The 71444-nt window shown below is 35.7% G+C and overlaps 6 protein-coding genes and 1 pseudogene across 6 annotated transcripts; 4 read left to right on the forward strand and 3 right to left on the reverse strand.

The window, feature by feature from the left end:
- The first annotated feature begins 3715 nt into the window (after positions 1-3715).
- On the forward strand, positions 3716-12328 carry LOC130997822 (uncharacterized). The gene is made up of 9 exons (XM_057923262.1): positions 3716-4195; positions 5166-5319; positions 5903-6225; positions 7191-7272; positions 7362-7665; positions 8269-8327; positions 9421-9510; positions 10368-10459; positions 10607-12328. Exons 1-9 carry the CDS (start codon positions 3792-3794, stop codon positions 11862-11864), a joined length of 2766 nt encoding a protein of 921 aa, XP_057779245.1. The 5' UTR covers positions 3716-3791; the 3' UTR covers positions 11865-12328.
- Positions 12329-13697: 1369 nt separating this feature from the next.
- LOC130997835 (aspartic proteinase 36-like) lies at positions 13698-20340 on the forward strand. Its single transcript, XM_057923269.1, has 10 exons — positions 13698-14063; positions 15127-15256; positions 15379-15623; positions 16040-16264; positions 17035-17194; positions 17286-17359; positions 18376-18463; positions 19141-19216; positions 19751-19822; positions 19932-20340. Exons 1-10 carry the CDS (start codon positions 13822-13824, stop codon positions 20075-20077), a joined length of 1458 nt encoding a protein of 485 aa, XP_057779252.1. The 5' UTR covers positions 13698-13821; the 3' UTR covers positions 20078-20340.
- A 13707-nt stretch (positions 20341-34047) lies between these two features.
- LOC130997845 (uncharacterized WD repeat-containing protein C2A9.03-like) lies at positions 34048-38627 on the forward strand (annotated as a pseudogene).
- A 9474-nt stretch (positions 38628-48101) lies between these two features.
- LOC130997854 (probably inactive leucine-rich repeat receptor-like protein kinase At3g28040) lies at positions 48102-51477 on the forward strand. The gene is made up of 2 exons (XM_057923285.1): positions 48102-49841; positions 49916-51477. The coding sequence occupies exons 1-2, from the start codon at positions 48322-48324 to the stop codon at positions 51387-51389; spliced, it is 2994 nt and encodes a 997-aa protein (XP_057779268.1). The 5' UTR covers positions 48102-48321; the 3' UTR covers positions 51390-51477.
- A 1385-nt stretch (positions 51478-52862) lies between these two features.
- LOC130997864 (eukaryotic translation initiation factor 3 subunit H-like) lies at positions 52863-56614 on the reverse strand. The gene is made up of 12 exons (XM_057923297.1): positions 56429-56614; positions 56258-56337; positions 55776-55892; positions 55568-55671; positions 54911-54977; positions 54595-54728; positions 54442-54490; positions 54113-54184; positions 53932-54033; positions 53790-53857; positions 53507-53659; positions 52863-53226 (listed from the first exon to the last, which is right to left on the reverse strand). Exons 1-12 carry the CDS (start codon positions 56436-56438, stop codon positions 53169-53171), a joined length of 1014 nt encoding a protein of 337 aa, XP_057779280.1. The 5' UTR covers positions 56439-56614; the 3' UTR covers positions 52863-53168.
- A 574-nt stretch (positions 56615-57188) lies between these two features.
- LOC130997873 (histone-lysine N-methyltransferase ATX2-like) lies at positions 57189-69284 on the reverse strand. Its single transcript, XM_057923305.1, has 22 exons — positions 69143-69284; positions 68152-68275; positions 67905-68010; positions 66616-66821; positions 66258-66350; positions 66051-66148; positions 64886-65041; positions 62636-62770; positions 62367-62414; positions 61346-61460; positions 61164-61229; positions 61012-61073; positions 60746-60802; positions 59989-60057; positions 59693-59894; positions 59117-59392; positions 58910-58971; positions 58756-58833; positions 58349-58444; positions 58168-58271; positions 57945-58091; positions 57189-57448 (listed from the first exon to the last, which is right to left on the reverse strand). Exons 2-21 carry the CDS (start codon positions 68162-68164, stop codon positions 57950-57952), a joined length of 2184 nt encoding a protein of 727 aa, XP_057779288.1. The 5' UTR covers positions 68165-68275; positions 69143-69284; the 3' UTR covers positions 57189-57448; positions 57945-57949.
- Positions 69285-69926: 642 nt separating this feature from the next.
- LOC131010542 (uncharacterized) lies at positions 69927-70961 on the reverse strand. Its single transcript, XM_057938102.1, has one exon. It carries the CDS (start codon positions 70437-70439, stop codon positions 69927-69929), a length of 513 nt encoding a protein of 170 aa, XP_057794085.1. The 5' UTR covers positions 70440-70961.
- Between the last annotated feature and the right edge of the window lie 483 nt (positions 70962-71444).

Genomic DNA, 71444 nt, shown 5'->3' on the forward strand with positions numbered 1-71444 from the left:
GCGAGCCCCTAAACGAGCGTTTAAGGGCTCGTTAGCAGCTAAGTAGCAGCTTTAGCTCCTAGCTACAAGCATCTAGCTACAAGATCGATAGTCCCTTATTCCATTCCTTCGATGACTCAGGAATGGTAGGGACGTTAGAAGAAGTCTATCTAGCGTTCGTGATACACTTTGGTGCATCACTCACTCGCTAAGAGCTAGTTATAGATGAGTTACATTCTCCTTGTTAGGAATGAAATAAGGGACTATCGATCTTGTAGCTAGATGCTTGTAGCTAGGAGCTAAAGCTGCTACTTAGCTGCTAACGAGCCCTTAAACGCTCGTTTAGGGGCTCGCTTGATAGAAGCCCTTATAGGGCTTCTTTTCTCTTGTTTAAGCTCTTGAAAAGAGCTCAATCCGGACTACTTCATGTAGCCCGGACCAGGAACTCAATCTAGCTTTCGAACTCGTAACAACGAGGGCTTCCGCTTCCCTCTGTTTTTCCTCCTGGGTAGCTTGACTAGTTAAGCAAAGCAACTAGTCAAGGTACTTCCCAGTATGGAGCCAACGTTGGTCGCTTTCAGCTTGGGCAAAAAACCTATAAATTTATGATACCCGCTATTATCTGAGGCCTCAATGGGTTTTTAGAGCAAGCCACCTCATCTATAATATTGAACATCATATTTTTTTTCATTTTGTTTTCGTTTATTGATAGAAAAATAAGTAGATGCCATTTTGTTCAAAAAAAAATTTACATGATTGTTTAATTATAATTATTTTTAAAATATAATATTTTTTAATGCAATTAAAAATAAAAAATCTTGTATTAATTTTAATATGAATTTAAAAATAAAAATTTAGCAATATATCTTAAAATTAGAATTTAAAATATTATATATATTTATTTAATTATGCGTGCGATTTATTTATATAACCATATTTTATTGTTATATTTCCCTTTTCATATATTCGTATTTTCATGATTTTTTTTAATTAGTTTCATGCTATTTAAATATGAAAATTTTATTAATTATACAATTTGAAATTTTAAGAGCCCAAAATTGTTATATTAAATGACGACTATTAATTTTGTTATATTGATAGTTTAATGTTTACTTGTATTTGCACTCAGTGCAATGCAAGATAAACATTTTTATATTTAAATAAAATTGATATAAATTCAATATTCATATTTATAAATATAATAAAAATTTTAATTTTAGTTGAATATTGAAAAATATAAAAAGATCACAATAAGGAAAATTGATATTATGAAAAGGTAAAAAAAACTTAAAAATAATAAAAATTAGATTTATTCAAAAAAAGAGGTGATGAGAGAACTTTTTTAAAGTTTTAATATTTAAATAAATAAGACAAATATTACCTAAAATATATCAAATTAACGTTCTTACCATGGGCGGAGCCAGAGGGGGGGGGGTCACTGACCCCCTGAAATTTTCAAAAAATGTATGGATATTTTTAATAATTTTATAAATATATTACAAAAATAAAAAAATATTAATTTTGCCTAATTTCTAACGGGAATACCAATTGAATTCCTAACTTCTACAATTTTTTTCTCTACTTCTCTATTGTTTCGCTTATGGCAATTCTTAACTATCGAAGCATTTACAATTTATAAATTGTAGGTATACATGGGGTTTTGGGGAAGTTCATGTAAATGTTCATATGAATTTGTGACTTTTTCTAAACTTCTACAAACTACAGTCGAAGTTTATGCTAAATGGCAAAGTGCATATTTTAAAGTGGTAATATACAATACTACACAACTCTCTCAACCTATATTCATACTATACCCACTTTTTTCAAATAATTCACCCCATATCCATTTCAATATTTAACTATTTCTTTTGGTACTTGCATATTCCTTCACCATTTCTTATATCTGACTTCGGAACATGTGCCTGACAAAGTGAAGTTACTTTTGTGCATATTAATTTATTTCAGCACTATGCGCATAATTGATTTTATTTGCATTGTAGAACTATGCACACTTTATTAATTTAAATTGCGCATATTAATTTGATTTAAACATACATTATTAATATACGCATCGTAGAACTATGCGCCAATAATATGCGCATAGTTCTACTACTATGCGCATATTAATTGATTTCAGCATACATTATTAATTTGATTTGTATTGTAGAACTATGCGCACTTTATTAATTTAAATTGCGCATATTAATTTGATTTCAGCATACATTATTAATATGCGGATAGTTCTACTATGCGCATATAATATGCGCATAGTTCTACTACCATGCGCATATTAATTGATTTCAGCATACATTATTAATTTGATTTCAGTATATATTATATTTTCTTTATTTGCATTGGCTTTATTTTGATTTAATTTTATTTATTGCGCATATATTAACTATGCGCACAAATATTAACTCTGCGCATATTAATTGCGCAGAGTTTTGACTATGCGCAAACAATAACGGATCCACTCATTACACGGAAATCCACACTGCAAATCACACGCCCAATCATTATGCACATATTTATTTAGCATAAGAAATATTAAAATAATACAATGGGTACGAGGTAAATCATTTTGAAAAAGTGGGTATATGAGAAATGTAGTTTGCAAAAGGTGGGTATTTTAGATTTCCTCCTTATTTTAAATTCATTTTATGCTTGCAAATTTTTGTGCTAATTGTTCTTCTGCTTGTGCTATTCGTTGTCTAAATCTCTACAGACTCTAATTATTCTTGTGCTTAGTTTTTTTTAAGGAAATATTATCGTGCTTAGTTATTAATATGTTTGCTAATTGTTATATTGGATTTTTTTATTAGTATTGTATTCTAAATTAAAAATATATATTTGCTATTCAAGAGTGTTCTTCGCAGTCGTATGTAGACAATCTTTTCAACGATTGCCTACTATCTTACGTCAAAAATGACGTGTGTTGTAAATGTTGATAATGAAACTATTATGCAGATGTTTCGAAACATGAACAATATGAGAGAAAAGTTGTGATTTCTAAAACAATCATATTTATTTTATTTTTTAACTTGTTATGAAATTAAAATGACATTATAATTGTGTTAATGATTATGATTTATTTTAATTTAATTTTTATTTAATTATTCATTTTATTGGAAAAAAATTGGACCCCCTGAGTTGAAAATTTGGCTTCGTCACTGGTTCTTACTGTGATCTTGAATATAATATGCATATTAAATATTTTATAATTAATCGAATTTCATAATTTGAAATAAATAAAATAAAAAAATAAAAAGAAACATTATAAGTTGCAAATAAACCTTTGGTTTTATTATAACTTCAAAAAGACAATTCAATTTTGAAATTAATGTCAAATTGAAATATTGACTTTTTAATATAGTTTTCTTAAAATGAGATTGACTTAAATTATTTGTTTTACTATCTATAAATTTAATTATTATTATTAATTATATTATATGTATTTAATTGTATAATACTCATTAAATTTAATATCATACTTATTAAGTTGGTAATATTGTTATTATGATATTGATACATTGTTTTAAATTAAATTATTAATTTTTAAATTAGCATATTTTTTATTGTCAATTAATTTAATTCATAAATAATAATATTTTAATATTTTTACATAATTTAATATTTTTAAAATAAATAATTATACCGCGATTTGTGTATTGCATTTGGAAGCGTAAGAGAATAATAAAATAAAATTGAGATAATAAATTTTAAATCAAAATTGAGGTAATGTGGTGTTACGCAGTCAGCCTCCATTTGCCGCCAGCGAAACCCTCACCCTTTCCCTCTCCGTCTGTTCGAACATGGCAGCAAACGATGCCGTTCTCCTCCGCTCTTTGGAGCTCCGCCTCCTCCGCTGCTCCATACCATCCAACACTCCCGCACCGCCGCCTTCGCGCACCCAATCCTCGCCCCAGTTCCCTCACCTCCACTCCCTCCTAAACGACGTCGTGATTCTAATAGAATCAGGCGAGTATCTTCAGGCTGTTGCATCCTCCTCCGCTTCTCAAGCCCTATTTTCCAGTCTCCAACTCGACTCGCTGGATTCAGCTCAACGCTTCTACTCCGAGCTGCTGCCCGAGTGCGTCAGCTCGTTTTTTAATGTCAGCGGCAGTGAGGACTCAGTGGAAAAGGGTTATAAAGCACTGCTTGTGATGGCTATCGCGGTTGCTTCTTTGCTTGCCTTCACTCAGTGTAACTTTACTGGGTCAGTCACTTGTGATTTCTCGCGCAGTCGCAGCTTTGTTCGTTTAATTTGATTTTGTGGTCTTAATTATGATGTTTAGCTGTTTTAGTTTTGAGTTTTCGTTGATATGCATGCTTATAGAGAAAGATTGAGACTTTTGAAGCTTAAAGTAGTAGATGATGACGCGACTCTTACTCGTAAGAGAATAAATCGCATTGAACTATTTGATATTGTTAATTTATACTAAATCATACTGAATAAATCATATCTTTAAGTTCTTGATTGTAAAGGGTAAATGGCCATTGAAACAAATGAAAAATGTTTCTAGGTGTAATATTTTTGGAATCTGTGATTGATATCAAATGAGGACCATGAGGTTAATTGATCCTGCAGATAAGTACATGTGATCCTGTTTACTTATTTGATACATGTAATACTTTTCGTACTGAAGTATGCTCAGCTTAAAATAACATTATTGATATGGACATTTTTTAAATATCGAAACATAACAGGTGACAGGCTTCACAAGTCTCAAATCCACGACACTGAAAATAGAGGTATTAGGAAGATTGAGACCAGTCAGTAAATTTAGGTTCTAAACAATTTATTGAATTTTGTTTAGTAGGCACCCTGATGCATAAAAAGAAATCTTGTAAGTCACACTTCTGTAATTTAGCTGGTGAATATTCTAAACTTCGATTGTGTGTCTTTTAGGCCAAAACCCACCTTCGGTTTTGTACTGAAGCATTTATGCAACACTTGGAATCTGCTGCAGCCGAATAACCATAGGGTGTGACAAATAATGCTTTATGGTGATTGTGTATGGATTCATTTTCTGTTCTTTTAACAAGAAAAAACCATATACGACTATATATTTGCTATTTAAAACAGGAAAAAAAAATCTTAGTTACTATTTTTCAATTTTAAGTCACAAGTTTTCAAATGATGACCAGAGTGAGTTTCATTTTCTATTTCTGTGATCTTGTAACAGGCCATCAGTTAATGTTCCTTTGATGCCGCTTGCAAAATTGTCGATCCTTGAGTACCAAAAAGTTGGTGAGGAATGGATGGAGTGGGAAGCATGGGCACACAAGGAACTCATGTCTATTGGCTCTGATCTTTGTGCCAAATTCTCTAACTTGCAGGTATATGTAGCTTCTATTCTTCAAATTGTTTTACTCCTTCGAATTATTTAATGACATCTACATTGTTCAGTGATTCTAAATAATTCTCTTCAATGTCGTGATGCAATGTGTTTCTTTTCGAGTCTTGAGTAAATGTCATTTGTGGTTGGGTAAATAGCTCCATTGGACCATGTGATGATGATCATGCTCATTTAATGAAAGAATAAGTCAATTTGTTGCTATCAGAATTTTTTCCCTGTACCATGTATTCTATTCATTTTATTCCATACATAGAATCAATATTTTATTACAAAAATGTAGGCTTTTAAAAACTTTGAATTTGACTTAAGGTTCAAACAAATATGAAATAAGACAGCGAAAAAGTTGAACATAGTATAACAAGCTTATTACATACTTGCACTCTATATTCTCTGGTGTTTTATTTATTCACAATTATGAGCATAATATATGCCTAGAACTGAATATTATCTGTTGTGTAAAAGTTCTATCTCTTTCTTGTTTGTCTCAATTATTTGTTGTCTTAGTTAAATCCCTTTGTGTTTTTGCCCTACTAAATTTTTGGCTTTATATATTTTACTTGCAGTACTTAATTTTCGGAAAGACTCTTCTGCTAAAGATGAAAGATGCCCTATTTGAAGAAAGTCTTTCTTCCATAGATGGAATAAGAAGCACATCCTGGTGGTTGGCCAGAGCTTTGTTCTTGCATCAGAAATTGTTGGATGAGCGCTCATCTTCTCTTTTTGACCTGTTACAAGTCTGTACCAATGAAAGTTTTTCTTATTTGGGCACCTTGGAGAAGATAGAAGAGTATTGGTCGCCGAATGAAGACTGTTCTACTATACTGTCTACGCTTTGGCTAGAAACAGGGATGCTGGAGCTTTATTATGGACGTGTAGATACTTCCAAGTGAGTCGGCATATTTGTTTTATGTATTTGAATCAACACTTATTCATCCTTGATTGGTAGTTGTTATTATTGTTGATAACGATATGTACAGATGCTATTGACCAGGATGCTATAAGTGAAGGATGTAGCTGTTCAAGTCCCATACATAATAAGCCAAAGACACGCAACCTATATACTAGGAATGAAAACAACCAAAAGATGGAAAAATTAGTAACACTGAATGGTGACATGTCTCGCATAGGGTGGGTGGGTTAGTTGCTGTCAAATACATCAAAACATAGATATACAAGGAAAACAATGTCTTGAATAGTGAATTAGAGATCGTGGTTGGTTCATGTGATGCTATAAATATAACCAAATGCATGTATGATAGTGTTGTCTATTGAGAAAATTTGGTGTTATTAGATGATCGTAGAAAGCTAATAAGAAGTATTCTTGTATGTAGATCATAAAAGACAAAAACTTGTTTGCTTATCTGAAATCCTCTTCTTCTATTTAATGGTATTAGTCTTTTTCACAAACCACGTAAAGAGTGGAGCATGCCTATAGTTTTTCTGTAAATGCTGGCAGATTTTCGATGCATGTTATCTAGTTCCAAAGTATAGTTATATGTTCCAACATATATAAGCTGCTTAATGGATTAGTATATTGGTGATTTGCTATTTGATACTCACAAGCACGAGCTTGTTGATGGCATCAACATCATATATCTGTGCCCCTTTCTTCTCTAGCTGACAGCCTTTCCTTACTTGCCCATCACAATTTCTCTTGAGTCTTGAGCAATAAGAAGTTTACAATCTTTGTATGAGAAATTCTCAAATAATGTCTATGGCTGGTTTTGTTTTTTCTTCATATATTTTATAGCTATCTATTTGATTTAGGTTTGTTTTATTTAAGGGTAATGGAATATCACATCTAATTTAGCCTGCGTAGTCACAGTTTTCCATGATAAATATGTATTTCAGGCGGCACTTTGAATCTGCTGCAGAGGTATCCAACTTTAACTTTTATCTGACTGGCGCTCTGGGATTTCGGACTATGCATCAGGTATGATTTCAGTTTTTCACACGTACCTCATGAAGTTAGATGGAGATTCTTGTTTTTTCTGTATCCACTGATGATTACTGGGTATATAGGTGGAACCAAGAGCACAACTTCGTCTTGTTACTGGAACAAATAATGGAGACATCTCTTTGCCAGTAAGCGCCGAGTCCAGCAGTACTAACAATTCTCCACTTCCCCAATCTTGTGAAACCTATGAAGATTCTGATATATTAATGACCCCTAGATTCGTAGTAGATGAGAGAAACTCTGAAAGTGTTGAGCAGGATGCTAAGCAGCATTCTGTTGCAGCCACTCCATTGACTGCAACACAACAGGCATTAATTCTGGCGCAATGCCTTTTGGTTAAGAAAAGAGCTCGCAATGATGAATTGCAAAGTATGTTGTTCTTTCTTTGAAGCTGTTTGAGATCTATGTTCTTAGTAATTCTTATTTCATTTTTTTTCTTTCACACTTGTCAAAACTGGCAACCTTTACTACCCAATGATGAATTTGTTACGATATCCCACATTGATTCCACATGAAAGTGTGGAATGGTATATAAGAGGGGTCAACCCCTGACCCTTGACCATGATTTTGGGTTAAGTTAGGGCTCCCTAACTTATATGCCTAACAATTTGGTTCAACCTGCCGAATCCGGAAGTTTACGGGAGAGGGCTACTTGGGGAGAGAGGCGACCTGCCTGGGTTAATCGAAGGCTCCCCAGAGTGAGAGGCTGAGAGCTGTCCGTGGACGTCCGGTCTTAATGGAGGATGGATTGTTACGATATCCCACATCGATTCTACACAAAAGTGTGGAATGGTATATAAGAGGGGGGTCAACCCTTACCTTGGACCATGGTTTTAGGTTAAGTTAGGGCTCCCTAACTTATATGCCTAACAGAATTAAATCAGATGATGGTGGAGATTTGTGGTTGCATGTTTTCAACTAATGTCAAGATTCATTTTTTTGGGAAACCTTATTCTTGATGTTCTGTTTCAGAATGGGAAATGGCTCCATATATAGAGGCTATTGATTCTCAAAGTTCATCTCCATTCATGGTAAGATATTTTTTTATTGATTTTGAAAATTTATCTCTATTCTTAGTTAAGCAAAGTATCTCTTTCCCCTATTAAATAAGAGGCTGTTTGGTTGGGAATAATTTCAACCCTAACTGCATTTGTTGCTTTTATGATGAAAGAGAAAAAGGGGCGGTAGTAGTGTTGAAGCGAATTCGTCGGAAAAATTTAAGAGATGAAAAAAGGGGCCAATGTCGAGGCTGTGGTGGTTTCCGGCGGCTAATTTGGCCGTATTCAACAAAGTTGAGAGATGACAAAATTGGGGAAGGGCTTTGTGCTGATTGGAGAAGAGAAAAAGAGACATACAAAAATGAGAGACCTGCATACATTAAAACAAGAAACTATATATAGTCAAATAGAAACCTGCATAAACTAACAAATATATATGCATTTGCAAATATTTTATGTAGTCAAATAACATCTTGCATATAGTAAAACAACATCCAACATAAATTATCTACTACACATGCATAAGCCACGCATATTTTGGGGTATGCATTTATTGTGAAAACTGTGAGAACCTGCACTAAACATATATGTTACTGCAGCCTATGAGTAACTGCATTGAACCTATAAGTAATTCGTGATATTTGCTGAGTGTAGAATCCAGTTATAGGTTCAGTGCAGAGTTGTTGCAGTTCTCACAATAAGAAGTTTTTATTTGAACCACTCTCTCTCTCTCTCTCTATATATATATATATATATATATATATAGGTCTCATGCTTGCATTGACTAAAAATTAATATCTTACATCAATTTGATTGTCTGGAGAACTGTAAATTGCTTAGAGTATGCTGAGGGTTTATGTGATGCGCCCTTTTTATACTTATTCAGTTGTATTTGCATCCATATTGCAAATTCTCCTTAAAATAATAGTAAAGGTAAACAATTAATGGCTCTCAAAAAAAAAAAGATACACAATTAAACATATTAATGCTTGCCTAGCATTTTTTTGCTTTTCCTCTTTTGTGACTTTGAGGATCACATCCCTTTGTCACAGTCGTCAAGTATGACATTTATATCTTAACTGGTTCTTGACTTGCTAATCACGATCTGAATATTTTAATTTTCCAGCTTCAGTGTTTCTGTAATTTATTGCGTGTCCGGTGGGAATCAAGTCGTAGTAGAACAAAGCAGCGATCATTGATGATGATGGAACAACTGGTATATTTTGTCTCATTATTCTTGCCAATCTCACATTTATATTCCATGTTATCATCAATAACACCTGTCACTCTATCCTTCCTGCATATGGCTTCTTAGGATATATGAATATGAGTATGCAAGTACATTATTTTCCATTTTCTATATCATGTCGACAGTGGTAAACAATTAATTTTTGAGAACAATGTATATCTACCAACTTTTTATTTAATTTACTTTTTTAGAAAAGTCTACCAAGTTTTCTTGAACATATGGAAGGAACTTTCTTATGCCTATTAGTCCTTATGGGGCATTTACTATTAGCGATTAGCCCAGATAGATAAAAATAGTATAGGCTAATCCATTGTTTACTAAGATGGATTGAAACTTTGGGATATCCCAAGGCCCTTGATAATTTCTATCATTTGAGCTAATTTTGTTTGATTCATATTCCATTGCAACGGTGAGATTGGAGATATCCTAGTAATGATGATAAAAATACTTAATCATGTAACTTATCATTCATGAAAAGTCATGTGCTGTGAATTTTAAATAAAAATGAGATGGGTAGCATAGCTGACCAATTCAAACACAATATTGAGTTGTTTGTTTAAGAAACAAGGGAATATGGCTATCAAGAAAATATTCTGAGAAGGGAAACCCTCTATTGTTCAGTTTTAATGGATGTAAATTTCAATTAAGTTTATCAACATGAATTATGTGTAAAGTTCTGCCCATTTGCTTGCATAACAATAAGTGTTAATTGTTGCAATGATCATTATTATGGATAATCAGTGCATGCTTTTTGATTGTAGTAAGTATTTCAATCCTGGACTAACATTGCCTGCAATCATCTATTCACTATTGTCCTATGACAGGTGGAAGGTGTATACAACCATTCTCCTGGAGTTGCTGCAAGATTATATTACTGCTTTGGAATGAATATGCCTCCGATTCCTGCACTGCGCAAGTATGCTGCTTTCTTACTTTGTTAGGGCAATCCTTTCTTCTTTTAGCTGAAAGGAAAGGATTATGCGAAATCTATACCTATCACATTGCAGTATCCTGCATTTTAGATAATTTCTTGCTATATGACCGTCATTGAACTCTTTCTCAGGGAATATGGTGATCTTTTGGTCAGTTGTGGCTTGATTGGGGAGGCTCTTAAAATTTATGAGGATCTTGAGCTATGGGATAATCTGATATACTGTTACCAGTTAATGGATAAGAAAGCAGCAGCTGTTGAACTCATCAAGAAGCGCCTATCTGAGAAGCCATCTGACCCAAGGTTATGGTGCTCTCTTGGTGATGTTACAAATGACGATGCTTCCTATGAGAAGGCCCTTGAAGTCTCGGGTAGGCGTTCTGCAAGAGCATATCGATCTCTTGCTCGCTCTGCCTACAACCGAGGAGAGTATGAGAAGTCAAAAATCTTATGGGAGTCTGCTATGGGTTTGAATTCCTTGTATCCAGATGGCTGGTTCGCGCTTGGTGCTGCTGCGTTAAAGTCTAGGGATGTTGATAAAGCACTGGATGGTTTCACACGTGCAGTTCAACTTGATCCTGAAAATGGGGAGGCTTGGAATAATATTGCTTGTTTACATATGGTCAAAAAGAGAAGCAAGGAGGCTTTCATTGCATTTAAAGAAGCATTAAAGCTGAAGCGAGAGAGCTGGCAAATGTGGGAGAACTATAGCCAAGTTGCTGTTGATGTTGGAAACTTAAGCCAGGCAATGGAAGCTTTGCAAAAGGTGCTGGACCTGACTAATAAGAAAAGATTCGACTCTGGGTTGTTGGAAAGAATTATGCTCGAAATTGAAGGACGCAAATTGGTTACTCAGTCAGAATCTAATGTACCAAATAGTGATAGCAGTAATACTGACCCTGTTAATGTTAGCTCAAATGTTACTGCTAATGCCAATGGAACAAATGGTTTGCAAATTGACTCTGCCAGAAGTCGGGAAACTGAGCACCTGATCGAATTGATTGGGAAAATCTTAAGACAGATTGTTCAAAGTGGTGGAAATGGTGAGATATGGGGACTATATGCAAGGTGGCACAAACTGAAAGGAGATCTAGCAATGTGCTCCGAGGCTCTGCTTAAGCAAGTTAGATCATACCAAGGATCTGATTTGTGGAAGGACAAAGATCGGTTTGTGAAATTTGCAAATGCTTCCTTGGAACTGTGCAAGGTGTATCAAGAACTTGCTTCGCGTGGCAACAGCCGTAGAGAACTGTTTGCTGCCGAGATGCATTTGAAGAGTACAATAAAACAAGCTATAGATTTTTCCGACACTAAAGAATACAGAGATGTTGTAGCTTGTCTTGAAGACATTCAAGGGGCACTTAAAGCTACGTCCTTGCCTGGTGCATGAAGCTTCTACTCAGCCTTCTCCGGTTGCTTTACGTGCACATTACTCATGTGTGACTGGAGGACTAAGATGGTGTTTGAAGGCCTCGGGCGCGTCTCTGAGCCTGTGAACAGATGAGTCCCTCCAACTTAACTCCCTTTCGAATCATATGATAGATCTGGACTTGGAGCACCTACAATGTTGTATACAATCTCCTTATAAAGCAGCACTACATGATTTTGAGTTACCTTTATATACATACTTGTAGGGGAGTTTTGTTTTTATTTTTGCTTAGGCTTTTGGCTGAAAAATGTGAATGTATTTTGAACTCTGAAACTTACTTTTAGAAAGAATAGGATAGGATGGGTGTAGAATATGATAAACCTTTTTATTTTCAGGGAAATGATAACTTTCATATTCAAGATTTGGAGTTTCTTAGATAATATTGTATGATAAGTTAAAGATTTATTGTGATGACATTTTTTTTTTTAGAAACAGTGATTACATTTATTTTGCTTATGTGAATGAGTAAATAGCTGTTTAAGATTATCATCGGGAAAGCCATTTTTTTCCTCTTCAAATATAATTTGTTACAATCGTTACAATAAACAACATACAATTAAAACCAACACAATCATTGCACTGGTAGTACATTAACTCACGCAACCAAAATTTCATACTCCCTACGTCCCCAAAATAAGTTCCTTTTTGGGGACTGGGGACGACACAAATTTTAAAGAAAAATAATAAAGTGTATTGATAGTGGAAAAAAATACTCCATCCGTCCTCAAAATAAGTTTCTCTTTGGGGACGGCACGAGTTTTAAGGAAAAGTGGTAAAGTATATTGATAGTGGAGAAAAATATATTATAATTAGTATTGAGAGTAGTGAAAAGGTGAAAAAGTGTTATAATTAGTATTGAGAGTGGTGAAAAAGTGAAAAGTAAGAATAAATAAAGTATTATTAGTGGTGGGGTAGTTGTCCAAAAATGGAAAGAAAGAAAAAGGAACTTATTTGGGGGACGTCCCAAAAAGGAAAAAGAGGAACTTACTTCAGGGACGAAGGGAGTATGTTATACTCCCTCCGTCCGCCAAAAGTATTCCACAATTACTATATTTGGCGTCCGCAAAAAGTATTCCACTTTCCTTTTTAAGCCATGGTCCCACCATCCACCTTTATATTTTATCCTTACAAACACTCTTTATTTACAAAAAACCCACCCCAAATTCAATCTCAACCACACATCTCATAAAGTGGTGGGGCCCTTTCTCCACTACATCAACATCATCACACATTTTATTAAACTCCGTGCCCGGCCAAAGTGGAATACTTTTGGCGGACGGAGTGAGTAATTAGTATGAGTAGTGGTGAAAAGATAAAAAAATGTTATAATTAGTATTGAGAGTGGTGAAAAAGTGAAAAGTAAGAATAAATAAAGTATTATTAGTGGTGGAGCAGTTGTCCAAAAATGGAAAGAAAAAAAGAGGAACTTATTTAGGGGACGTCCCAAAAAAGAAAAAGAGGAACTTATTTCAGAGACGAAGGGAGTATAATTTATGTATCGGGTATACAATTAAAACTAGTTTCTCAAAAAAAAAAAAAAAAAAAATCCCAAATATTGACCATGCTTGTAAACTATACCAGAGTAAAATAACTTTTCAAATGCCATGTGCCTAATTCAAAATGGAAAAAAATTGTTTTTGAAATAAGAAAAGGTTTTAAAAATGAATGAAGTGAAAGCCTGCCTAACACTATCATCATATTCGTATCAAATTCGAGTATCGAGTTCAGATTCTAACAAGCCTTTTTGATCTGTATTACAGAATCGGACATTTCAAAGTTTGAACAAAGTTAATTACGAGACAAAAATGCCCCCAAATAATATTTAAAAATAAATAAATAAATAAATAATACGACAATCATCACTTGACGAACGACTTCTGCAGCAGAAACCCAGAACAGAAGGTGAGAAACACAGAAAATGGAGCCGCGCTTCCGCTCTCTACTGCTCCTCCTTCTCCCGCCGCTCCTCAATTTTCTCTCTCTGAATCCAGTCTGCGGAAGCGGCGGCGGCGCCACCGGAGTCATCAAAGTGAATTACAAATTCGCCGGCTCCGACGCCAGTCTCAGCACCCTCAGAGCTCACGATGATATCCGCCACCTCTCCATTCTCGCCGGCGTCGACCTGCCCCTCGGTGGAACCGGTCGTCCTGACGCGTCCGGGTGAGCTGTTCCACCTTACTTCTTTTCATTTTGTGATTTCCTTTCGCTTTCGAATAGAGGAGGCGATGGTGTTAGTTTCACGTGCTGGAATTTGGTGGTGATTGTTTCCAGTTCAATGGAGCAAATTGTTTTGGTGATTTTATGTTTGCGAAGTCTGGTTTATAATTAGAATGGGTAATTTTGGTAGTTTGTTTATTTGAATGTGGTGGATTTTTATTCTCATCGTGAATTGATGCTTGATTTCAGTGTAATTCGTGGAATTGTGATTTCCAAACTACGCTGGATCTTGGCAAACAAAATTCTGGTTTTAATTTTTTTTCTGAAGTTTTTAGTTTTCTATTGTTTTCTTTTGCTCTTTAGGAAATTGCATGTTTCCTGAGTAGTTTGTGCTTTACTGTTGTAGTGTCAAATGTTTGTGTATCAGTTAGTCAATTCAGAGTTGGATATTGTATATGTGTATAAGGTGAATTTGCTACTTTGCCAATTGATGGGAGTTTATGAAAACCATGATTGTTATTCTCGGCTGAATCCAAGGAATAATTGGATTGTAAAGGGGGTCTGAGATGGAATGTTGTACTGTTTTCTTATGTACGCACTAATCATGTCTGCATGTGTAAGTTACAAATTGCACTATATATACAATGATGCATAGTTGTCTATGGGCTCTACTTTTGCCCAAGTTTATATGGTATGATAGGCTTGTGTTATCTTGAGATCAATTCCACCACTGATTTCTGCAAATAATGTGAACCAATATGAGATAACTTACATGTGAATGTACAAGATCATTTGGTCTCGCACAAGCATGATCACATGCCAATAGTCAGCTTTGCACTAATAAGATGCTAACTATTTGACAATTAATGTTTCTATTAATCAGTTTGCAAAGTATTATGTGTTTCTTCAAGTTACTTGAAATGTTGTTATTTATTCATGGAATATGATTTTTGAACATTCTCCTTCAGAAAGATAAAAATGAAAAGCAATTGGTATAATTTCTAAGCTCTGCACATGAGTGCCAAATCTCACAGCATTCTTCTTGCTTATGTATTTGATGGCACAGGCTCTACTATGCTAAAATAGGCATTGGAACACCGTCAAAAGATTATTATGTGCAGGTTGACACTGGAACTGATATAACTTGGGTTAACTGCATTCAGTGCCATCAATGCCCCCGACGAGGCTACCATGGTGTATGATCCGACCCTCAATTGTATCCTATGTACTTTGGGTCTAGGATGAGGTTTTAGTGGTCTTAATACAGTAGAATTCCTTCATCTCTGGTTATCTTGTGATTGAATTTATGTTTTGGCAGATAGAACTTCCACTCTACAATCCAAAAGATTCTCTTACTGGAAAACTAGTGTCATGTGATCAAGATTTTTGTAAAGAGATTGGTGGAGGCTTATCAGGTTGCAATGCTAATTCATCATGCTTGTATACTGAGGTTTATGGAGATGGGAGCTATACCATAGGATACTTTGTTGAGGATGTTGTCCAGTATGATCGAATCTCTGGAGATTTGCAAACAAAATCGGCAAATGGAAGTGTTATTTTTGGGTATGTTATTGTTTTTTTATGACTATGGCATAATTTGGACGCCTAGGGGCTGCAATAATCAGTTAGCTGTGAAAGCAATGTTTACATTGATTGCCTTGAAATGATTTTGAAATTAGTTCATGATTATTTCCTTTTTGATGTTCGGTATATAATTTCTCCGTAATCTCATGATTCTCTCTGCTGTAAATGGTGGTTCTTGCTCGTGCTATTATGCATATGATAGGAAATTATGATTTCATTATCTGTTGCAGTTATGTCTCGAAATGAGGAGTAATTCCATCTCATGGCTGTACATGCAAATGCTATATAATAAACTGTTGTATTCGCTGTATTCCTATCTTTGTGAAGATTTCTTGTATATAAGACTTAGTATGTTCTCACTTTAGGCAATAATTAAGTGAAGCCTTTTTGAGCAGATGTGGTGCCCAACAATCTGGAGATCTGGGGCCATCGGATGATGCACTTAATGGAATACTGGGTTTTGGAAAATCTAACTCATCGATGCTCTCACAGCTAGCTTCGTCTGGAAGAGTGAAAAAGATGTTTGCTCATTGCTTAGATGGTGTGAATGGTGGAGGTATCTTTGCTATTGGGCATGTGGTTCAACCACAAGTAAATACGACACCCCTGGTGTCAAACCAGTATGTCAGATCCATAGCTTCGACATATGAATTTTATCTTTGTCCTTCAATCCATTTTTTTGGTAGTAAGCTGTTGATTTTATGTACATGAGTCTTTGTTGGATTATCAAGTAAGCCTTTACTAAGATCTGATAGAGATAATGGAGGGCGGGGTTGTAATTTTGGCAAATGATTCACACTATCTGTTTTTTCAAAAAAAACAAAGAAAAAAAAGAAGCAGCTGTTGACCATACATGTTTTTTTACAACTCATCCTCAATATAGTACTCCCTCCGTCCCAAACGAAATGTCCTATTTCTTTTCGGCACGGAGATTAAGAAATGTGTATAAAGTAGATAAAGTGGGTTGTTGGAAATTATTTAAATATTAAGTATAGAGAGAGAGTGTATTGCCAAAAAAAGAAATAGGACATTTCGTTTGGGACAGCCCAAAAAGGAAAACAGGACATTTCGTTTGGGACGGAGGGAGTATTAAACTAGGTCTGGGAGCAAGATAGAGCATATCCTGCAAGATTAAACAAAATCTAGGGAGTGGTTTGCTCTGAAATATTGTTTTGCAGTACTTTGAACTTATCTATTGAGACAACTCTACAAGTGATTCATTCTGTACTGGTCTGCACTTTAAAAGAACTCGGCGTTGGTACTTGATTGTCTTCTGTTGTTTCCTGTTTACAAAACACTCCACTTATTGTTATCTTTATAATGTTAACGTCAACCTCTTGTGTTGTTATTTACTTCTTTCTCTTAAAGCAGTTATTTTATGAAATTGTAGGCCACATTACAATGTCAATATGACTGGAATCCAAGTGGGTCATGATTTCCTGAATCTGACTACAGATATCTATATGGCAGACAAGAGGGGAGCAATAATTGACAGTGGTACCACATTAGCATATCTGCCACAAGTGATTTATGAACCACTAGTGAAAAAGGTATCTCACTTGCTACAGTTTCCGTGATAAGCACTCTGATTGCCAAATATGATGGAGGGAAGCTTACCCTTTTGTCCTTTATAATTGCTAGATACTCTCCTGGCAGATGGATCTGAAATTGCAATTGCTTCACGATCAATACACTTGCTTCGATTTTTCTGGCAGGTAGTATCCATTGTTAATGCTCTCTTGAATGAGTCAAACCTCAGTTGATGCTAGTGGTCATTATTTGGTAGTGATTTATAAGGTGTCTGTACTTAATAGCTCTCAAGTCACTTGTCTCTTTTGGTTGATGGTCATTGACTGTAATTTATATAGCTCTCAAATTCGTAATTTCCTTTTATTTGACCCTTGACACTTCTAACTTGTTCACATTTCCCTGGCATATGATATGATCTTATTAGGTTCTTTACGTTCGCTCTTCAAATTGATATTACCTCTGATTTGGTTTTGATAATCTTTAAGGCAGAAATTATTGAAAACATAGCCATTTGCAATTTTAGATATCTACCCTTTCAACACTGTTTGACATAATTTATTTTTAATGTAAAGAGATTGAATGGCCTTTATATTTGACTCCTTTACTTTCCATCACTAATATAGCATACAATATTGGGTCAAGAACCTATGTCTAGTTTCGGCCTTCTGGGAAATAAGTATTTTGAAGTGAAATAAAGTTCTGTTAAATCTCTTGTCTAATTGTCAGCAATTTGAAGCCTTCTATTTTCTTGCAATCGCTGGAAGCTTAGATGACTAACTATATATTAAGTTTACTGTATATGACATTACTGTTTAAAATAACTTCAGAATGTATGTATCTTAAGGTGTTACATTTCTTATGAAGTTTGTGGTAGGACTAGAGATGAAATCTTTGCCATGTCTGATTGTGTCTTTTATTTAAGTGCTAGTCCATCTTTTTGCAATATAACATTCTGATGCATAATGTTTGAAGTATCCTGCTAAACGAAATGTGTTTCTATTTCTTATACAAATTTCGGTTTGAAGAATTTGAATATGTAGAGTCATTGTTGTATGCTACTGCTGGATGGTTCTCATTTCTAAATGATGTACAACACATGAAATCCTCAGCAGTCATATCTATGGTCACTCAAAAGTTTACCTTTTCGTTAGCTCTCCTTGTAGTTAATGCTTCTTTATAACTTTATCTTCACTTGTTGTAGTGTTGATGATGGATTTCCAACTGTGACCCTCCATTTTCAAAATTCACTTACGTTGATGGTTTATCCCCATGAGTATCTGTTCCCATTTGTAAGTACATTATGTTATACAAGTACAACATGCCTATTATCTTTTATTTACTTTAATATCTGTATAAATATTTGTAATATAAATTGTTTATAAAGTTCTTCCTCGATACCAATCCCTTACTCCAGTGCGCATGTCTACCTAACCCTCATACACTCTTCTTCTCCCTCAAATCCCCAATCACTTTAAAAGCACATTCCTCTACCACCTCTTGACGACAAACTTTCTGTGACAAGCCTGTAATGAAGCAATTAGTAGTTTCACAAGCAATCTGCCCACCTTTGAGCCTCCATATTTCTCCCAACCTCCAACTCAAGCCACGGGCAAGTAATCTTCAATCTCCAGTATGTAGAAACAGTTGCAATTTTTGTGTACATGGTTTCCAAGTCAACACCTACTCCCCTTTTACAATATGTTTAAACAAGAAAGAATATAAGAAAATTGACAAAGAACAACATGGTGGTTGTTTACCATTTTAGGGCCAATGGTTTGATAGGCTATGAAGATCTATGATTATTATTTGTTGTTTTGTTTTTAGAGGTTGAGAATTATAATTGTATATCTAGTATGTTACTCAAGATCTAGAGAAAAGTTTCTTTGTCTTAACTATTTTTGATGGCCTGCAAACTGAAATCTGCTTTTTCTACTACCCCTCCATTTTTCTTGTTATATCTGAGCAGGAAGACTTGATGTGCATTGGTTGGCAAAACAGTGGCTTGGAGTCCCAGGATAAAAAGAATATTACACTTTTAGGAGGTAGGACCTTGCAATCTTTATCATCATTCCATTTAGATTAAAAAAATATTTATTTTGTTTGTCTCTCTTGAAGGAGCTCATAAACATGTCGCCAACATTTTCTAAGCAAAAGCTGCTCAATGTACCTTAGAATTTGTTGTTTGATTTGTTGCTTTGATGCTATGATGAAATGCTGAAATCTTTTCCATCCATTGCTAAATATGAAGAAGTTTACTTGATTGAATGCAGTGAGATTTCTTTGGTCCTCAGGTTTTCCTGTAGTCTTATATTCTGTACCGTGACTGTTGTTATTTTATTTCTGACGTATCAAGCAGCATGACGTAAGAAATTTTTCTCAATTATTTAACAGCTAAGCCTTTTTCACAAAATTGCAGTCTTAACATCCAAACTTTCTAAATTCCAAGATGTCATTCCTCACATGGGTTTTGCTGTTTTGCTACTCTTGGCCAATATGAAACTATTCACTGTGTCAGAGTGCTATATTTTCTGGTAACGTTTTCAGTTTTGAATTTAGCTTTGGTCTAATTTTGGCAGATCTGGTTCTTGCCAACAAGCTGGTCCTTTATGATCTAGAAAAGCAAGCAATTGGATGGACTGAGTATAACTGTAAGTGTTATAAGCATACATTATTATCTTTTCGAGCCTTTGGTTTGACCTGATTCTTGAGACCAATGTTTCGTCCTTTGTGATGGTTGCTCTGTTGAATGTTCGTCAGGCTCCTCGAGTATCCAAATAAAGGATGAAATCACTGGTTCAGTACATCTCGTGGGAGCTCACTTTCTGTCTCGTGGTTGCAAATTCAGCCCTCGTGTTGTATTTCTCTTACTGATGATCGCTCTTTTGCATGGTTTGATACAATGACTACTTCCATTGAACGAAAACAGCTCAGTATAGGAAACACTTAATAGTGGAAGAGATTATTGGAGTAAATGACCACAAAACTTCAGCCTAAAATGTGCATAATAATCTCAGAAATTGGCTAAGCTTACAGTAATATTACAACAGTGAATTGTAGCTCATTGCTAGAATACGATTTACGTTTTTGTAGGCATTACATTACATGGTGTAAATAGTTATTTGTACAGATGAGCTTAAGGTGGTTATAATATATGCATCCTATATCATATTGAGATGTAAAACTGCGACGGATTTGAGATTCCCAGAGGCCATGGCTTCTTCTGAAACAGAGCTTGCGTGATTTCTAGATGAAATCCTCTGCTACAAATCCATCATTTGAAAGGTAACTCTTGAAATCTGTCAGATTAGATGCGACTTTGGTTTTTATTGAACAATTGTTGCTATCACTCTAATTATGAATTGATGATGCATGTTGGCCTGCATTGTTACAGTAAGGTGTCATGCCAAATATTCGTCCGAATTTTCATGGAGTTGCCTATTATTCAATGTATAATTTGCGAAGTTGAACTTAAATAATAACCTTACAAATTACAAGATAAATGGATCTAGTATACAAACCTTTTCTTTTTTGGGTAATGTCATCAAGGTTAGCATTGTTTGGAAGTGAATAAGAGTTCAGGTTTTATATAATTTGAGAGTGAGTGAGACCATTTTACTTAAATTTTGTTTAAATAATACTTATATTCAGTAATATTAATATCTTGATTAATTTTTTGGACTTTCAAGTTGGGTATAAGTGCAAAATGTTAAATAAAACAATATTTGTAGTTTGCTTAATTTTGTGAGCTGTATAAAGAAAAAATGTGGTTGGAACAGAATTGCTAAGACAAAGTGTATCCAAATTTTGTTTGGTCGTGTAATTATGTGTGAGAAACTGAGAATAAAGCCTAATCAAATTTGAGATGATCCGAAACTAATAGGTCCATCCTCTAGTAATGGTCCAAATGCTAAAGAAATCATATCATTAAACACCTATCCTATTTGACTTACGATTATTTATACAAAGAGTGTGCATATAAGTTCTCACCCATCTATTATTATCATACGTGAAATCATACTTGTTTAGCTGATATTATTGTTTGGTGATAGTTTTAGCCTGATGAATATATTAATATATTAGTCGATTCCCAAAAATTAAATTTGTTTCGAACTTTAGTGCATATTTTTGGTGTCGAAGAACATAATTGACACTATTTCGTGTTTGAGATAATAAATCGGTTTTGCTTGATTATTAAATTGAGGTTTATTATAAAGTGAAAAAGAAAAAACATCCCTTGAAAGCACAAGATGCAGACTAAGGGCACAAAACTTAAAAAGCGAAGGAGAACAACTCAAAAAGGGAAGTCAGGATCATTATCCAAATCATCCGACCAACGCCTATGGACGACATTATTCATTGCAATCATACTAGGCCTATTGGTGACGTCAACCACAAACTCCCTCGGCTTGTTACCCATTTCTTCCGCATTCCTGAGACGACTTTTAATACAACCTTCCGGAATTGCATGTATAGGCTCTCGTCCCTTTACCGAACCCTTTGGACGACCACGTCCGCGCTTCTGCTCCGAGAGTAACTGCATCCCCTGATTAACTTGCTCCTCTAACCTAATAATACGACTCGCCATGTCATCCGGAGAAGAAATTGATTTATTATCAAAATCAACTTCCTTAATCGGCGAATTAACCCGCTGGCTCGCTGAATCTTCTGCCCCAACTACCGGTTGTTGCTCTACTACAGCTCCACTATTCGTTCCAGAATCCAACTCCAAAGTTCCCTCTACATTCGAGCCCTCCTTATTACTAGTCTTGTCCGTGTGAGGCGACCCATCATTTTCTTCCTCATGTAAAGGCTCTGCTTCATAATTGGAGTCCGCAATGATAGTCTCCTCCACTTCCTCTTCCTCATCCTCATCTAGCGCTTGATATCGGTTAGCATCCCCCGCCAGAGGGAGATCATTTTTTACTGTAGACGCGTCTTGAAGATCAGGACCTGATAGAGGTTTAAGAATATCAACTTTGGGCTGCCATGCAGGAGTCGGACCCTCTCCCTTATCAAGATTCTTCACAACCATAGCAGGAGGCTCAGTGATCTTTTGCTTGCTCGTGGCCCTATCAGCTCTCCGGCATTTATCCGTTGAATGACCTGTAAGTTTACAACGCGAGCAAAAAAGGGGCATAGATTCAAAACCAAACTCAATGTAGAACGATCTATCGCCGTCATCAATGTACATCGAGTTGAGAATAGGCAAAGCCATGTCAAGTTCCACCAAAACCCGCGCAAAGTGTCCCACATGACCAGTTGCGGAGGCATTATCAATTCGCATAGGATGACCAAGCACACGACCTATACCAGCAATAATCACCGGAGTCCATAACTCCACAGGAAGATAATATATCCGAACCCATACCTGAGCCAGAGACGACACTTCCTTATACGGATCGAAATACCTAGTCCATTCACGGAAGCGTACGTGGCCGATTGACAGTTGGAGAAAAGAACTCCCCTTAGCTTTCTTTTTCGCTTCCATCGTCAAAAATTTAACAACGAAGAATCCTTTAGCCATGGGCACCAGTTGACAGTCGGCGCACTGCCATATGGTTCGAAGTTCATGAGAGAGGTCGGCGAACGTGCGTGGCTTGTCCCCTTTACGTTGGATAAGTCTACCGATTAGTGCAAATTGAAACTCTTCCAACTTTGTTTGATATTCCGATTTGGGCACTGAGAGGGTGACAACCTCTCCTTCTCGCTGTATTTGAAGGCCTCGGAGGCCATACGCTGTAACATCCTGCTTCTTAAGGGATTTTGGTTGGACTTTATCAGCTACTTTGGCAGCGAAATAAACAGCCGGAGCAGTACCCGGCACCTGCGCTACTGAAGTAACAACAGACGGCAGCGGCTGTATCAAACCAGGGATGGCCTGGTTAGGATCACCGATCAAACTCTGCGCCGGTGAAAAACCCGACGAGCGCTGCCCAACAGCCACTGCGCCGGAAGAATAACCCGGCTTAACGAGAGGCGGGTGCTGAGACGGAACATTGGCAGGGGACTTAGATCGAGACCTGTCAAAATTAGAAGAGACCAGGGGAAGATTCAGGCCCCCCTTGTCACGATGGATTTCCGACGAACTCGAATCCATCACCGGCAGGAGAACGGCAGTTTAGGACAGCGGCGACGGAGGCGAGCAGCGGTGGCGGCGGCTGCGTGCAGATCGCGGCCGGCCGGAAAAGAGCCCTCGCGGTGGGGAGTCTGGATCGGCAGGCGCGGCGTGCTATCAGCGCCGCCGACCGGATCGAGGTCAGACCGTCAAAAACTCGTGTAAGCAGCAGAACCTTGAGCGCCGGTGGATCGGCAACTGGATGCCTGGAGTCGCGGCGTGCTCTCGGTGTCTGGTTGGGTGCCTGCGAACGGGGAGAGGTGCGACGGCGAGCGGCGGGGTGGCGCAGCTGAAGGAACCAGAGATCTCAAAGGGAGAATGCTCACAGAGCACGTCGAGTGCAGCTGGCGGAGGCTGCTGCCGACGTGCCGTGGTGTGATGCTGGAGGAGGAGGGGCGGGGCGCCTCGGGCGGCGTCTAGCGCGGCTGCGTGCAGATCCCCTTTTTGGCTCCTCCGTATGGGCGCGGCGGAGATCGCACGCCAGTCACTCACGCCTCCTTTCTTTTTGCTTGATACTATGGCATACTATACCATTATAATAGCCTAAGAGCACTCCCAGCAGATAATCTAAATGCATCACTAACTCTAAATTTAGGCTAAAACAATTGAAAATGAGATAAAAAAATGCATCCAGCAGATCCCCTAAATTGGATGAGGCCCACAAAAATTTTTACACCCACCTAAATTCAATCTTAAATTTACACCCACCATAAATTTATTTTAAGCTTATAATTAGTAGGGCCCATACATAATTATTATTTTTATGTAGAAAATAGGAGATCTGATGTATGCATTTATAAAATCGAGATCCTAAAATTAAATAGGGAAGCTTTAGGGAGGAATATAGGAGCATAATTTTGGGATTTCTGCTGGGAGTGCTCTAATAGATCATTTATAGTATTTTTTTTTAATCTTTTATAGTAAGCATTATCCATTTTAAATTCAAAACAACATCGTTTTGTCCACATGATAGTCGCATGTCATCTCCACTACCAATTATGCAGTAGACATTAAAAATTATTTCAGACTAAAATTGACACAAATCCAATTTACTAAACTTGAATAATATATTAATGATTTATTAGACTAAAAGTATCACAAAATCATACTATTAAAATAGATTAGTGTATTTTGCCTTATTATATTGATAAGGTATCTTGTGGGGACCATATTCAATAGAATATTATTCTCAATTAAAATTTCTTAATCATAATTAGATGTGGTCTTCACATGTCTTCGATATTATTATAGAATGAGTTAGCAAGGAGATCGTTTTTTCTCCCAAACTAATAAAACTAGAATTGAAATTATTTAGATTAGTGGGAAAAAAATTCATTTCATTTTGAGCTTAATCATATTCGACATTATCTTATTTCTAATTATTCAAATCATCTATTAGGAATTATATAGCAACCTGAAACTGGGGCATTCTGATATTCTTGATTATCTATCTACTAATGAAGTAGGTAGTTTACATGACATAACATGGGACAATGATTTAGGTGTTTCAAAATAGTTGGAAGTCTAACTATGCGTGCGTTTTTAACATTAACATATTCTTGCCATGTGCGTTTATAAATAGATCAACTAAACTTTGAAAATGAGAGGTTGAACAAATGTACTAAAAAGGTCCACGTAAAAAGTTTAAATATTTATAAGGCCACAATCACAAAATCTTCTGTTTAGAAATTCTCAAATTTACAATATAATATATATAACGATGGCGTGGTAAGTAGGGTTGTAGATTTTGTCGGCTTTCTTTCTAACTTTTGACTCTCAATTCATCTAGATTGTTTTTGGTAGGTATTTATAAGTTTCCTCTATTTGACACCTCTTATTTTCGTTGGGCACATTATTTTATTCTATTTGAGAAATTATTTTATTGTGTATTTAATTTGGTGAATGATCTAGAAGTAGAAACATTGTTCCAGAAAAGAATTTCTTGGGGGACTTGTACTACTACGATATTTGAATTAACGTATATGTTTATATTATCACACATTGTGGTCACGTTCTTTGTTAGTATACATTATATAGTTTGTCAATATTGCCACTTTTATATGTTTCAAAATAGCTATAATTATTAAAGGAAAATGTGGACATGAAATTCAGCTTGGGGACATGCTCATGTCTCATGAGTATCGTCACTAACTACTTCGAGTTTGTAGCATTTGCCATTATGTATATATGTATGATCATAAAACTAATGAAATTAAATGATTGTCTAGGTGCAATGTATTACTCCTAGTCGTTGTTGATGTCACGACCCTGAATTAAATAATATCTCCCATAATCCCATTATACCTACCACTAAATTCAATTTAGTATACATGCACACAGCACATAGGGTAGATTCGCACAAATTTTTTTATTACTCCCGCATCTATTACAAATATCTCGTTACTTTTAAGTAAGAAGATCAAAAAATATATAATTAATAAATAAAGTGAATTGATAAAAAATCAAAAATGAATTGAGATTCGTAAAATTAGGTACAGAGATAGAGAGAGTAGGTGGTGGGCCATTAATTAACTAGTGTCTTAATTATTTGTTAAAAAAATGAATGAGACACCCCATTAAGAAAATTAGAACATTTATAATAGGATGGCGGGAGTATTAGTTATCTCTTCATCGAATGCAATTAAATAAGTACTCAATACAAATTGTTGCAATATACGATATTTCATGAACACTGTAGATTGATGCGAAATATGTTATATGTCTTCTGTCTACGATATTATTTTTCACTTTGTGGACGGCATGAGTTTGAAAATAATGATAGTAAAAAATATTGTTGTGAATGAAATTTGAATTTTACTATTAGTATGAGTGGAGTTTGTGGACCTTATTGCTATAAATAGAAGTGAAAATAATATTATGAACTGATCAAAATGACAAAAATAAAAACGATATTATGGCCCTTATTGAGACATAAGAGCATCACTAATGCATTACTCGAGTGCCTACTCGAGTAGGAGTATTGCACTCGAGTAGGGCGTTGCAGGTGAGTGCTACTCGAGTCTTCGAGTATGCACGAGTAATTTCCTTTTTTTCTTTTTTTTTAAATTCTCTTTTCCTCTTTAAAAATTTCTCTCTCCTCTTTAAAAATTAAAAAAATCAAGTAGGCTATCAAGTAACCCCAATACAGCACTACTTACTCAATAACACAACCACTATCAAGTAGGCTATCAATTAGACTATCAAGTAAGCCCATTGCGGATGCTCTAAAAGTTTTCTCTTACTCAACTAAAATGATGTTTTTCGGATAATAATTAATACTTCCATCGAAACTCGAAATTATCGTATTTTTATAGTAAATTTTATATGGAATGTGACCAGAGCTGAAAAATGGAGCCATCACTAACATTTCGGGAGCACAAATTCGACATACGCGAAATTTTATTGTATTCGTGTATTTTTTATTTGAAGACTCCTAAGATGAAAAATGGCTCAAAAAAGGGAAAAACAACCATCAATGAAAACTAGTCTTTCAGCAGTTTCTTTTTCCAACACCGCATTTTGCAAAAGATTTTTAACAAGTAAAAATTTAATCTTACTACTAACATTTTCTAGCAAGCAATCGTGGTCAGGAAGCTACATTCACAACTCTGTTCTGACAATATTCTAAAAAAAAAAAAAAAAATCAATTTTGACATTTTTTTAATAAATTATATAAGTAAACCTTCTACCACAAAACCAACACATGCACACTATTTTGACAATTTTCATCATCTCTATCATGAGTCAACTAAAAAAAGGAAAAGATAGAGGAGGCGAATAGATGATGACATTCATTTGCGATCATGTTTATTACTTCCTTCGTTCTGCGAAGTTTGAGTAATTTTTTTTCTATACGAATTTTAAGGAGTTAGTATTTTGTGTATTAAGTGTGATAGGTGAAAAAATGAAAATGTGAATATCATATAAGAAAAGTGTTTAAGCTTCGCGGGACAACTAAAAAGAAATATGCTCAAGCTTAGCTGGACGGAGGAGTACTTTTAATCCAATTAATTAATTATATTAAATTCAGATTAAAATGTAATTAAAATTAATGATTTTTTTATTATACGTAATTACATATCTGACAGTTGGGTCGACCTCACTTGAGATTTTGGCGATGATAAATGGAGTAGTACCCAGGTACAGAGGGTAAATTCTATGCCACACCCAGGTGCCCAGCACTCCCACTCCCGATGCGCGCCACGTGGCATTTTTAACTTTATAGGGTTGAATAAATTTAAATTCAAGATAAACATAAATGCTTTAACGTCCGTCTATGTAATCATTCGCAGTAACCCCATTTTTCAACATTTATCTTATCAAGGTTCAGCGGTCATTCGTGGCACACGTTTCGATGGTTTCGGCAAGTAATCTCGGCAATAAAATTATAATACTCGGCATATAATAATTTAGTTCGGCAAATATATTTTTAAATTTAAATATATAATTAAACTTATAACTATTGAAAATAGTAATTTTCGAAGCATGTATATTATGTGAAATAAATACAAGCAAGCTGAAATTGAATAAATTTCTCTTATTTTTAAAATATATATATATATATATATATATATTATCTTATCAATGATCAGTGGTCATTCTTTTCACGAGATTTCATATTTTAGGTAGCTAGTATTTGGCAAGAAAGTTTTGATTGTTGGCAGAATTTTGTTTAATTCGGCAAAAATATTTTTATATTTAACTATATTATTAAATTATAATTATGACGAATATTAATTTTCGTAGTATGTTTATTATGTAACTAAATAGAAGCAATTTTAATGTGAATAAATATACTTTATTTTCAAAGAATATATATATTTTTTATTCCTTCAAAATGCAGTTTTCATGCATTACACGATTTTCCAAATTTTCGGCAGCTATTATTCGGTAAACCAATTTGAATGCTTGGCAGACATTAGTTTAGTTAGGCAACAATATTTTTATATTTATATATATTATTAAAGTTATAATTAAGAAAAATATTAATTTTCAAAGTATGTTGATTATGTGAACTAAATAGTAGCAAGTTCAATTATAAGAAATTATCTTTTTAAAAAAAGAATTTATATGTTTATTTTATTCCTTCAAAATACAGTTGTAATGCATATCACCATTTTCCATGGTTTCGGCAGCTGTTATTCGGCAACAACATTATTTTATAATCATGAAAAATATTAATTTTGAAATTATTTTTAAAGAGATGCAGTTGTTTTATTTTTAAAGAGACATTGTATGATAGATAATTACTATATTTTATTCGGCAATTATATCCGGAAATTACTATGTATTTCGGCAATTATTATATTGGCAATTACTATATGTTTTGGGAAAAATTGAAAAATTTTTTGACAAATGTTGAAGTGTCGGGAATAGGAGAATATTAGTAGCCAAACCTTCTAAATGGACTCCATAGTCAGCATCTTTGCCAAAATGGAGTCCATTTAGAAGGACAACAAAATAGTATGTTTTTAGATATTTTGTCGTGTACATTTCAGCCATTGCAACAAAAACAACACATATAATATGGCTTCAGAATATAACTTCCTGCCAGCAACGCCTAGCCTCCCCAACCAATAGTACAATATATTTCAGTTATATAATATTTTCATTTCATAATAGCGAGGTCATAATATACAAAAGACAAAACACTGAAATATATATTTGGTTGAATTTTATGAAGTAAATGTCAGTTAATACCCAAAAATTTAAATAAACTTACTGCATAAAATTCAACCGCATTTTTCACAACGAAGCACACGCATGTCCATATCACAAAGGGCCCAACACATAACACAAAACACCTCAATTCCTTGAGAGGCTGTACATATCACAATCCAACATCAATTTTTTTGGAATTAAAAAACAAACAACACACAAACCTGTACATACCAAAAACAGACAAAAAATGTATACAATGGGCTCTCAATTCCTTGAAAGATTAAACTCCAGGTCGAAGTTCTGCATTATTCAAAAGACTAACTTAAATTAATTTTCTAACAATATGAGTTGCATCACAAATTAGCATGTAATATTCGAAAATAATTTGCAGAAACAAATTAAACCTGATAGTTATCAGACGGGATAAGGTTTATCCGTGCTTCATTGTCATGAATATTCATGAATCTATGCAATTGTGCCTGAATATAAATATATTACAAATTAGCTTGTAATAAACGGAAACAAATTGCACTAAGAAATTAAAACCTGATAAGCCTCATCAGGAGTGGGGTTTATCCGTGCATCAGCCTGTGTCCACCCAAAAGCACTATCCCGAGTTTGCATTAACGAAGGAGTTTCATACAGTATAGCATTACTATCAAACGGGGTAGTTTGAGATTGATCGAACTTTCGTTTCCTCGACCCACGAATCTTACAACCTGCTTCACACATTTAAGCATGAAAATATGTGAAAAAAGTTAAAAGAAATTCATGTGCATATATTTAAACTCACCAGATTTTTTGTTGGATACTTTTCGTTTCCCCTTACTTTTTGTTCTATCCCAATGGCGAATAATTTCTGAATTCTTTTCGCCGCGTGTTTTTGCGAATTTGGGATTCCGAAATGCAACACCTTCTTTCGGCAACTCATGCTGCTTACTTGCCGAGTTGGTCTCTGCAGCCTTCGAAGCAACTCTTTTCGGCAACTCATCCTGCTCTCTTGCCGAGGCATTCTCAACACCCTTTGAACCAGCTCTTTTCGGCAACTCATGATGCTCTCTTGCCGAGGTATTCTGGACACCCTTGGAACCATCTCCTTTCGGCACTTCTTGGTGATCCCTTGGCGACCCATTATGATCATTCCTCGAACCATAAACCTCCTCGCACAAGGACGTAAGCCGGGTCATAATAAGCTCACGTTTATCACAGTTCAATTTGGCATATTCTCCAAGATCATATGTCATGCGCATGAGATGATTCACGAAAGCCAAACTAGAAACATGTAAGTCGGAATCATTGGGAACACCAATGCCGGAACTAACATTCGTCAAGATTCTTTCCTTGGCAGCCCGAGAAAATCTCTTTAACAAATATTGTTTAGGAATGTTTTTCACATTCATAAGATAATATATCTTGAAAATGTGAGAACACAAATATCCCGCAGTTTCAAATAGGCGACAAGTGCACGTAGAAAGATAACTTTCCTTGTTGAATTGAATATGCCTCTGCTTCCCACCAACACAACCCGAGGACACAATGAATTCAAGGTCATCCGAATCATACTTTGATGGACCTTTGATTATATCCACATTCAAAGAATATTTGGCCTCATGTTCAAATTTACGAAAAACACTTCTCGTCAATACTTTAGCTGCATTCTTCATTAGTTCATTGTGATCCACATATAGCCCAGGCATTCCTATACATAGTGCATCCTCTTCACTTTCTTTACGCCTCCATTCAATTTGAATTTCATCAAACTTAAACACAAAATCATGCAAGGATGTGCTCGCACTACAAATAGTCTTCAGAACTTTGTTTGTTACCTCACTCCGTGAGGTTGCATGTAGCCCGGCACAAAATCTGTGATTTGTAAAAGCAGACGACCATCTTTTCTTCAATCCATACATGGTATTAAACCATCTATGCTCACCGAGGCCATACTCATCAATCATAGCCTTCCAAGCCTCTTCAAATTCGGTCTCTGTATCACATCCATTCATACAGTGAAACCAAGTTCTCTTAAAAGTAGCACTCCCGTTCAATTTGCCAAAATGAGATGGCGCATTTTGGTTGATATGCCATTGGCAAAGACGATGACTAGAAGTCAGAAATACGGAATCAATTGCATTCATAAGAGATTGGCATTGATCGGTAAAAATAACCTCCGGTTCTTTGGCAGACATGCTGGTCCAAAAAGTAGTTAACAACCATTCATACGATCGGGTTGTTTCATCTGATAAAAATCCTAGGCCAAACAGAACATTCTTCAAGTGGTGGTTGACACCAACAAATGGAACACAAACAAGTTTGTACTTATTTGTCCGATACGTACTATCCACCGATAAGACGTCGCCAAAATACTCATAATCCAAGGAGTTGCGCGAGTCTCTGAAAAAGAAATTCATAAGGTGGCCATCATCATCTAATTGAAAGTCCCAATAAAAGAACGGCTCGCTATTTGCCTTCGTCGTAAAATATTGAACAAGCCACTTTGCATCACCATTCTCCACTTTCGTCTTCATCTTAAGGCCATTTATATGATTATATGCATCCTTTCTCGTAAAACCGCAATTTTGAGGACCACCGGACTCCTTCTCCATGAATCTACAAGCCCTAGCAACGCTAATGCCTGCTGAGTTCATTGCTTCTATCAAACTTTTCTTAGCCTTCGACAAATTACGTGTTGAACGTAACAAATAGGACTGCTCACTGGGAAACAAATCATGATTGTGCTGTTTGTAGAAAGAAGAAACTTTCCACTGCCCCTCCCTCTTGCGTGACACCCTCAGCTTTGCCGTACATAAAGATCTCCGAACTTGCTTCTTGAAAGTTGGCAGCCTTTCATTTAATGGTTTCGCTTCACTCTTCCCATGCCAACCACAAACAAATTCTTTGTAACAACACACTCTAGTACCATCAAAGTAACCTTGCTTACGTTTTGTCACACTAAAGCCCTTAAGTCTTCCATACTCACAATATATAAAGTGAGCAACATCGGGATCGTTCACGGGGAACCCTGGTTCTAATTTTTTCTCAAATTCATCCACCAAGTCAAAATCTTCATCATTCAAATTTTGAATTTCATCTTCCAAATTTTGCTCACCATCTTCACCATCTTCATCCCTTGCTACATCTTCAATAATAGGTTCTTCTACATATGGTTCATCAGTAACCAATACTTCATATTCAAAGCCAACATCATCAAAAGGGGACTCATTCAAATCAAATTCCATGATTAACCTAAAATGTTACAAATGTCATTCATAATACGAAAATATTACGTCATACCATTAAAACAAGTCTCATGCCGAATTAAAAAGTAAACTTTTGCCAAAATAATGACTTGCCAATACCGGCAAGTACATATATCGGCAGATTTTTATTCAATAAAAAAACAGGCCGATATATGTACTTGCCGAAATGAAAAATTGCCAAAACTCTACCAATATTTAAATTTATGATATTATTACAAAAAGACACTTTTCGAATTAAAAACAAAACTTTGCCGAAATATGTACTTGCCAGAATCGGTAGTTATGATATTCAATAACAAAAAAAAACAACATAAAAATATGATATTATCAAACTAAAAATACACAATAAACAAATAAAATGAACAAAATTCACTAATAATCCATCAAAACTAGAAAAATACGTAACTTACAATAGAGCTTAAAATAGCTTGAATATGAACACTTCACAATAGAAAAATCGAGCTTACAATTTCAATTTTCATATAAGAAGAATAAAAATAAATGATTAAAAAATGAACAAAATTCACAAATAATCCGTCAAAATTAGAAAAGAAACATAACCTTACAATAGATCTTGAAATAGCTTGAATATGGACACTTCACAATAGAAAATTCGAGTTTACAATATAAATTTTTATTTAAGAAAAATGAAGAGCTTCAGAATCAGCTCAGACTTCGTGTGGAAGAAATGGAAGAAAGTAAACCCAAAAGTCATATTTTAATCCCCCAAAAAATTGGAATTGAAAAATTGGCGCGGAAAATTAAGCATGTGTCATGCTTGCCGAGTGTTTCGGCAACAAATTTTGCCGAATTCTGATGCCATGACATTACGGTTCCCAAGAATCAATTGAGTGCTAGACGGAACCCATAAACGGAGTTAACTCAAAACTACAAAAGGAAAAGATAAATTGATTAAATGAAAAGTGCCATGTGGCGCGCATCGGAAGTGGGAGTGCTGGGCACCTGGGTGTGGCATAGACTTTACCGGTACGGAGATATTAACAAACAAAAAAAAATAGTGGCAAGGAATTGGAAAGGTGGACCCCACACCACAAACACCCATCCAAAGTCGAAATCTGTCTACGCATGCAATCTATATTTCGCTTCACTCTCTCTCTCTTCCCAAGTAAGTCCCAATCTCCCCACCGCCAACGCCAAGGCGGCAACCTTGTCCCTGTCTCTCTACCTTCATATAGCTCGCTTCTCATCATTTCTACTCTATAATATAAATAGACACCTAAGGAATAATTTCTATTTTCTCCTTTCATATACCTCTCTTCTCTTCTGCCAACTCCCTCTTATTACTCACTGTTACTGCCTTCACTTTCTGTTGCCTTTTCCTTTTTTTTGACGCAATCTCCAAGCTTCAATCTTCTACCTATTTTACATCCTTCTTCCCTTGTTTTTTTTTTTTTCGTGGCTGATTTTAGGCGTTGCCAGTTTGAAGGTGAAATTCTTCTTGCGCAATTAGTAGGATTTTCTTGCTTATTAAGTCGAATGAAGTTCATTTTCTTGGAGAGTGGAGTATCTATTATGAATGTTTAATTTCAGTTTAGCAGCTGAAGTTGTTTTTGCTCTGCTCCTAGTTGGGGGAAGTTTCCATCTCGGAATCATTTACGGGGCAGTTTCAATGTTCTTATTACTTGTACCTGTAACTTTGTTTTATTGCTGATGTTTGTTTTCAGTGATTGTATATAGCCTTTTTCCAAGCATAGTTTATCTACATTTCTTTTCTTGCCCTTTGGATTGTTTTTTTTATAATTGAAAAAGTGATGGCTGAAATATGGATTCTTCTTGTTATGATGTTGGTCTAGAAAAAAAGAAGAAAAAGGAGTAAACGATGTCGTTTAATGGGGTTGATGAACGGTTCTACAGGGTGGACGACGAAGACTTGGTGGATGTTATGGATGGAATTGATGAGGAATACCATGCTGCTGATGATGCAAACCTCGATGAGTATGAGATGGTTAGTCACATTCTTGGACAAATGTTTCTTGTCTTGCTTCAATCTGTTTTTCCTTTGAAAAATTAATATAGAAGATCAAGTGTTTTTGGATGTGTGTGTGTTGTCACTGAGTGCCTTATCTTATTGATTATGCATTTTGGTAATTTGGCTCGATTCAATTTGGTTTGGTTTGAACAGATGATGAAAGTGACAGATACATCTTCTTCACAAGCAAGGGAAGGAAAAGATATACAGGGTATTCCATGGGATAGATTAAATATAACCAGAGGAAGCTACCGATTGACTCGTCTCGAACAGTACAGAAATTATGAGAATTTACCTTCATCTGGGAGAGCTGCTGATAAGGTGAGGAATTTAAACTGTTCTTTTTGTCAATATTTTCCCTAAAATTCTTGTTTTCTATATTATTTCGTGATCCAGTTTGTGGATTATGGTTAGTTCCATTTTGGTAACCTGTTTTTTCTATTGTTGTAGGGGAGCAATCCAACAGACAAAGGAGGTAGATACTATGAATTTTTTCATAATACAAGACTGGTCAAGCCTACATTCCTGCATTTTCAGGTTGGTTCATCTTTTTCATGTTTTAGATGATATTTTCCTTGAGTGAAATTGAATTTGGCTGTAAGAAATGAAATCTACCAGAATTCCAATATCTTCTATGGATACTTGATTGTTTCGTTTGTACTAGAATTGTGGGACAAGCTTGCATCTTCTTAGTTTCCATGAAATGGCGTGCACACGTGTAAACTTACAAGAAGGATTATGATTTGACCTTAATGACACTTAATACATAGCATCATTTTTTTTTTCCCATTATATTTTGCTAGTTGTACTAAGCCATAAAAGCTTAACTAAATATTGTTATACCACCAGGTGCTCATATTTAATCACTACGTAGTTGTTTCCAGACTTTCTACAACACCTTACTTAAACTTTCTGTTTTGGAATTTATCAGCAGCACATGTGACATGAGAAATAATATATTTTTCGCTTGTTAATTATGTATGAGCTACTAATGTAATGTGTTATGGTATTATACATTGACCTCAGAAATTTAAGGGTCCAAAATCCAGACAGATGTAATGGATATCTATCTCTTTATTTCCTTCATCATAGTCGGATGGATGACGGGAATTGAAGTGATGGCCTTAATCTATATATACTCATACATTAATGAAAATGAACTTTAAGCTGTGCATGCATGCATCTGTGATTTGATTTATTTGGATTTTGAGATTTCCACTCTGTTGATGACTGACTGGATGAATATGTATATATTGAACGATATCCAATAATGTATATGTGTTTTGTTTTCAGCTTTTCAAAATAGATTTATTTGAGGGTGCTCAGTTGTACTTGTTGATGTTTTTGGGGTTCTAGTGTACTAGGATCAACTTCATTCGGTGTGGACTGGAACATTTACTTCCCTCAGGAAAAATAACTCACCTTTCATAGCATATACTAAAGAAGGTGGCTTTTATCGCGTCCTATATATGGGACTTCCATAACTTGGATTGTAAAAGACTACCCATGAAAGAGTTGGTTGAAGGACCTCAACATACAGTCTCTTTTGGACCGTCAACCGGTGACACAGAGTGACTGTATATGAATCTTTGCATAGGACAATGATGCTCTTAATCTTTAGCAACAGTTATCTTGATTGAGGTTTCTTGTGCTTTTTGCTGGCCGTTGAATTGTACAACCCAAGTTCAATGTGCTAATTGCTGAATATAATGTGCAGTTGAGGAACTTGGTCTGGACAACATCAAAACACGATGTTTATCTGCTTGCAAACTCTTCGATTATGCACTGGTCATCATTACTCCAGAATCTGACTGAAGTACTTAACTTCTCTGGGAATATTGAGCCAACAGAGGTATGTAACTTTTAGGGTTAATTGCTTGTACATACACAAAGTATACTCAAATTTTGGTTTTTAATCAACACTATTTTTTTTTGTCAATTAATACATGAACTTCCAACATTTTAGAATTTGGCCTGAATTAAATGTTCTGGCAACAATTTTCCCTACATGGATGTCGGAATTTTATTACGTGACATTACAGCCGATAATTAAAATGCTGTGCTTTTTTTTTTTATACAACATAAAAACGTCGTTTTCTTCATATTTCATGTTATGTTGCGAGCAATAGGGTTCAGAGAGAGTGGTTTTAGAGGAAGAAAACAACGTTGCTTTTATGTTATATGAAACACAGTGACGTAGGATCAATTGTTGCCCGAATTTAATTCGGGCCAAATTCATAAAACAACGTCGCTTTTATGTTATATGAAACACAGTGACGTAGGATCAATTGTTGCCCGAATTTAATTCGGGCCAAATTCATAAAATGTTGAAGTTCATGTATTTACATGCAATTAACCCCGACTTTTATATGAACTCTGTTTGTCCTGTGTTATTTTGAATGTAAATATATTTATCTTTTGCATATTCTATTTGTATTTCATGTAGTTTTGCATAGATCCATCTGACACCTGTTTGTACTACTTCTATTCCACCAATATTTCCTTCAATCATCCATGTAGAGATATCCAGGGACCTTGTTGGAAGGATTTACACGAACACAGTTGAGCACACTGGCCGTGAAAGATCGTTTTTTTGGTGGCAGGCGGCTTCCATGGAGAACTTATCTGCAAGGTGAACACAGATTCATCAGAATTGTGAATCCTCTTGATCAATCATTAGTTTAAAACAGGCTGCATATTAAAATCTCAGCCCCTGCTTCATTTCGAAAGTGCATAATAGCATCAACTTCCCTTTCATGCTTTGACCTGTTCTCATGGTTGATCTGTATTTCATTGAGCTTGTAGTGCTTGGATAAATCGGGTGTAAGCTTTTGCACAAGAGCTACACATGACGAGAATGCCATCATTAATGCCATCGATATATATGACACCTCCAGGTAATGTGATCATTGTTATTTGCTTTCATATTTGATTATCTTCTCAATCAACTGATTCGAATTGTTGAATATCTTGCAGCGGATTACATTTCATGGCGTCTAGTAATGATTGTGGTGTAAGAGAATATGACATGGAGAGATTTCAGCTCCTCAACCACTTGCACTTGCCTTGGGCAGTCAATGTCGGTGTCTTTTCATGCTATGCATTTATTTTGTTTTAAAAATATTTGTTCTGTATCCTAAAAAATTTATCTTGCAATCTGAAAGTCTGCATGAAACTAAATTAGCATCATTTTCTTCGAACCCGAGAGGGTATGTGGACTAGTTCATTTTGACCTTATTCCGTCCTTGATCTGTCAATTTCCTGGGACTTTTTACCAAAGGGTTATATCATCTCAGCGACAGACCAAAGGGATCTCTTATTTGGATCTTGAGGAATTGTTGTTGATTGTTTGTAGGAGAGTAGTGCTATAGGTGTTATAGATACATCAGAATTACAAGGAAATTGTACATCTAATGTGTATAAGATAATGTATATTTGGTGCTTATGCTGAAAGTTGTACTCTTATGCAGCATACGTCAATGAGCCCCGACCGCAAGCTTCTAGCTGTTGTTGGAGATGCTCCCGACGGATTACTTTTAGATGCTCGAAACGGGAGGGTAAGTTTTGTTGCAACCAGATCTTACAATTTTACGTATTTCAGTTTATTTGGATGTGTAACGAAACAAAGCTAATTTTTGTTTCTTGTGGTATATGCTTCTTTATCAATTTGTTTCTGGTTTCTGATTGATTTTAGCAGAAATAAATTTTCTGCATAAACTTGAATAAACATGAAATTCTAGATTTCAACTCTATTGGTCATGTTCTCTCTCAGAAAATCGCTTCTGTAGCCGGTCATCTAGACTACTCATTCGCCTCTGGTTGGCACCCGGATGGGAGGATATTCGCCACCGGGAATCAAGACAAGACGTGCAGAGTGTGGGACGTGAGAAACCTGGCATCTCCAGTTGCGATTCTGAAGGGAAACATGGGCGCAATCAGATCAATACGTTTCTCAGCAGACGGGCAGTTTCTGGTGATGGCTGAACCAGCAGATTTTGTGCATATATACAACACTAGAGAAAACTTCAAGCAAAGGCAAGAGTTGGATTTCTTTGGGGAGATAACCGGTGCGTCTCTGAGTCCAGACGATGAGTCCATCTATATAGGAATCTGGGACAGGACATACGCGAGCTTGCTGCAGTTCAACAGAAGGCACGCCTACGAATATCTCGATTCCCTGTGAGTCGCACTCCTTACCTTCTCGACCACGTTACGGACATATGACAGTTTACAAATATCATTCCTTTCGTTCTTCGTTGAGTATTGCCTGCTCTAGGCTAGCCTGATATGATAATATGTACAGTTTTTAACATGTTTTTGAAGAAAGAAAGCTTCTTTATCTTGAAATGCAAAGAAATTTTTCTTTGGGCAGTTTGGTGAAATGTAAGTACCAATTTACCATTATACATAGATGATTTTGCTGACATATTTGGGCGGGTTGTTTCGATTGAAGTAGTGTTAATACTGACAACTAACTATCAATTATCTATTTTTAGCTTTGCAATATAAAAAATTGCTCTTTTCCAGATATATAAATACTGTTCACTTTTAGCGTGAAGAAACAGAATTGTTCTTAATGAAAATGGATTAATTAAGTAAAATTTAAAATTAAAATAACCTGAAATTCGCAATATCCTCTTTTGAAGTTGAAAGTGGGCGAATTTCGCTTACGAAAAAATTACACACGACATTGACAAGCTTTTACATTCTTTAATTTAGTTAATATTTTCCTGTGTGGATAATATCATCGATTGGTAATGGATTTGTAGCATCAAGAAATACAGTCTGCCGACGGCAAATATGTGTGTGACGGTGCATTTATCCGTCTTACTATTAAATTTAATTAGGTATCATCATTTTTAAGGTTATTAATTTTTAATTTGTAATTTGTAATTTGTAATTTATTAATTAATTACTTAAAATTTAATTTACGCTGCTGCACTTTATTAAATTCAATTGGATTTCATCAATTTATAAGTAAGATTATTAACTTTTACTTATAATTTATTAATTATATTTAAAATTTACTCCATCTGTCCTAATTATATATAGGTTTTCTTTCTGCGAATATTCCAAATATATAGGTTTATTTTTACAAGAAGTAATGTTTTTTCCACTTATTTTTTAATATATTTTCATTTAATTTGTTAAATAACTTCAATTTTAATTCATCACCTAAATAAGAGTATATTAGAAAATTTACTTATATATTTTTATTTTCAGTGAATTTTTCTAATTCTTGTGTAAATTACAATAAGCTTATACGGGTGAAGAGAGTAATAAAAATGGATATATCGGGTGCATCAATTGTCAAAAGTGGCAAAATGTCCAACTATAATTGTCAAAATGTGATCAGCTGTAAACGAAATTTGCAAAATTAATCAAGGAAGCAGGCACGTTTCTTGTCGGTCTTTAGCTTCTCAGGTGGAAGGACAGAATGTTTTTGAAGACCCTAATAAATGATGTCGTATATTTGTTCTCGCAAATTAGAATAGAGTAATATGAGATTAATTGTAACAATTAAAATAAATTGTGGATACAATAAAATGATTTTTATACTGCATTATTGATTAATTTACAATACGAATTCACTATAAAATGAAGTATAATTTATTAGAATTAAGAATTCATTTTGATTAAGTAGATAAGACATAATTAATAGAATAAAATTCATTTCTAATCTGTCGACATGTTAGCAACACAAAGCTATTAGACTTATAGTGAGCTAAATTGGACTAGCATGAGTAACATGTGTTCATTGAACTAATCTATAAACTTATTAGATACAAAAATTCATGAGTCTCGCATTCGAGGTGAAGTAGATTGATTGTCAATTAGAATGTTGTAACAATAAGTTCAAAAACAATGTTATTCAATAATGACACTTTGCACTGTATGAATTGGTGTCAAATGCTATTTCTTTCCCCTCTATTATAGAGGTCTTGGAGCTTCAAGGCTAAGAGAAGACGTGATTGGTCAACCTTTATGTTTGATCCCAAACTATACTTGTCTTAATAATCCTTCGTATCTTCATGCTTTGACTAGATTTTTCTTGGTATCTTTTGTATTTAAATATGTAGTATTAAAATCTATAACTAGACTATCTCTAAACACTTAAAGAAGGCAAAATATAATTTAGTTCAAAATTTACACTAACAGTATATATGAATGGAAAATTGTGAAGTTGAAGGAAAACACAAAATGCAGAGTCTCATCTCAAGGAGCCTGAGCCTGAGCCAGGGCTATTGTGTGGTTGACAACAAAATAAAAAATATTTATGGAAAGATGAAAATAAGTTTATCTATAATTGGTAATGAATTACTTACCTGTCATGAATTGAAGTGAGTGAAGATTAGGGTGGAAAAGATTTGGCAGTTATCAAAATTATTTTGTTTGAGAATGGTATGTGCATGTGATTGAGCTGAGAGCGACAAAGACCAAACAGGTAGGCATTAACATAAAACGACACACCAAAACCAGGACAAATAAAAAGTTGAATTATTTTCTTCCCTCTTTTTTTTTTTTTTTTTTCCTTCCACTAAAAATAAATTCGAACGTCCATTTGTCATATTTTCGAACTTTTAAATTATAAAGAGCAAATGAGGAAAGAAATAAGACGGCATGCACAAATTATTATTATTGGGGGTATGTCCAAAATGATGTTATATTAAAGTTTTTGAATAAGCACATCTTGTTGCACTTATATTCGAGATTGGTTTGGAATGGTAGCAATTAATTGAGAAAGATATATTCCTGGAGCATAAGTTACTGATTCAACGTGTTAATGACTCTCAGTGAGTAGTTGCGATACATAATGTCATTGTCATACCAAATATTTCTCATACAACAAATTTTCATTCCGCTCAGAAATTCAGACTCGTAGCCACAAAGTTTAGCATAAATTAACGACTAATTAAAACGCATCATATATATATACATAATGGAACGTACACGCTTAATTGTTTTTTTAAGGCGTCAACACACATTTATAAATTAAACTGCTTAGTGTTTCTTTATTTTTACAACTAGTATTCCACCAGTGCATACGCACGGGTAAATTGTTGTAGTCTTTTTTTATAACGTTAATTAATTATATATTAATTAACATTGTATTATGTTAAAATAATAGATAAAAATTATTGTGTTATATTGAAAATAAAAACACATAACCTTTAACTAAGCAAATAATTTATTTTTTAATTATACTATTACAAATATGAGTGCAATAATAATAATAATATTAATATTATTAATAATAATATAATTGATGAGTGTGGAATTAATCTCAACATAAATAATATAAAAATATAAAAATAACACAAGTATTTAACGTGGTTTTATCGTTAAGATCTACGTCCATGGAAAGAAATCCGAGAAAATTTACTATTTGTGGAGTTATACAATTATAGAGTTGAATAATTATAATGAATCAACCCCTAATTCTATACATAAGAGTCATATTTATAAGTTATTAAGTGGACCTAGCCCTAAAGCCCATTAAACAGTGCAATTAGGCCTAAATTGTTGACATGGCTGGAGGTGCCAAGGGTGACATTGACATAGCTGGAGACGCCAAAGGTGGCGTTGACACTATTGCCACAAATGGAGGTTAACATAGTTGGAATTGCCACGGGTGTCGTTGACATGGCTGCCACGGGTGTAGGTTGACATAGCTGTTACAGGTGGCATTTCCAAGGGTGGACTGCCAACGGTGGTCTGCCCAGGCTATGTTGTCACGGCTGATTCTTTGCTCTTATTTATATTTTTCACCCATTGTACTTGACCCAAGTAGGTGAACATAATTACATAATAATAATAATAATAATAATAATAATAATAATAATAATAATAATAATAATAATAATAATAATCTATATCTATATCTATATAAACAAAGCCGGCTTACCGTAAATAGTAACTACTGTTTTTCTACTTTTTTTATCTTTTTATTTTAAAAATTTGTTAACACATTCATTAATTATGTTGATATAAATGCATTAATTTCAATTGTACAAATATAAATGCGCTTCAAAACATAAATTAATAATAATAATAATAATAATAATAATAATAATAATAATAATAATAATAATAATAATAATAATAATAATTTATGTAAAAATGACAATTGTATTATTAAATAAAGCATGGTAATACAAATTAGTAAATTTATAAGTTTTGAAAAAAAAATTGTAGACAATATTAATTGTACTTGAATGGCCAAATCGAAAATAATCCAAAAATCGAATGAGTTGGTCTAATTAATCGATTTTTTTTTTCTTATTACTTGGTTCTCAAACTTTATTTCTTTAGTTTTGAATTTGATAATAAAGTTTTAATACTTGTAGAGTGTATTTTTATTTTCTCCATTGCAAAATAATAATTTCTTACATGAAAAATTAAAGAAATATAATCATTTAGGTTAAATGTGCATCAAATTCTTACCTTTCATGAAATGACATTCGCTTTTTATCTAATAAAAGTTAATTATTTTAATTGAGAAATATGATCTATTTTTTATTACAATAATATAATCATAAAAAAGATCGTATATGTTACTTTTTTTTCGTAAATATTTTTGTCTTGATGGGCTTAGCCCAAAAACCGAAGAGTTAAGGTTATAGCAAAAGAAATTAGCTTGAAATAAAAATTAAAGTTTGAAAGGTTCGAATTAAAAATAACTCGAAATTGAATGAATTAGTCCGAAATCGAGTGAATTGGTTCGATTAACATGATGGGCTACTTCTTTGATCTCTCTCTTTTTGTATATCCCTTTTCTCAGCCAATACAATTATACAATGAATAAGAATGAATCTAATAATAAAGTTTAAGATGTAACCGCTTGCATATATATATACAATTGAAAAGGAATAAATAACTCAGCTGCAACTTCACGGGAAAGCTAGGAATGAGAGTTAGTTACACGCTAACTAACTTGCTTCTCAAATCCCTCAACTTCCACTTAATTATTCTGAAGTCCTTATACTTCTTAATAACAGCTATGCAGTCACTTCTCTAACAAATTAAAATATAAAGGCCCAACTCACAAATAAGAAATACAAATAATCCAAAGTTTGATATGATTAAAATTCTATAGTAGCCCAATTTCACATAAGATAAACAACCCATTAATTATTAGATATATTACCCAATGCGTAATGTTCTTGAGACGTGTCACGCTCATTACTTCATGAAGTAACTCAAAAAGCTATATGGCTTTTAACTAAACTGAGTGTGATTCAAAAAGTTGAAATAATTAATTAAAGAATGAAAGGCTAATTCACACCGATTCAAATATTCCATCTTAGTCTAATCTATTTCCTATTGCACATGTGAGACAAAATCTTCATCGGACCAATCCCATGCATAACCGTATTGGAGAAACTTGTAATAAGCTCGTGAATCCTATTATTAATTTTATATAATATATATAGAAAAAGTATTTGACATATCAAATTGTTATATGTGGAGGAGTGATAATTTAATGTAGTGGGACCATAGTGGTTCATATATTTCCACCAACAGCAGTAGCCGGTCGAGGTCGAGCCTCCCGTGACTGCCCAACTGCATCATGTGAATCATCTTTTGTCATCACTTGGAAAAGGTGCTCACAAAATATGGACTATTATTTTCTATTTCTCCCAAAAAGGCTTTCCTCATTTTTCGGTATTAAATATAATTCAAAAACACATGCATATTATATAGATCAACACTGATTTTAGATGTCCCCAAGGAACACCAAAATGTGTGACCTCCCGTAGACTGTGTGTGAACAGTGAGGTCTCAAATTCATCACTTTACTTAATGAATACAATAATGCTATTTGGACAAAATTTGTCCGGACAAAATATGATGAAATACTTTATAAAATAAATTTATTTAAAAATTTTGATTCAAAATAAAATAAAATTTAGCTAGTTTTATTGCTTTCTTTATATTGTAATTTTTTTGTAATTTTTTAATAACCTTTTTAATTATTACTCCCTCCGTCCATGAAAGAAGTTCATAGGAAGTAGTGGCACGAGTTTTAAGAAAAAAAAATATTGTTGAGTGTATTGAGAGTGGATAAAAGGTAGTTGAATGTATTGGGAGTGGTGAAAAAAGTGTTATAATTAATATTGAGAGTTGTGAAAAGTGAAAAGTAAGAGGATTATAAGTGGTGGGGTATAGTCCAAAAATAGGTAGAAAGTTCTATTGTGGACGTCCCAAAAATGAAATATAGGAAGTTTTTCCGTGGACTGAGGGAGTATTATTTTTAAAGTACACAAACTACAAATAAATTAACAAAAAATAAAAGAAATTGTTAAAAAATTAACAAAAAACTACGATACGAAGAAAACAATAAAACTAATTATACCTTTTAAATTTGAATCAAAATTTATAAATAAATTGATTTAAAAAAAAATTAACCTTATTTTTGTCCGGACAAATTTTGTCCAAATAACACTACTCTAATGAATATGTGATTCTAAATTCAAATTTGATGAAGTACGAAAATTTCAATTTTCTAAATTCATCATTTTTCTCAATGAATTTATCATTCTATAATAGTTCTCAATTTACTATTATAGTGGGGTTTGCACAAACACGCATGTGATGTCTAAAAATAACACTATATGGGATGGAACAAAATATAGCTTTTTGCATTTAATGTTCGAATTTCATTAACATTTTTTAGATCAAAAATAATTTTTAAATGTGATTTATTTTTTACGTGTAGTTTGTATACTATATTTCATAAAAATGGAGTTTATTGAGTAAGCATCTCATATAGCAGCTGTTGGTTACCTTGTCACAAAAAAACATAAAAATTACTTTTTCATGGGATATGCTTGCAATTGCATGAGTATAACCGACTTTTCCAATTTTCAATGAACTAATAAATACTTGTAACCTTTGGAGAACAGTACAAGGGCTTGGTAATTGTGCGACAATCGGCAGAAAAATAACATAAAAATATATGTTTGATTTAAACTTATGTGAGATGCAAGTTAAAATTCAAATTCCAATTAATTCTGTCAAGAAACAACAAACAGTAGCAGTTAGAGTAGTAGTTGAAGTGAGGGAACTACTAAAAATTCTTCACTAAACAAAGGGAAAAAGTGCAACCCATTTCAAATTGGTGAAAGCATAAAAAGTGAAAAGTGAAAGGACAAAGTAGCAAATGACATAATAAGCGACACACAAAGAATCAAAATACTATAGAAAAACTTGCATAAACTCAATATTTGTAAATTATATATATATATATATATATATATATATATATATATTAATTTCTTATTTACTTTGATGGATTGGAACTTTGGAATATTATGAGGCTCTTGATTATTTTTATCATTTAAACTAGTTTGACTTGATTCTTATTATCCTATTGAAAAGATCGATTAGAGAAATCATAATCTTTGAGATAAAAATACTCAATTATGCATTTTATCAATCATGCAAAATAAATACTTTCTGAAAGTATGAAACATCGACATCTTCATTTTGCCTAGGGGTATTTTCCTATTCAATTTTGTATTTTATTTCGAGGCTATTTTATATGCGTATACAATAATATTACCAAATGTGCGCGTAAGAATGACGCACTATCTACAATAGATAAATCAAACTATTCATTTTGCAGTAAGTCCCTTACGAGCTAAGATTGAAAATATTGTAGTACGTTAATCTTATAAAAATTTAAAATTGGACTTACGTACGCCTACTGCCTATTGATCTATATAGATGTAAATGAAAATTTAGAAAACGATCGGAAATTTTATTAAAATTATGAAGATAAGAGTTTAGTCAATGTTACAACTAAATTTTATTGACAAATAAATGAATATTAAACACAAACATTCTCTGCCAGTTCAATAAGATGCTTAGTTAATTATGTGCTATAAGAATATTTAATGTCAAAATATTATCTTGATTAAATTATATGAGATCGGTCAAAATAAAAGCATGTATTACAAATTTATGTGACATTATCTATTGCATATATTGATAAGACATGTAACAATTATGGCAGTTCTAGTAATTTATAATTGATTAATGTTAGGATGTATATATAGTTTACTTATATAAATTCTAAATTGTTAGTAGTATTGCGTATGAATCATCCATGAATGCAATAAGATATTTAAATTAAAAGACACAAAAAAAAAAGCAAAATTGCAAGTTAGTAAACTATAGTATGCTAACTATTTTACGATATTTATATTCTTTGTTTAGAATAATATATCATCGTGAAAAAATTATTTAATGATATTTTGTATGTATATAGTGTGTTCAGAAATTATAATTTATAAGAAATTGTTTTTTACGGATGAACTCTATCCTTGAGGAAGTGTCACCGCTCAATTATGAAACAATGAATGATATACAGAGCTTGCATATATTTTGAATATTATTATTTAATATTATATATTGTGTTATTCAATGCTTCATTAGTCTCACTTCTAAAGAAAAATAATAATCTCACTAGAACCTAACCCTATCGGGGTTCGAGTCACCCTAGGAGCTAGAGTGTGAGTGGGTTTTTTCCTTTCTTTGATTGTAACAATTTAATATATATATATATATATATATATATATATATATATATATATAGGGGAGGATTGGACTGAAAACAACTCTTATAAAATAAGATTGATTTTATACCACTGATCTATTCATAATCTAACGGTTGTGATTTAATCTTAAAAAAACGTATTTAAATAAATGAATTATATATAGAACATATGTATGAATTCGTTCTATAAATATATGAATTGCAAAAATTAAATTTTTTACTATATATGAGATTCGAACTCAGCACCATAAAATCTTTATGATCTAATGGCTGAAAATAATTCATATTTTATATTTTAAGAGTTATTTTTATTTTAGCCTCCCTCTATATATATATATATATATATATATATATATATATATATATTATTGATTAGAAACTTAATTATAGCTCTTAATAATAAATTGATAATTTCCAATTTATAATTACGATTACGAATAAAAAACTATATATCGTTATAAAATAGAAAAACACCAAGTGGACTTTTGACTCTCTTACCATGTGACATTACCACATATATGCCCACCGTTCCAATGAGCTTTCACTATAGTGAACATCAGAACATGATATATTTAACGAAATAAAGTTTCTAATAGACAAATAGACATTTTGGAATTTGGAGTTATGAAAGTTTACAGCTCATCAAATTACAAGATGTGAAGGAAAATATTATATACACACACATAATATATGTTTGTATCTGTATATAGAACGGTTTGAAGGATATTTCTCACAAAATAATAATAATAATATTAATAATAATAATAATAATAATAATTATTATTATTATTATTATTATTATTATTATTATTATAAAATAAGAAATAATTATCATATACTCCCTCCGTTTTTTATTAAGTATCCTATTTTACTATTTTCCTTGTTTCTTAATAAGTGTTCCATTTCAAAATTTGAGAGTATAATTATGACATTCTTCCTATTTTATTCTTATTTAATACTTGTATGAATATAATAATTAGTTGTACATATGCATTTATTATGATAACTACTAAGGTTACAAATGCAAATATCTTATTTTATTGATATGTGTATTTTGACGACTGGGGACACTTAATAAAAAACGAAGGGAGTAATCATTTATAATTAATATTTACTATCAATAAATAATCAATCTTAATGATCAATTTCTAATTAAAAATGAGTACAATTTCAATGTAAAAATAATTATAAACCTCATTTGGATTTGGATGTAATGAACCTTATTTTATAAAATCAAAGTAAAACACACAAAGACATGTAATTGAAGAAATAAAAATAAAAGTAACGGTATATGAATTGAAGGGCAATAAATGAAATAGAAATGTGAAGTCTGAAGCGCTACACTTGGACCAACCCTGGCTTAAATTAAACAATTCCACAAAAGAAGTTAAAAACATTCCGCTCAGAATCCTGTGTTTTTCCATGACTTGATTAAACAGTGGAGTCGCCTCCGCAATATTTTGAAGCTAACAAATAGTAAAAAACGATACGTCCATTTCCCCTCTCTCAACAAAAATGGATACCTAAACTCCCCTCTCCGCCTTCCACCGCCCACCAATAAAATGAAAATGAAGCATCACCGCTACGCCTTACTACTCCTACTCTCCTATCTGTGCCTGGGCGGCGCCGGAGATGTGCTCCAGCTCAACGACGACGTCCTCGGCCTCATCGTCTTCAAGACCGCTTTCCACGACCCGCACCAATCCCTCGCCTCCTGGAACGAGGACGACGCCTCGCCCTGTGCATGGCGCTTCGTCCAATGCAACGCCGGCAACGCCCGCGTCTCGGAGCTCCGCCTCGACGGCCTCGGCCTCTCCGGCAAGATCAGCCGAGGCCTCGAGAAGCTCCAATCCCTCAAGCTGCTCTCCCTCTCCAACAACAACCTCACCGGCACCATCACCCCCGACCTCGCCCTTGTTCCCAATCTCGAGCACCTTAACCTCAGCCGCAACTCCCTCTCCGGCAACCTCCCGCCTTCTCTCTCCACCGTCCAGTTCCTTGACCTCTCGCACAACGCCCTCTCCGGCCCGCTCGCCGACAATATGTTCGACGACGCTCTCTCTCTCCGCTTCCTCTCTCTAGCCGGAAACAGCTTCGAGGGGCCGCTCCCGAGCAGCCTCTCCAAATGTGTGACGCTGAATCACCTCAACCTCTCCAGCAACCGCTTCTCCGGCAGCTTCTCCGGTGGGATTTGGTCGCTGGCGAGGCTCCGAACCCTAGATCTTTCTAGAAACTCCCTCTCCGGCCAAATCCCGACGGGCATGGCCGCCGTACACAACTTGAAGGAGCTGGTTTTGCATGGAAATCAGTTCTCTGGATTCCTGCCTCCCGACATCGGTTTCTGCCCACATTTATCCAAAATCGATTTCAGCTACAATTTTCTAACCGGAACAGTTCCTGAATCTCTGCAGAAGCTCAACGAACTCACCTATTTGAGCTTATCCAACAATTTCATCACAGGCGATTTCCCTCAGTGGATCGGAGAAATGAGCAGCCTCGAACACGTGGATTTGTCCGGCAACGCCCTCACCAGCTCCCTTCCTTCATCAATAGGAGACTTGAAATCAATAAAATTTCTGAATCTAGGATATAATAAGTTGTTTGGAGCTATTCCGAGCTCTCTGGGAAACTGCTGGACTTTATGTGTGCTCCGATTGGGCGGAAACGCCTTGAATGGCAGCATACCTAATAGTTTGTTCGACATGAAATTGGAGGAACTGGATCTTTCTAGAAACGAGGTGGCGGGGTTCCTCCCTCCTCCGTCCAGCAAGCTTTACGAGAATCTTCAAGTACTGGATCTGTCAGGGAACAATCTCGTGGGAGACATTCCAGCAGAAATGGGGTTACTGAGCAAGCTGAGATACCTCAACTTGTCTTGGAACCATCTAGAATCCAGAATGCCGCCGGAGCTCGGCTACTTCCAGAATCTCACCGTCTTAGATCTCCGAAACAACGGTCTGATCGGATCCATTCCAGGCGATATATGCGATTCTGGCAGCCTAGCCATCCTTCAGCTCGATGAAAATTCATTTGCAGGCCCCATTCCTGATCAAATCGGCAACTGCTCCTCGCTCTACTTGCTGTGAGTTTTCCGGTCGACTTGCAATATCGCTATCTCTGGCTTTAGTGTTGATTAATGTGATTTGTGATATGCAGGAGCTTATCTCACAACACTTTGAGCGGCAATATACCAGAATCAGTATCATTGTTGAGCAAGCTGAAGATTCTAAAACTGGAGGAGAATGAGTTGAGCGGGGAGATACCTCAGCAGCTGGGAAGACTAGAGAATCTCCTCATCGCAAACATCTCCCACAACAGGCTAGTCGGCCGGCTACCGGCCGGAGGCATCTTCCAGACGCTAGACGCGACGTCAATTGAGGGCAACCCCGGCATATGCTCGCCGCTGGTGAAGTCTCCATGCGTGATGAATGTCCCCAAGCCTCTGGTTCTCGATCCCTACGCCTACGGGAACCAACCCGGAGCCCTAAACCGGCCCGACCGGTCCAACCCCCAGCGCCAGCGCCGCACCTTCCTCAGCGTCTCGGCCATTGTCGCGATATCAGCTGCCGCATTCATCGCCGTGGGAGTGCTGGTGATAAGCCTGCTCAACGCGTCGGCCAGGCGAAGGATCGCCTTCATCGACAACGCGCTGGAGAGCATGTGCTCCAGCTCCACAAGGTCCGGCAATTTGGCTGCAGGGAAACTGGTTCTGTTCGACTCGAAATCTGTCGCGGATTGGCATAGTAATACAGATCTCGATTCGATTTTAAGCAAGGCGGCGCAGATTGGGGAGGGAGTGTTTGGAAGCGTGTACAAGGCCACGACGGTGGCGGGGGAAGGCACGGCGGTGGCTATCAAGAGGCTGTTGACGGCTAATACTCTGCAGTATCACGAAGAATTCGATCGCGAAGTCCGGATTTTGGGGAAGGCTAGGCATCCTAACCTAATCCCGCTGCGAGGATACTACTGGACTCCTCAGCTTCAGCTTCTGGTGTCGGACTACGCCGCTCAAGGAAGCTTACAGGCTCGGCTGCACGAGCCTGGCTCTGAGGCTCTAACCTGGCCTGAAAGGTTCAGGATCGTGGTGGGGACAGCGAAGGGGCTGGCGCACCTGCACCACTCATTCCGGCCACCTATCATTCACTACAATCTAAAGCCGAGCAATGTGTTGCTGGACGAGAATCTGAACCCGAAGATATCGGATTTCGGGCTGGCGAGGCTGCTGACGAAGCTGGACAGGCACGTGGCGAGCAACAGGTTCCAGAGCGCGGTAGGGTACGTGGCTCCGGAGCTGGCGTGCCAGAGCCTGAGGGTGAATGAGAAGTGCGATGTTTATGGGTTCGGGGTGATGATTCTGGAGGTGGTGACGAGGCGGAGGGCGGTGGAGTACGGGGAGGACAATGTGGTGATACTGAGTGATCATGTGAGGGTGGCGCTCGAGCAAGGGAACGTGCTCGACTGCGTCGACCCCACCATGGGAGACTATCCGGAGGAGGAGGTGCTGCCGCTGCTCAAGCTCGCCCTCGTCTGCACTTCGCAGATACCTTCCACCAGGCCCTCCATGGCCGAGGTCGTGCAGATTTTGCAGGTCATCAAGACTCCGCTTCCCAACAGAATGCAACCTTATTGATCTTCTTCATTCATCATCAACATGTACTCTACTCTACAACCAAAGCAAGCACCACGTTTTTTATATCATGACTTGCACTTTCACTTTACTCTGTTTTTTCTCGAATTCATCAATACCCATCATTCTTGTTTTTTATTTGTGAGTGATCATCTGCATGATTTTTAATAACATCATCAATTATAGGATGTAGGAGGCAGTGGGTGACTACTAGAGCTGTCAAAATGGTCATTCCAGTCATTTAAATTTTGTGGAGTTTCCGGAGTGAATGAAGGAATTTGCAGAGAGTCTAAATAAATTCAGGTATACTTGAGAAATGGACATTTGCTATTTATAGACACCGGTGTGAAAAAGAAGAAGCCGTACCATTTCTAGTTATGGCAATCTTCTTGACCCCATATGTACGAGACATGAATTGGCAAGAAAATTAACTGGACTATCCTATTGAAAATGAACTTGATTCATGAACTACGTAAATGCTTGCGTGTGAATGAGAAATCTAAATAAAATCTAGCAAATTATGTGATATTTGAATGCGTGCAATTATCTAATGACGTACAGACGTAGAGTTTTCCACGAACTAGTTTATACAAGAATGTATCAGAGTATCCGTAGTGGAGAGACCATACGAGCTTTTAAAAGTGGTCCCCTCCATGAGAGGCTCGGCAATGGTGAGCCTCATCTCTCCACCGAGCTCGTAGTATTAAAATAAGTTCATTTTTTTTTGGCACAAAGATTAAGAAACTTATTTTTGAGTGGAAAAATGATGTGGTCCACATCGATTAAGCATTTTAAGTACATTTTTTTCATTCAAAATAAAAATCGAACCTATTCTAATGGAATATCCCAAAGCCTATTCTAGTGGGACTGAGGGAGTATTATTATTTTTCATTTTCCTTTTTTGCTATTGGGCGGTGCCCCCACGCGACTTCCAAACTCCTCTCCGCGCTCAGCTCGCACAGGCGCGCCCACATCGCTCCAGGGGGACTCGGCATTGGGGTGGGGCTCGTGTGAGCTAGGTGCGCGCCCACTCCGGCAGCTCCCACTACGGATGCTCTTATGTTGAATTCCAAGTTTGCAAGTGTTATTCAATGTTACTTGCAGAAAGTAGTAATTATAAAAACCATCAAATAATACATCTACAACTTCAAAAGCTTGGGAACGAGGGTTGTGAATTGTAAATGAAAAATTGTTATTCATAGTCAGATCAAAGTTGTAATAATGAAAGAGGGGTTAAATTAGTACAGTATATTAAAAACTCAAAATTTTACGTAATTGACCATCGAACTCGTCTTGTTATCTATTTATAATTTTATATAATAGCAGGATAGCTACAAGTAACAAGTTTGTACATTTCATTACCTCGTACTAGAGTACTTAACAGAGGGTGAATTTCGAAAGAGGCTTACAATAAAGAAACTGCATGCTCAACAGAAAAAGCTGTAATAACCCAAATACTCGAGAAGAGGACGGAGATGACTGGGTTGACAAGGTCATTCATTCCGTAAAAATAGAATACATACACAACCTCGATCCAAAATCTTAAAATCGAAATAAATTACTGGATGGACAAGATCTTCATTGTTACAAGCTGTGCCCTATTCTATAACCTCATGGATAGCCTTGTCATCCACAAAAAACTATCTTGTAACCATTCGGTGCCAGGAATAACCCAAATGGTGAACCTTCACGCTGCAGAACCAACTCTCGCCCCGTCTGCTAAGCTACAAAACCATGAGCGGCGATAGAAGACCATGGCCTGCCACACGGGTGGGCCTTTGTTTACTTTTCATGAAGAGCCTTCATCAGATACAGTCTGCTAAAGCTTTGTCCAGCCACTCTGCAACCCATGCATAGGATAAACATCATTAAAACTAGTACGGCAAATTGAAAAACATCAAAAGTTATTCTACACTCTAACTCTGTGGAAAGGTCCTTCTGAAACAGAAAATAAAATGAACGCAAATTAAAATGTCACAGAAACATACATCAAATAAAAGTGCTATAAACAGCAAATAAGCAAGCAATCCATAAATAATGGTTACTAGATAAAGATATCTGTAGAGCATTCAATACACAGCAAACTCAAAATCAACTTGCAGAAGTTTTATATACTATACCCATTGATTTGGTTGCAATAGTTTGCAATTTGATTTGTTATGAGAAAACTATCCAATCTTGATGGCTCAGGGATAGGCTTGAAGACGGGGTTTGTAGGATCCTCCTCAGGTAATGGCTCTTCCCCTGCATTCTTCCGTGCAACATTTTCAGCCCTACAATGACGAAAAAATTAATGCATTTGTGACAGAACCGCCTTATAAATAATATCCCCACACCACCTCTAAATCTTAGAAGAAAAGGGCATGCTCACATAAATAAATTGAGTGTTCGGAGTAACATTACCTTCTCTTCTGAAGCCAGGCCTGCTTCTGTGCTTCTTGACGAGACAGATTCCTGTAGTAGAATTGGAACTGGAGAAAGAAAGGTCATATCATGTCCTCGGCCAATCATGCAGACCTATATGCAAACAAGAATAGATACTGACCTTTTGTTGTTCCATTGACAAGTCATCCATGCATTCAATTAGAAACTCCACATTTCTCTCTAAAATTGGACTGGTTGATAATTGCAATCTATCATAATCACACTATGACAAAACAGAATAAGAATTAATTATTACTCACAGAAACAATGTAAAAGGACCAACTATGCGGAAACTTGATTACCTGGGTGACTGGAGTATCTGCCTCAAGCTCAGTCATAAATGCACTGATTAGAGCAGAATTTGAAACCTTAATCTGGAAAATAAAAAAGCCAATAAATAGCGTTACATATTGCTCAGAATGTCGTCTGTTTACAATACCAAATATTCTAGAAGGGGTCTGGAATATCTAAATAAGGTATTCATCAAAACCAATTCTATATTAATTTAAGATTCTTAATAAAACTTTTGATTCTTATCAAGATTTAGAACAAAAATATAATTCTAATGAATAATTCAACAATCTTAATTGAACTTAATCCTTCAAGCAGAAATCAAAAATCAAAAGCTTACAGGAATCTCTTCAAAGATATCCACAAAGGAAAGATTTTTCTCTCTCAACCTGTGAGGAAAGCAAATGTCAGATACAGACTGTGTGCATTTGAGCTCATCAAAAGGATGACTTTAACATTTTTATTAAGGGCATCAAAAAATGTAAGAACATACTTCTCCCCTTTAAAGTTATTTGTGCGATAAAGCTCCATGAAGGTATCAGAAAGCTTCAGTGCCTTCAAAGCTAGGACACCTTGATTAGATCTTGATGGATCATAAATGATGCAGACACATCGTCTTATGTTTTCCTGTCACCAATATAATAATACAAGTTAAACAAGCAAAACAAATCACTATCGGTAAACACTGCATAGCGATGCAGAAATATCAGGTTCTGATAGTTACTAGTTAGCAGCAACTACAGCCAATACCATTAGCAGGAGATGGACAAGCCAAGTACAAGATGATGTAGCAATAGGTACGAGACTACCTGGTAATTCATAAAAGTCTCTATCAATTCCACTGTCTGGAAAGAGCCAAACAAAGTTGATTGATACCTGGAAGGATGATCACATGAGAGTTTCATGAAGACAACATTTAGATAACATTGTATATTTACCAGGTTTCTTTCATTGAAAATGCCATACGCATATTTCTCACTGAATGCTACATTGTTCAATGATGAAGCTTAGATAATCTATATAATAATAGCAGACTGTCATCAGCAACCACATTATAATCCATACTTCAGATATCACAGCAAAACACTTATTGTATGTGTGTATAGAGAGAGTGAGAGACCGAAATGTTATTACGTTGACATGATACATTGCAGAACTTAGCGCTGCTGACTCACTTGATAAGGCCACTCAAACCTAGTTTAGTCATTTATTGACCTAAATTATTGCAGCTAAACTCACAGACAATGATACATTGACAATTTGACAGTGGGGTATAAGGCACCATATAAAGCAAGTTAATTATAAGTCATCTTCAACAATATTGAGACGACTAACAGCGCAAAAGTAAAGATTAATCTTTCAGAAACATAAAAACAAGACTGCTTCCACAGCATATAAATCTAGGATATACCATGATTGTGGTGGGACTTGGGGGTATTTTGGAATTGAGCAAGGAGAACACTTACCACCCAACAGTGTTGTTGTCGACATTAACCTCTCTTAGGCATCTCATCATCTCAAGCTGATAATTAGCACCTTCGGCTTCAATCTCTTCATCTTCCTCACGAATCTGCAACATTATATATAGGTAGCATGAAAACATTAAAAAATACTCCGTATCTAACACGTGTAGTTGTTCAATAAATATATGATCAGCTGAAGCAATTTGCATACCGGAAATGGGAAGCAATTGGTGACTTCGAGAACACTACCAACATCCAAACCAAGAAGCTGCCCAGTAACCAGAGCTGGTGAGAACTCCTTGCAATGCTTGATTATCTTCAAAATAACCTGTAATGCGTATTATAAGCATGACTTATTAGAAAATTACATCACAATCAGGCCACATGAAAGATGATGACAAACAGCCATGAAATTCAGAGAGTAGCAGCCGCTAAATTGCAATCAATCTTATACAGGATTGACAGGCTCATATTTGATTTGGGAATTTCGCAGTTCCATCTTTTGTCCAACAACACAAAATCATGCAGATGACCAACAAGATGAGGAATTGATGTGCAGTTGCTATTATTCCCTTATAGCCCACCCCACATAAAACTGTATTTTATATTAAAATCAACCCCAAATCAAAGAGCAAGCATTGGGCAATATCGTACTATTCCAAAAGAATTAAATTCTCCCAACAATAAACATACCAGTCCTTCGATCTGGACGACTCTGAGCGGCGGTGTGGCCTCCTCCGTAGCCGCCACTTGCAGAAAAGATCTTGTCGCAGCTGCACAGCAATAAAGGAGCCAAATTTCGTCAATCATTAGGAAACAAATAAAAATTGATCAACAGACGAAGTAAGAGTAGAGTATACGCACTGTTCGCCATGAACGATTGAGCGAGAGAGCTGTGAGAGATTATTCGAAGATCCTGAGTAGTTCAGTGGATGGAACACAAATCAACGAAAACCCTAATTTGCAAAATTGGCCAAATTGGGCTTCAGAGGTTTATTATATAGGCTTTAGATAATGGGCTGATAGGGTAGGCCCATATAAATAGTTTGCTTTTCATTCTTCTTCTTTTCATGTAATGAAGTAATTTAAGTTATAATTATAGTTTCTGTCTAGAGAGAAATTAACGCAATAAGCTAAACTAATTTGAAATAATCTTGTAATCAAATTTACGGGATCTTTAATTTAACACGTTAGCTCTTGTTGTAACTTTGTAATAAGTTACACATCTCGATTGTTTTTCATTTGACTTATTATAAACTCTTCCGCCAAAATAACAAGAGAATATGACCACTGTAATTTTATATGTTATTATCTTTGTGCATTATTATTTCAACTTAAATATCAAATTCGTTAGATGGATTGAGCACAACTGAATGAGGTGGTGGTGTTCGTTTTTATTTTATTCTTTATGCAGAGGCATTCGAATTTCATCAGTTTCTTCAAGTTATACCCAAGTTGACAAGTATTCATTTTAGTTAATTATTCATAGTTATAACCTAAAATAGACAAACTATTTATGACTAATCAAGCAGAGGGTATAACTTAATTTTTAAGCATTTGCTTGCCTCTTCCCAAAGATTGGCATCCAAAACTTACAACAAATAACGAAAAGGGGACAAACAGATACTACCTAAACTGTGGTTTCTTTTCAATAAAAGAAGAAAAAATTACAAGCATTGTGCATTGCTGCCAACTGATAGCAATATACAGTGCTTTTCTTTTTACAGACGTGAGAATTAAATAAGAATTGAGAATCATTATTGGTCCTGTGTAGCAATATACTGTAGTTGTGGGCAATAATAAGGTACAACATTTCGATGGCCACCACGGTAACATCTTCCTACTCTTCTCCGATTCCATGGTGCACCAAAACCGAGCGAGCTACTGCACAATATATGTGCAAACATCCATCAGTACCAGAAATATAAGTGCAACACATACCAAGAGATGATTATATAATGACGCACAAGTTGTTGTATCAGTATCACTAACAACTGATCGGACTTCTAGTGTGAGAAATTATTAAAAGAGAGAATGCGACACTTTTTGGGAAGTTACTGAATAAGTAGCGGGCAAATGTTGTGCAGAAACGTGCAAACCAACACAAGGAACTCACTTATGTTCAATCCTTGTCCACTATTTATCTTCTGTTTCTATCTTTTCATACATTATTTTCCTGTCACTTATATCCTTTACAACTTACAACCCTTTTCCATTCTACTTCAGGAAGGAATTCGGTAAGACAGCAGCAAATCACATAGAATCTTCAACAACAAATACCAGAAAGAAAGAAATAGCAAATGAAACTCTTAATTTCATTAGATGAAGTATTCATTTATTATATCATGGAAATTATTGAAGACTATATGGAATAACTGACCTCTTTTATTCTCCTTTCCAATCTGTCAATTCGCTGCGCGGTACATATAGCTTTTTTACTCTTTCTTCGGACTCAACATCATTCACTATACCCCGGCATCTAGACGATCCACAATGACAAGCTAATCGTTCACCAATTGAAAAAAATCTGCAGCACAAGAAAACAAATGAGTGTACTTGTATTGATAAACAAAAGAGTACAATGGCTGGATGAGGTAGAAAACCTGTAATCATATGCTAGTTCTTCGCCACAATTAATATCTCGCTTTGCGAATATTATTATGTGGTCATGGTCATTCACACTAATAACTCTTGAATAACAGTTGGGCTGAAAGAGGAAACAGTTAGTCTCCTGGAGGTCAAAAATTAAAACTAAACAGTAAAGGTGATATATTCAACACATACTTCGCATGAATGATTAATTAAATGTGCTATGCTTCCCGCCTTGGTAGCATCTATAACACGGTTATCATCAATCCGGAACATATAAGTTCCCGCCCCCTGCAAGGAAGAAATGTTACGATAATCCAGAAACAGATATCTCCTGGCACTTTATAAGCATTCTTAAGTGACATGTGCTACCGACACTCAGTAGTGATGCAGACTTACAGCAGAACGCCGTTCAATATGTGACGGTTGAATAAATTACAAACATACGGGGTATAAAGAATCATGACAAAAACAATTGGTATTTCAATAAGATCGATAATATGAAGCATATAATGCAGCACTCAGCAGAAATATACACCACAGGAAACTACAGGAGAAGATGCAATTCTAATAGGAAAAATGGATTAAAAGTAGGCGTTTACCACTAATTTATTGTACGACAAATGTTCTCTTCTGTCGGCTACTGAAGCCCGAATAAGTTCCCCAGTATACTCAATCACCTTAAATGCAACAAAATGGCAACTTAATATGTTGAACCTCAAAAATTAGAAAGAGATGGTTGTCATAGCAATTTACCATGTCTCCAGCTCTATATGGAAGTTTAGTGAAGACACCAAAACCATGTATACGAGACTTCCCTGTGGTCAAATTATTTCAAAGGTGGATGATTAAACAGAGTACTTACCACTAATTTATTGCAAGATATGGAACTCATGCCCACGAAAGAGAAACCTTAACAACAATTAGGAATCAAAACTAAAGTACTGGTATAAGTAAGAGTACCATATGCCAGTCTCCTCCTATAGGTCTGCCTCATGTAGTTGTACTTGTCAGCAACCGAAAGAATCTCGCCAGACGGCTGAAGTTGCAAGCTTCTTAACTTCAGAAGGTCTACAGAGTGCTTGGAAGTACCAGGTTCATTGGAGCACATTTTGTTCCACAAGGACATATGACGGCTGAACCCACCTGGTATATGTGGCACATTCTCCACATACAAGCGCTTTGATGAAGGACCATCTTGTCCATTGTTTGCCCGCTTCTTCGTGTAATCATAAATTTCTAACAGACAGGGAAAAAAGAGAATTCATATATCCATGAAGACAATGCTACTGTATTTCCAAAGAGAAATCCTCTTAAACATCGGGCAATCTTACTTACAACCTTAGTTATCATTTAGTAAATTAAATCCAGAAACAGAAGCAAGGTATAGACTAGCTTACAGCAGAACATAGGCCCAAGGAGTGTGATTTAGTAAAATCCTCCAACTTAGTGAATTCCAGAATTAAATTAATAGCTATACCACACAATCGGAGAAGACAATAGTTTGTATCAGATGAAAACAAAATCAAATTATTATACCAGTACGAGAGCAACCGCTAGGGTTTATAGGTGGAACATATTCAGCATGTTCATCTTCACTGGCTTTTCGAACAATTCGTTTGTCAGAAGGTTGTTCATTAGACTTGGGCCTGTGTCTCGTACAGAAAGAAATAAACTGAATGGACTGATACTCCTCATCCTCATCGAGAGGAGCAGCATGCACTCTATCCATGTCCTCAGGCTACATACATGATACAAGAACCAAGTAAGAAAAAGAGTTTCTATAACTAATCAAGTATGCCTAAGCACATAATTTAAATACACAAACATCATACCTCAAGGCAAAAGCCGGCGGCACGTGCACAGAGGGGATGGTATGCCACACGACAATTATGGTTGGAGCACTGCAGAGGCACAATATATATAAATATAATGAAATAGACGCGTAATTTTATATTTTCAGAAGAAGAAAAATAAAGATGAGCATGGCAAAGTTTGTAAAGAAGCATTGTCAGGAGAACATGAACTAACATAAAATGTCAACTGAGCAAACCAATCAACACTATATCTCATCAGTAATGTTAACAGATTAGTTCCATAATAAATAGAAAATAAAATACTCCGTAGCATTTAGGGAGAAGGGAGAAAGAAAAACAATTTCATTTGTTAAGGATCACGAAGAATAAAAGAATCAGCCTTACAAATTAGCTAATAGAACACACACACAAAAACCAGGATTAGTGATCCCAAAAACACACTGCAAGATGTGGACACAGACATTGCTAGCATTTTATGCAAATGGGCCATTTGTGTCAGATCAGATGATGATATGCACATGTATAAAACTTTATTTTGCTTATATCAGAAATGTGAATTATGTTGACAAAGCATTATAAAAGCTTGGGATCCAAAGTTGAAGGATAATGTACAAAACTAAGTCATGCCACCACAACAAAAGCACACATATCAAAGAAAGCATATTCAAAACAAATTGCAAAGCAATCAATGTTCTAATTTCATAAGGGGGAAAAAAAACAGTGAATAAGTTATGTAACAAGGCAACATCAGCTAAGCACAAGAAACAATATCTACCTGGATGCACGCTCCATGAGAAACATGACAGATGCTACACAATAGCTTCCACCGGTCCTTCACAGAAAATAAGAACTATCAGCTAATGTAAAATCATGTAGATTTCTTAACTGATGCTATCTAATAGTAGTGCAGAATAACACATTCCTCCATGAGGAAATATCTGCAAATTTGATCAGAAATATTGTAGGGCAAGTCTGCTTTTCCATGATTAGTAATCAACTGGTACACAAAAAAAGAGCATCAGTTAGAAAGGGAGTAGATACCTTATTGATTCGACAAAGCCCATCAATGGGTTCCATTTTTTTAACGTCTGACAAACATGTTTCTGCATGAAAATACATGATTAAGCTAAGAATTGTATCCCCAAAAAGAATCGAGCATGAATTTGTATATTGCAGGATAAAAAAAATGAAACCTGGAATCCATATGGCACAAGCCAGATGAGCCCAACGGCCATCAGTGGTGGGTTTCATAGCACCCCCTGTAATTAAATTTATTCAGACTATCAAGCTGATTTTATTTATTGATTATTGAGTACAGCAAATGGACCCAATGAAGAAGTTACAAGATCAAAAGTCGTATTGATCCTTTAAGTACCTACTACAGGACAAAGGCAGCATAGAGGTAATTCAGGAGCTCCTGGACGGCATAAGTTACATAACCAAAGCACTCCACCAGTGGGCTCTAGTTCTCCATAACATCTAGCATGCACCTGAGCATGTAAACAGGACATAAAAATGAGATAGCAGGAAACTCAACGAAAATCCAAAAACAGTGAAGTCGCCAAAATCTTAAAACAAAAAAGGCAATCAATGACAATTAGCAAAACAAACAAAAATTAAAAACAATGGCAAAACATTAAAGCAAGCGAAATTACTGGAGTACAAAGAATTTGTAGTGGCAGGATACCAGTCTAAAAATGTCTCCGATGACAAAGTAGCTGATGCAATGTCAGGCTACCTTGCTCAGAAAAATCAAGTGACAATAGAGGAAACTCCTGGTAGAGCAGTTTAAAGGAACATAGACAGCACAACTCTTCACAGTTCAGTATAAGAAAAGAATTTAAATTTTCAAATTTTGTAAATGTCGGTTGTTTGTTTTTAGCTAAGGTAATATAGATTAGCAAGCTTCTATAACTTATGTGTGTGAGTTGTGAGTGCAAGGAAGGGGAATAAGAAAAACAATGTAACCCACAAAAAAGTGCAAGCAACTGAAACTATCTTAGAATTAATAGACATAAGAAAGGAATGCCACATGATCATGGTAACACCATCAATGAATAAGTCTTCCATATAGCAGACCACCAAGATGGAATCAACCAAAGATTTTGATCACTAAAAGAGTTCTGCCCGCAAGCCAAGCAATACAAGTTTGCTAAAATCATTCCGGAGTTACATACAATTAAAAATTGAAATCAGTTAAAAAGAAATTAATTGAGTAAGCAAGCTTCTCTAACATAACAATAGGAATAATTTATAGAATAAAATAGGAAAGGTATTTATAACAATAATTCCTTGACAGCCAGGAGGACCAACTCGATGTATTAATTTAAATAATGGATCAACACAATTCATTTAAAGACAAAGCATAAAATAAATGCTGCAAGATACAGACTTACCATCATCCTGCATTTGTCACACTGAAGAAATAAGTTGTTCTCGTACTCCTGAATTAAATATTTGAAATCATTATAGTCAACACTTATGTAATGTAGTTTTGCTGGTAATGAAATGATTTTTAAATATATTCGAGAAAAAGGAAGAGAACCACACTTCCTGGTAACTCATGCAATCTACAGTTAATCAGACCAGAAGAAAACATGAAATGAAAGAAGCCGATTGAAACCTGATTTAGGAGTCAATCCTTTTTCCAAAAGAAATACCCTACCTCATCCATATGGCAGACATTGCACTTGTCAAGGTCCATCCATGTAACTGTAACAGGTCTGTAACCAGTAGATGAGTTTTTCATTTTCTTGGACAACTGGTAAGATTTCGCAGCTGATCGGGAATTGGACATCTCCTGTAAAGTACAATACATTATATGAAGGCTAAGAAGGCATAAGTGAGGCCTATACAGTTCCACCGCAACATATTAAATGAACTGTGCATCAAGTCAGTTAAAAGGAAACAACAATTCATCCATGTAGTCCCTAATATAACAAAAAATAATGGCATAAATGAGCATTCACTCAGACAATCTATGAGCCTCATTAAGGTAGTTCTCGCTTTGTAAATTGTAAATATCAGTTGACTGAGAATAATTACTGAACAAAAAACACAAAGCTAAAACAGATTGGATCAATCATACTCAAATAGGTAGCATGCATTGTGGTGTTCAGTCATGTCATGGAAATAACACAATCATGTGCTCCTCGATTATGGGCACATGTAACAACTCATTGACTTTGTTATAAGTTGATGATGTGACTCCATATTTTGCATGGAGCAGCATGCAAGACCAGCTTCCGAAAGGTCATGCAAGACCAGCTTCCGAAAGGTCAAGCAAGCCATTGTTACGAGTCTACTGACGCAGAAAGTTCACAGCTTACACTAATGGCCAGGAAAAATCCCCACCTTCTTTTCTTTGAGTTCAGAGGAAATAGTTTCAGTTACAATTAAAACAAAGATGGCGCGTATTACAAATTATTAGACGTAGAGCAGTTATACTGCATATTTAAGTAATAGAACCCTAAAAAAGTGTCGATGTCGCATGAAAATCTGTTAGATGGTAAATTGCACTCCTGAATTATCATTTGAATCATAAATGGAAGTGTGTGATTGTACTAAAATTCTATGGGGAAGATGTGATTTCAAGATATTCAAACCCGATCATCTAAAGAAATCCAATTTTCTAAGTTCTTTTATCTTTTTAATCACATTTCACCATCCATTTTCTCCTCTAAATAATTCCTTCTTCTTCTCCTCACCTCTTCAGTCCTCCTCAGGTCTCGCCCATGGCCATGGCGATGTTGACTGCGGAGGCCACTCCTGCCTTGGTAAGACACTGTGCCATTTCCCTCTCTCTGATTCTTGATATTCTGCTTCGCCATGGTAAGCCTGCTGGGTGATGGGCGTAGATCTGAAGGAAAAGTGATGTTTTCGCAATGTTGACAGCAATTATGAGAAAGGTGGTGAAGCTTTTAAGAAGGGTGTAAATGAAATAGCAAAAGCTGTGACAGACAAAGAAGGCAAAAACTGAAAGGGCAAGCAGGGAAGGAGTGTCAACAGGAAAGGAAGAAGGTTAAGAAGCAGCAGGAGTGAGAGGTTATGAAAGAAGATGGAGATAAAGCAGGAAATCAAATTGCAGAACAATACACCTGATTACAAAAAGATTAAAATGGTAGAGGGGTGTTTCTTCGGAGACCGCCGCCGTTTGGCTGAATAGGATTGTTTTTAGATTTAGGGTTTTGAAATCAATGCTCACACCAACCTTTTTTGTAGAAGAGGCCTTAATGCAGTGATTTGGCCCATTAATGTTGGCTGAAGGTAAGAAAAGGGAAAAAAAGCTCAACAAACCAAATGGGCCATAATTTCCCAAAATATTCAAAAGGTTAATTTCTCATATAACTAGAGAAATTATGAATTTCATAAATTGCCAGCTTCAGGCTTCCATAACTGGAGCTTTGAGCAAGATACTAAGAAGAAAATAGAATATAGTTTCATATCCAAGGACACGGAAATTTCAGGCAAATCCTTTTTTCAATTCATAAGAAAAAAAAAGAAGCAAAGAAAGAAAGAAATAAGATGTACCGGAACATGACAGTGCAACTCATTGCTGTTCACTGAAGCACTTGAAAATGATTAACTTTTTTTTAAGCATCATCTAATTTCCAATAGAGTAAAGTTCTAAAAACAACTCACAATGGAAAAATGTAGCCAACAATTTTCACCAAAGGTCGAACACTTCATAGGATATGCAATGAAAAAAATAGATTCAAACTGATCCTTTATGGTTACATGTATTCTGATATCCTTACTTTAGCATCATAATCTGATGTGTTGCAGACTCGCAAGATATTTGACAACCAAACTAGGTATAAGACTGGTAAATAAATTATAGTAACATACATGGCTATAAAACAAGATGGCTATGATTTTGGAGTAATTAATGCAGGTTAAGATGGTGCATAAGTACCTTTATGAGTCTGGAAACTTTTGGGTGGGAAAAACCAAACATACAAGAACCAGAGGAAAAATTCTGATCAGCTTTATAGTCTTTATTTCTGATTTGCACAATCCTGATCTTTTTGTAAATTTTATTCCAGCAAGCTGATGGAGTTGGTCCATTGAACTGCAAAATAAAGACAATCAACAAGAGGACAAAGGTTACTTAAGCATGCTCATGAGCAGGCAGTAATGAAGAGCTCTGTAAAAATATGAATACTGTTATTTACAACTCACAATGAAACAACTATATCTTAATAATCTACAAGGATCGCCTCTTAGTCTTGGGTAAAAGTTAAATATAGGCTACAGCCAGTTAACCAAATAAGATCCCATGCTATAGCTATCTAGAAGATTATAGTATTTCCACTCATGAGATGAGGTGGAGAGCAGGCAGAGCTCGTGGCAGCGGTTTTGGGAGTGGGTTCCAAAGGTTTTGATTGGTCTTTTGAGAGTGAACAGTAGTATTCAATGGAGAAGGACGGTTTAGGACTGGGAACTGGGGCTTAGGATTTTATTTTCTCAATAAGCGCCATTGATCTTGATGAGGTGGCAAGTGCTGAATTCACGTATTCCTCCGACTAGACACGTCAAAGTTGTGATGCCGGAAATGTGTATTTTAGTGAAATTTCTGAAATGTTGGTATAAAATATTATTAGTTAAACATTTCTATAAAAACGGAAAAATGTTGGGACAGAGTATGATATTCACCCTATTATTTTTTCAATGACCAAGGTCTTACACAGCAAGGTTCCTGCCGTCATATCCATGTAGGTTCCTTCAGAACACCTGGTTATCTAAGACTACATAGAGATATTTTCTATGGCAGTCTCACTCAGAAAACCAATAGGACAACCAGTTTCTCGCTAGCCTAAGCAGCTCCATCCTTGGAACCAAAAGCAAGCATCACAAAAAGCATGCTGCTTCTACTTTTACTAAGCCATCTGGCAGGATCACTCTTCCACAGAAATTCACAAGTTTACCAGTTTATTTCAAATATGAAACACTAGATACAAACCTCAGGCAGGGAAGGCATAACTTCACAGAAGGAAAATAGAATGGCAAATAAGAAGGAGAATATACAGAGAAAGATAAAAGGAGCCAAACAAATTTGATAGGATAGCTTTGTATGACACCTCTTCTCCATTATCTCCTGTAACTTTAAATAGAGGCCTGGTCCGTGAGTCAACATCTCTCAGTACTTCCATCTTATACATAGTATGCACAGTTGGATCTGAAGCAGAAAGTGAAAAATAGAATGATAGAAGTGATGAGGGAGTAAGAAGTAAAACATAATGAGCAAAACTAAATAACAGAAAACACCTTTAAGAATATTAATTCACCTGTCAAAGATGTAAACATCCTCACAGCAGTGTATCCCTCAGGCCATATGAATTTCTCATTTTGGAAATTACTGGAGTCTCTGACAATCTTTCCTGCATAATGATTCACATGCGCAAACAAATTTGTCAATTATGTCGTGGAGATCCTGCCTCATTAACTATGAATCAATTGATACCTCGACATGGTCGAGTAATTACCAATGAAGGTCCTAAGCACTAAGGGCTACCGCAATATGTTGCAGCCTTGCAGGTCCTTACTACATATGTAGTGCTCAGACCAAAACTAGGCCTAATATAACAAGAGAAAGCAACAAATGCAGCAATATATTATCAAAATGAAAAAATTAACAAGACTTACCAAGGCTTACTATTTGCAACTCTCCATCTTCCAATGGGCAGCTTTTGAGATCATCAAGTTTCTTAAGTATCTCATCATGACTCATGGACTCACCATCTGAGTCAGCACCATCTTCATTCTCCCCACTTCTATTATCATTTGCATCACTGTCAACACCATCTCGCAGCTGCTGCATTCTCTCTGGTAGCCTCTGTTCACTAAGATATCTGATCATAACAGATAATTTAGAGAATTTCAAGGATTTATACTAGTGAAATAAATGACAAAAAGATTTTACTTGGAAGTGATACACAGATATCTCATTTTCATATTCATAAAATAGAATGTTCACATAAAAAAACCTATAATATTTTCGCCTGAAATGTATTAATGACAGGGTGATTTAATACAAGAACTACAAACAACTAGAATGCCAGGATTGACAGAAATTCAGTGCTGCAGTACTTATTCAGCCAAATCCGTGTCTCAATTATTTTCAGTGGGGATTGAATAACCAAGAATATATCAGCAAGCATACATCTTAACAATTAGGTGCCTGGCCTATAATCAGCCAAATAATATTTCATGTGAAAAACATTGTAGCATGTAGGTAAACATGCCTAAGGCAAACATGAAAGCCTAGAGCAAAATCCAAAACATGCAAACGCCATAATCAGAGTTTGCCGGGTGACATCTCCAACTCAGCCAACACAATGGAACAGCCAGTTTGCTGAGGCACTTCAGTACATTCAGGCTCGAACTGGTACCATAGTCATCTCAGTTACTCCGAAATCCAAACACAGATGGTAGTGAGCTAAGGTTTAAGGTCAAATCATTTACTTCAGAATCGCTTAGCCTAGGTTATATAATACTCCCTCCGTCCCCCAAATAACTTCCTATGAGCACGGGTTTTAAGACAAAAAGGTGAAAAGGTGAAAAGTAAGGGTAAATGGGGTATTATTAGTGGTGGCGTAAAGTCCAAAAATAGAAAGGGAAGTTTTTTTGGGGACGACCCAAAACAGAAAAGTTACGAAGTTATTTGGGGGATGGAGGGAGTAACTTTTACAGAATAGACACAAGAAACAGAAAAGGGAAGAAAATACAACTAAAAGAAACAGACGTGCATATGAATTCACAACCATCCTAAGCACATCAATATCACTTGAGATAATTTATTCTTTCGTCTCCCTTTACCTTTTCTTTTCCTTCAGACATAATTAACAAAATTATTCTAAAGAGTATCTGACAGCATTTGTACTGAACAAAACAATACCATTGATAATCTACGAATTTCGATGAGAAACACTCACACTTTTGCCTCCTCCAATCCTCGAACAAAAGTCGGGTTTCTTGCACTTTGAATGACAGGACGAAAGAAGGCCCTTGAGGAAAGAGATAACTTGTTTCCGGGCAACCCTGATAATTAGCAGATAGAAATAAAGTACATTGTCTAGATTATTATAAGTGGTAACCAATTTTGAGCAAAATAATAACTCTCCAAAAACTGCTAAGCAGTCTAAACTAGTATAAACTTCAACTCTAAGTCATTAATAATACCTAGCAAAATCATAGGTGCCAAAGAATTGAACAACGACAGACTTTTCTCCGGAAATTTTGCTTAATCCCTTGTGTTTACCCACATGAGATTCATCTAAAACAATTGCCGGCCATACAGCATGTCCTATATCAGAGAAAAATTACAGGTATCAGCAATGATTAGAAAACTAGTATACGTCAGAAAGTAATGTGACAAATACAGTCAATTACAAACTAAAAAGAAGAGCCTCGGGCAGCCAGCATTTATTGGAACAGAAAGAAACAGAACATGGGAGAACACAAACACCCTGACCTCGTAAAAACAGCAAAATATGTTACGAAGGGTAATCATATAAGAAATAATATGATTATGCGACTGAGAGATCCCAAGTTCTCAACCTCACATCTTACATCGCGAAGGCCAAATTTTGAAAGTAAATAAAACATTCAGTAAAAGTTGACCCTCATTCAGCGAGGGCCGCAAAGCAAATGAAAAATCTAAAGCAAGAAATTTAATAAAAATGAAAAATCCAACTCCAAATAAAAATTTGCAGTAACAAATGAAACTGAAGATTGTTAAGCATTTAAATATCGTATTCGGAATTACCCAAATTCACATCCTGATGCAAAATTTTATTTTCATTGGTAAAAGTAAGTCCCACTTTTTTAAAGAGCTTCAAATGTACAGGGGCTGGCAAGGATGAGCACAGCCTTTATACACTAAATGAAACAATGGCCTGTTAATTTTAGCACAATAATAATTGAGAATAAATTTGACAATTTTGTGCTCCTGGTGATCCGAAAAAGACAAAAATAAATTACTGGGTAGCAAACCATTTCTGTATTTCCTTACTGTCTTACTGATATCGAAGTCTATGATACCTTTCTATCTTTACTACCCATCAGATATCAGAGCTCATAAATGGACTGAACTGTAATGATCAGGTAGTGCGGCCACCGGAAAGACCAGCTTTTTAACTTAACGCAAAACCAGAAGAAGATAGAGACAAACCAGTAAGTTTAGCCCAAATTAGATCTCCAGTCTCAATCTCTTGGCAATCATCATCTAAACTAGCGGCCAAAACCACCATCTCGTTAGTATCAAGTTCATCAGCTTCGGAGCTCTTCTTACATAACTTCAACTCCATACTTTGCATCTCCTTGAAAGAGACATTAAACTTTATACGTTCATTAGATAAAACCAGATCTTCTTGCTCTCCATCCTCATACTTCACCTGCATAGGTCTCCGGGTATTATCAATGTGCTCACACTAACATAGTCGCATAATACAAATACACGTAAAGTAAAGTAAAAGAGCGTTACCTGGTGCCGACCAGTCTCATAATTGTACCCCGTTATATGGCCAGAATACCAGCTTGCATCCAGTGGCCAGTACACCTGTTCCATTTAGCAACAATTTGAACATGAAATAGGATCAATTACATGTAAAAATTAAACAGATTGTCCCATTGTTTCCACAGCAGATTCAGAAACTGGAGTCCAGACAATGAACAGGTATGTCCATCTGGTTAATGCAAATGTCGAATTTTAAAATCACTCCAAATGTGAAATGTACTTATGACTGTTAGTGGTTATTGAAGTTCTCACCTTGCATTGTAACTCAATGAACTTCTTTGGATCAACTCCCTCGAAACTCAGCCCTGCACCCAAGAACAAAGTTGAGACACCATGAAAACATCATCATCGATTTGCGAACTTGAGCACAAAATGCTAGAAAAAACCAAACACATACCAGACCCATTTCTTTGTCCGTAGAGCTCCTGAATTCTTTACATCACTCTCCAAAGAATCTTTTTTCGTTTTTTCGTCTTGGTATTATTAACAGTCTTACACACATTCCTACTTTCCCTAGCATTTTACAATTAGTTTTGTCAAGATCATCACTCAACGACGTTGGAATCATCTGATTCTCCCGACAACCTACAATCAATTCCCAGTTCCACGGCCTCCGCCTTGGCCTCACGCCCCATTCTCCTCCGCTTAATGCCACCCCCGTCCCCCTTCCATCAACGTCCAATTCCACATCTAAACCCTCCAAAAGCAGCCCCTTCAGAAAATTGGAGCTCTCCGCCCTCTTCCGCCGCCTCGAGTAAACTATAGCGAAGTGAGTCTCCGACGTGATCGGGCGCTTCCTGAATTGATCATGGCCGTTCGTTTGGGGTGGTTTGCGGGCAGCAGCCTTGACCTTCTTCGATCCGGAGGCCGTGACGCAGGGAGAGGTAGCAGAGTACACGTCGCAGAGCGGGATGTACTTGAGGGGCGCGCCCCCCCTGAAATTCGTCGTCATCGCTCAGCTTGGCGCCGCCGTTTTCAGGTAATGCATCAGCAGCCATGGCTAGAAAACCGGGAAGCGAAAGAGAGAACAGGTGGAATCTTTTCCCAGTTTTTTCTTCTTCACCCCCCTGTGGGGAATGAGGTATTTTTTATTAGGGTTTTTCAATGGCGGAACGAAAAATTGATTTCCCGCCGTTGGCACCTGAAGAGTGAGAGAGACTACTGTGGATGTATATATAGTACGTGCCAGCGCGTCTCCTTTGACAGGTGTGGATTACACAGACAATTTTTGAGCGAGAGATGACGAAACTCTTCTCTACCAATTCCTTTCTGATTCTTTTTTTTTTTTTTTTTTGCAGAATTATCTTTTTCTAAGATTTGTTACAAAATATCTCCCTCTCTTTCCATTTAAGACACCTTCAATTTCTAAAGAGTATTAAGAAAAATCGACTATCGTCCTGTTTTGCATTCAGTTCGTCAGGAATCAGATGAAATTGTGTAAATTTTACAGAATTCACAATTCAGGTGACGGAATGTAAATATAAAATAATGTGTCGCCACATTTTTTCTGTAGTAAATTAGCCAGTGTTATTTAGTTGATTTTTTTATTTTTTTTTCAGGTTTAGTGGAAAAGTATACTATTGACAATGAACTTATATTGCTATCAGATACAGGTTTAATCGTTGGAAATCCGCAAAACCTTGTTTTTTGCTTTTTTTAGTTCCTTGAAATGTCGGTTTTCTGATATTGGGAAAAAGTTCATTTATAGATTCATGCAAAATGAGCATGACGTCGATTTTATAATATATGTGAAAAAGGTCATTGATAATTGCACTAATATACCCTCTCAACAAAAATTACAGTGGATCCACGCAAAACAATCATGGCATCGACTGTAGTAACTTCTCGCACGAAAATAAATGTCAAGATTTTAAACTTATTGTTAAATTAAATAGGTTTGTCGAAAATCTGCAAAATGTCAATTTTCATATCTAGGTGAAGGCCAAAATTAATAACA

The sequence above is a fragment of the Salvia miltiorrhiza genome, chromosome 1 (assembly GCF_028751815.1).
Source record: "Salvia miltiorrhiza cultivar Shanhuang (shh) chromosome 1, IMPLAD_Smil_shh, whole genome shotgun sequence".
Lineage (NCBI taxonomy): Eukaryota > Viridiplantae > Streptophyta > Magnoliopsida > Lamiales > Lamiaceae > Salvia > Salvia miltiorrhiza.

Coding starts and splice junctions, on each gene's coding strand:
- LOC130997822 (XM_057923262.1), top strand. CDS start 3,792: ATGGCAGCAAACGATGCCGTTCTCCTCCGCTCTTTGGAGCTCCGCCTC. Junction 8,328..9,420: donor AAAGTTCATCTCCATTCATG/GTAAGATATTTT, acceptor TTAATTTTCCAG/CTTCAGTGTTTCTGTAATTT. Junction 10,460..10,606: donor CCGATTCCTGCACTGCGCAA/GTATGCTGCTTT, acceptor ACTCTTTCTCAG/GGAATATGGTGATCTTTTGG.
- LOC130997835 (XM_057923269.1), top strand. CDS start 13,822: ATGGAGCCGCGCTTCCGCTCTCTACTGCTCCTCCTTCTCCCGCCGCTC. Junction 17,195..17,285: donor ATGAACCACTAGTGAAAAAG/GTATCTCACTTG, acceptor TATAATTGCTAG/ATACTCTCCTGGCAGATGGA. Junction 18,464..19,140: donor ATGAGTATCTGTTCCCATTT/GTAAGTACATTA, acceptor ATATCTGAGCAG/GAAGACTTGATGTGCATTGG.
- LOC130997854 (XM_057923285.1), top strand. CDS start 48,322: ATGAAAATGAAGCATCACCGCTACGCCTTACTACTCCTACTCTCCTAT. Junction 49,842..49,915: donor TGCTCCTCGCTCTACTTGCT/GTGAGTTTTCCG, acceptor TGTGATATGCAG/GAGCTTATCTCACAACACTT.
- LOC130997864 (XM_057923297.1), bottom strand. Junction 54,978..55,567: donor GACAACAACACTGTTGGGTG/GTAAGTGTTCTC, acceptor TCATCCTTCCAG/GTATCAATCAACTTTGTTTG. Junction 54,034..54,112: donor CAGATACTCCAGTCACCCAG/GTAATCAAGTTT, acceptor GTTTTGTCATAG/TGTGATTATGATAGATTGCA.
- LOC130997873 (XM_057923305.1), bottom strand. Junction 66,351..66,615: donor GTTGCAAATAGTAAGCCTTG/GTAAGTCTTGTT, acceptor ATCATTATGCAG/GAAAGATTGTCAGAGACTCC. Junction 60,058..60,745: donor CTCATGGAGCGTGCATCCAG/GTAGATATTGTT, acceptor GTGCCTCTGCAG/TGCTCCAACCATAATTGTCG.
- LOC131010542 (XM_057938102.1), bottom strand. CDS start 70,439: ATGACGACGAATTTCAGGGGGGGCGCGCCCCTCAAGTACATCCCGCTC.